The sequence below is a fragment of the Melitaea cinxia genome, chromosome 30, assembly GCF_905220565.1.
Source record: "Melitaea cinxia chromosome 30, ilMelCinx1.1, whole genome shotgun sequence".
NCBI classification, from domain to species: domain Eukaryota; kingdom Metazoa; phylum Arthropoda; class Insecta; order Lepidoptera; family Nymphalidae; genus Melitaea; species Melitaea cinxia.
Genome location: NC_059423.1, coordinates 2,003,539 through 2,064,486, shown reverse-complemented (window position 1 = coordinate 2,064,486; position 60,948 = coordinate 2,003,539). Strand labels below are relative to the sequence as shown.

General features: G+C 38.7%; 2 protein-coding genes across 2 annotated transcripts; both read left to right on the top strand.

Moving 5' to 3' along the window:
* The first annotated feature begins 8,561 nt into the window (after positions 1-8,561).
* LOC123668086 (tau-tubulin kinase homolog Asator) lies at positions 8,562-33,593 on the top strand. The gene is given in 32 exon segments (XM_045601879.1): positions 8,562-8,685; positions 9,020-9,170; positions 9,456-9,597; positions 10,114-10,186; positions 10,839-10,968; positions 11,094-11,233; positions 11,667-11,864; positions 12,013-12,114; positions 12,263-12,364; positions 12,513-12,614; positions 12,763-12,864; positions 13,013-13,114; positions 13,263-13,364; positions 13,514-13,615; positions 14,136-14,216; positions 15,598-15,732; positions 16,409-16,489; positions 18,305-18,393; positions 19,754-19,839; positions 21,250-21,318; positions 21,921-22,009; positions 23,023-23,124; positions 24,299-24,493; positions 25,325-25,475; positions 26,052-26,236; positions 26,767-26,887; positions 28,763-28,859; positions 29,265-29,345; positions 30,569-30,626; positions 31,172-31,310; positions 32,960-33,071; positions 33,312-33,593. Coding segments are annotated over 32 exon segments (3,726 nt in total). The 5' UTR covers positions 8,562-8,631; the 3' UTR covers positions 33,565-33,593.
* A 13,133-nt stretch (positions 33,594-46,726) lies between these two features.
* On the top strand, positions 46,727-48,471 carry LOC123668084. Its single transcript, XM_045601878.1, has 3 exons — positions 46,727-46,774; positions 46,881-47,836; positions 47,892-48,471. Exons 1-3 carry the CDS (start codon positions 46,727-46,729, stop codon positions 48,469-48,471), a joined length of 1,584 nt encoding a protein of 527 aa, XP_045457834.1.
* The last annotated feature ends 12,477 nt before the right edge of the window (positions 48,472-60,948 follow it).

The window sequence follows — 60,948 nt, the reverse complement described above, 5'->3', positions numbered from 1 at the left end:
TCAACCTACCATCGCCCGTTTTAACCCCAAAGAGAAATGGATTGCTAAAGATACATTATTTGGACACCTTCTCATCATCTATAGAGCTTATATTTTAAATTTCAAGTCTCTTACTTCAAAAACATAGGACTTTCATACAAACTTCCAACCCCCGTTTTACCTCCTTAGGGGTCGTTTTTCATAAAATCCGTTCTTAGCGGATGCCTACGTCTTATAAGGAGCCTACCTGCCAAATTTCAAGTTTTTAGGTGTTATAGTTTTGGAGATTTCGTGATGAGTGACCTTTCGCGTTTATATATATTATAGACTAGCTGTGCCCGCGGCTTCGCCCGCGTTGAAATTAGTGTGTCACAAAGTTTTCCCGGTTCCCGGCAAAATTTCAGTGAAACATTCATCAAAGTCGGCTTAGCCGTTCCGTAAACCTTCCTCTTGCCAATGGTGGAGCCCTCTCTCCAATGGTGAAACCGCATGAAAATCCGTTCTGTAGATTTTGAGCGAATCGATCACATACACTTTTGGGGACTTTGTTTTATAATACACTAACTGTTGCCCGCGACTTCGTCCGCGTGGTTATAAAGATATGCATTACTATTAAGATGTTTAACGCAAATTATTTTTTTATTTCAGTCACTTGAAATGCTTATCAAACTGAGTAAGTTTTTAAAAGGCACAATTTAGTATAATTCAAAATAGTTATTTTTATAAAACCTCTATACACCACATTTTTAGTTTTGTTTTCAGGCTGTATATCTTTCATACAAACTATCAACCCCAATTAAACCCCCTTAGCGGTGGAATATCGTAAAATCCGTTCTTAGCGGACGTCTGCTAACTATAATCTACCTCCCTGTCAAATTTTATCTTTGTCCAACCTGGATGGATAGACCATCCAGCGGTTTTTGAGTTCTCGTGATGGGTGAGTTATTTACCTTTCTCTTTTATATATATAGATAACGATGCATTATTTGGACACCTTCTCACCATCTAAAGAGCGTACATTTTATATGTCAAGTCTCTTACTTCAAAAACATAGGACTTTCATACAAACTTCCAACCCCGTTTTATCTCCTTAGGGGTCGAGTTTGTTTACGCCCTATAAGGAACCTACCTGCGAAATTTCAAGTTTGTAGCTGTTATAGTTTCGGAGATTTCGTAATGAGGGAGTCAACCTACCATCCCCCATTTTAACCCTAAAAGGGAGTTGATTTCTAAAGATATATTATTTGGACACCTTCTCATCATCTATAAGGCATACATTTTAAATTTCAAGTCTCTTACTTCAAAAACATGGGACTTTCTGACAAAATTCCAACCCCCGTTTTACCCCCTTAGGGGTCGAATTTCGTAAAATCCGTTCTTAGCGGATGTCTACGCCCTATAAGGAACCTTCCTGCCAAATTTCAAGTTTGTAGGTGTTATAGTTTCGGAGATTTCGTGATCAGTGAGTCAACCTACCATCCCCCGTTTTAACCCCAAAAGGGGGTTGATTTCTAAAGATACATTATTTGGACGCCTTCTCATCATCTATAGAGCATACATTTTAAATTTCAAGTCTCTTACTTCAAAAACATAGGACTTTCATACAAACTTGCAACCCCCGTTTTACCCTCTTAGGGGTCGAGTTTCGTAAAATCCGTTCTTAGCGGATGCCTACGTCTTATAAGGAGCCTACCTGCCAAATTTCAAGTTTGTAGGTGTTATAGTTTCGGAGATTTCGTGATGAGTGAGTGACCTTTCGCTTTTATATATATTATTATTATTATAGATTAAAGATAGATTATAGATTAATGTAGTAAAAAAAATATACATATTTTATTTAGGGTGTCGCAGACGTCTATAAGCTACGGTAATCGCTTGCCATCTTATTTATTTATTTATTTATTAAAGTTAACATTTCAAACAAACATAAATAACACTACAACAAATACACGGTAAACAAGTAAACACATAACCACAATACTATACACTAAACAATTAACAATTGAGCTTATAATATACACATTAACATAACAACACATTACTTAACACCATCGGGTGAGCTAACGCTAGTTTGCCGACCTAGTTGTATAAAAAAAAGTGATTTATGAGTATATTATTATTAAGTGTGACATATCCTTGTAAGTAATCGTTTCTTCATCATCATGACATGTTTATACACTTTGGTTCATTCATAGCTTAATATATATATATATATATATATATATATATATATATATATATATATATATATATATATAAAGACTAGCTTCTGCCCGCGACTTCGTCAGCGTGGAATAGGAACAGTTCTGTCATACATTATTTTTGCGAAACTTCAACTTTTTACGCAGCGGATGCTCTCAAAAGAAGAAAAATAGCCTGTAATATATAGCCTATAGCCATCCTCGATAAATAGGCTGTCTAACACTGAAAGAAATTTTCTAAGCGGACCAGTAGTTTCTGTGATTAGCGCGTTAAAGCAAACAAACAAACAAACGAAGTCTTCAGCATTATAATATTAATATAGATTAATATTAACGAGGTTTGCGCCGCCGTTATGCGGAATTAATATCATCTAGTTGAGAAAGATCATTACAGTGGCATTCTAAATGGCATTGGCAAAATCATGGAAATTACGGATGCAGTTCTGGCACTTATGCCACAAATGCCAATAAATATTGTACATTTCTACAGTAGACTATTTTTTTTATGGTTAAATTTTTATTGTTACAGGGAGCAGGAGCCTGGCTGCGGGAGGGAGCCATCGTTCAAAGGAACCGAGCAGCAACAGAATCAGTCAGGTGAATGAATTCAAGGTTTTTTTTAAAATATGTATACGCTTCAGCCTGTAATATCCCATTACTGGGCATAGGCCTCCGACTGAACTGAACGACTCCGACTGAACCGTCATAGTAATGCTTCAGCCTGTAATATCCCACTGATATGGTATACTGGGCATAGGCCTCTTTCCCCATGTAGGAGAAGGATCAGAGCTTAATCCACCACGCTGCTCCAATGCGGGTTGGCAGATATATTCCGTACTATGAGTAACGATCGCTATCAGGTGTACATGATAACAACCGGGACCGACGGCTTAACGTGCCCTTCGAGGCACGGTGGGGAGACCCAACCACTACCCAAGACCCAAGGACTGCACAAACACGCAGACATGGCAAACACCTGTATGGCCAATACAAATGTTTTCATGTGCGGGGATCGAACCCGCAACCGCCAGCACAACAGGCACAATCCATAGCTGTGACCGTTGCGCCAACGCGGCGTCTAATATCTATACTTTATTGCAAATTTTCACATTGGAATTTCAAAAGAGCTTATTCTATGTAAAATATATTTGTTGAGGTAGGGCACGTAAGTTAAGTTCTTGAGTACTTGAATATCGCGACAAGCTTTTATGCTATGAAAATTGTGTTATGACGCTATATAATGACTAGCTGGTACCCCCGACTTCGTCTGAGCAGTATTAGTAAGTACCTACTTCGAGTAGCTTATTATTTTCTCAATATCTATCTTTATACCAAAATTCATCGAAATTGGTTCTGCGACATAAAAATCAATATGTTGCTACCAATTGTGCATTACAAATATATTATCAATTTTTATTGTATTTATGGTTCACTGTTTTTACGATAATGGCTTACTCATAAAAGATAGATAAATGTTGTTTCGGACTTTTTTGTAGGACTAATTAAGATAAACATTTCTTTTATACATTATATACGTCTAAACTCCCAGCCTCGCCAGAATAGCTCGCAGATGGCAATTTTTTTTCCGACTTTGTTGACAATTATCGTTATATTTTGGACAATTCACACACTATCTTTAAAAATTATAGCCTATGTGTTCTTCTAATGTATTAGCTATATTATTGTGAACTTTCATTAAAATCCATTCGGTAGTTTTTACGTGAAAGAGGAACAAACATCCATACATCCATACATACAAACTTTCGCGTTTATCTTCTAATATATAAAATTCTCGTGTCGCGGTGTTTGTAGTTAAACTCTTCCGAAACGGCTTGGCCGATTCTCATGAAATTTTGTGTGGATATTGGGTAGGTCTGAGAATCGAACAATATCTATTATCTATTTTTCATCCCCCTAAATGTTAAGGGTAGTCCACCCCTAATTTTTTTTTAATTTTTAGATAAATTATTTATTTTTTATTTTATTATGATTTGACGTTGAAAAATACATACAACCCTAAATTCACCAATTCATTTTCACCCATCTACCACCAGCCCCTATTAAATAGCGTTTAGCGGCAAGACAACATTTGCCGAGTCAGCTAGTAATTTTATAATGACAGTAATTTAAACATTAAAAGTAAAACCTTGTTTTTTAAAACATTTTTTACTTTATTTATTTACTACATACAAAACTTAAACGAATTTGTAAATGTTATCTGGCATTACTTTGCTTAACCTTTAACGATATTAACATTTATTATGTAAATACGTTTTCTCATTTATACGTGGGAATTTTCACATAACTAATAAAAAATATTAATTTGTAACTTTCATACATATATATTGATGCTACATATTTTTTGATTTGATCTATACAAATAAATAAAATTGGAGTGGCTGTTTGTAATATTAAAATAACCGCTTTTTAGTGAATGCATATGGATGTATACACGGTACATATATGTACCAAAATAGCATTTTTTACAATTTTATGTCTGTCTGGCTGGACCGATTTGCTAATATAGTATGGAGTAACTTAGGCTACTTTTATTTTAGAAATCTATTTATTTTATAACTCTGCTGAACAGTAACTGTTTTGTTAAATTCCACGCGGACGAAGTCGCGGGCACAGCTTATAATAAAACTTTAACTGTCGTTGGTACGGTATACACGTTTGAGAGATGTCTAATGGTGCGATTTTATGCAAAAGCAAATAATAGCAATAAATAATGATCAAATTCGTGTAGGTCAGAGTAGGGAATATCTTGAGCAAGACCAAATATCAAGATCATCAAGTACCTCAATCTTCATCATCATCATCATCATCATCATCATCATCATCATCATCATTATCATCATCATCATCATTACAGCCTATACAGTCCACTGCTGGACATAGGCCTCCACAAGTTTACGTCAAAAATAACGTGAACTCATGTGTTTTGCCCATAGTCACCACGCTGGGCAGGCGACCTCAATCTTAAAGAAGGTCATTTGAGGATGATACAGGGTTGGTAGGGTTGGGTTTTATTAACATAGCCTGAGTGACCAAACTTTTTTGTGTGGTTGAACTGCTGATCACACACTTTGTTTGTCACTTTGTAAAGTAAAACTTTTTTACGCACGCGTGACTTGGGGGAGTAAGCTGGTGAATGCGTGACGAGAGCGTTACGAAATATGTGATCGGGCGAGGCGAACGGAGCAAGAGAGAGGTGTGACACATATTTTTTTTCTCTCATAGCCAGTTACGTTTCGCATATCTAAGACACAGCGCAGGCCTATTGCTAAAGAAGTCTTACTTCAGTCGTCTGGTCTAAAGCACACTCGTTTCATCATCATCACTTCAGCCTAATACAGTCCACTGCTGGACATAGACCTCCACAAGTTCGCGTCAGAAATGGCGTGAACTCATGTGTGTTGCCCACGCTGGGTAGACGATGGTGACCGTTATTTACGTCTCGTTTTTTTTTTTTTTTTTGTTTGAAACAATTTCCTGTTATTTGTTTTATAGTAAGTTAAAAATTGTATCTGTAAGCGATATATTATTATTTTTTATTTGTATGTCCCAAGTAAACTAAATTGATTTTTGAAATATAGTTCATGCGATAATCCAATTTTTAAACGTTCACCCAACTTTAATATTAAACTTAGGCTTAGCTTACGACACATCTATGATAAGCACGGATCCTGCAAAGTTATTCATTTAATATTCGCCAACCCGCAGTGAAGCATCGTGATGGATTGAACTCCGACTCTCCCACATGGAGAAAGAGGCTAATGCCCAGCAGTGGGATGTTAGACTGAATCATATTCACGTTAAAGTGATAAATTTTGTTCAACCAATCAATAGTCGAGTTTTGTGTTCATTTGGATTATAGATAGATTATACATACAAGGAAAAAAATAATGTCGCCTACTTCCAGTTTTCACATTGATTATAATATGTTACATACAATTTTCCAGAATCATCGTCGTCATCAGCGGACACAGCATCTCAGGGCTCCGGTTCCGCGCCAGCGCCCCGTTCACGGAGACATGAGCCCCAGGTAACATATATTATATATATATATATATATATATATATATATATATAATGTTAGGCCATTGACTTATAACGAAATCTCAAGAAACGTCCGCTAAGAACGAATTATTCGACAAGGCGGACTAAGGAGCGCAAAAAACTCTTGGTCTTAAAATTATACCTCTTAACTTCTATAGGGGTTGAAAGTATGTATGACAAGTCCGTCATTATTTTCAAATTCAAAGCATGAGATCTAATTTTTGGACTAGTGATTAAAAACTAAATGTAAACGCGTGTTACAGCTTTTATCGTAAATATACTTTTATAGTACGAAGCTAAGCTTAATATAAATAAATAAATATCTTATAACATACACACACGGTTGTCTGTTCCTATGATACGCAACTTAATGCTTGTGTTACAAGTAACAGCCGACTGTTATAACTTTTTTTTGTTGATAAATATACATATACATAATACATATATAAATATATAAATACAAATATTACACCCAGAGTCAGGCGGGAATCGAACCCGCAACCCGCGGAACAGAAATCAGGGCCACTACAAACTGCGCCAACGGGCTAGTCACAGTAGCTTAAATAATAAAACAAAAAATCCACATAAAATCAGTAATAAAATACATCTAACGTACACCTAAGTATAACAGTCCCATGTGATTCAATTGAATGGGAATTAAAAACACAAAAATAAATTTTTCCATGTATAAAATTCTACCCAAAATATATTAAACTTTTTAATGGCTAGAGCTGAAGCTGAGTTATTTATTACACAAAGTTTTCTCACGAAATATTAAATGTTATAGAGATCATTGAACTACATAAATAATAAATTTTGTTTCACTTCAGCCTATCGCAGTCCACTGCTGGACATAGGCCTCCCCAAGTTCGCGCCACACATCCCGGTCTTCCGCAATCCTCATCCAGCCTACACCGGCAATCTTACGTAGATCGTCGGTCCAACGGGCCGGAAGACGTCCCACACTGCGTTTGCCAAGACGCGGTCTCCACTCTAGGACCCGTCTACTCCAACGGCCATCGGTCCTGCGACACAGATGACCAGCCCACTGCCACTTCAACTTGCTAATTCTGTGGGCTATGTCGGTTACTTTCGTTCTCTCGCGGATAGTCTCATTTCTAATCCTGTCTTTGAGAGAGACCCCAAGCATAGCCCGTTCCATTGCACGTTGAGCGACTTTAAACTTGTGGACCAGTCCCTTGGTCAGTGTTCACGTCTCGGCTCCGTATGTTAACACAGGCAGGACAGCAGGCAAATTTCGTATATGTTACGTGGATAGCTATTAGAGGATAGTTCCTCAGTAGACTGACAGTTCCAACGCTTGGCCAGAAAAAGTTGGCCGTGGGTCAGAATTAGAGGATATTTTCTTAGTAGACGGACAGTTCCAACGCTTGGCCAGAAAAAGTTGGCCTTGGGTGCAAGCGTGGAACAATTTTGTTTGCTTTTGCTACTTGGTAAAGCCACTATGAGTTAAATTTCATATTTGGCAATTGCTTCTATTGATGTTGGGAGTCCGCGCTGAGAGATTTTCACCATCTATGACTTTCAGCTAGCCCTCGCGGGCTTCTTAATCTTTATCACACAGTTTAACACGAGATTCTTTTATTTTAGATATTCTTTTATTTTACAGAGAGCGGAGCGGCACGTTGAAGCCGCCAGCGTTCGGAGGGTTCAACCGAACCCTTTATTGAGGTAAACATTTAATTTATTTATTTATTTAATATAAGTTAAAGAAGAAAATACAGTTAAAATTTTTATAACCACGTTATGTCCAAAAAACCATGTCTAGTTGTTATAATTAAATGTTATAATTAAATTATTTAAGATCCTATTCTTCCTAAAATTCCACAATATTTCCCTTTGATATACCTCAACTCGGACACATACTTCTTGATTTTTTTTTCTAACACTGGACACAATATAGAAACTACTATAGTCCATTTCGTGTCCTTACTAATTGGAAAAAATCAGCTAAATCAAGATAAAACAGTACTAAAAATTAATCTTTTGTAAATTCAGGCTTGCTCGTTCAGTTCTTGTTTAAATTGGGTGCTCTCGTGGGTCGTTAATGAGGAGAGTAGTTCTTTCATTGAGGCAGGGCATAGCAGGGTATATCCTGCTCAAAAACTTGTACAGCCCGACTGGAGAAGTTCCTCAACTTACAGAAGATCACGGCTAAATAACACTCCTCTCAAGCAGTGTTGTGTTCCCGTGTGAGTGAGGTAGAGAGCTCCTTAGGAGGGTTGAGGGTAGGGTAGGTTCAAGTGTTGCAGGCTACGGTAACCTAACTAAAGCTAGTTATCGTAAACGTGTGTCCAGATCCCGTACACTCCCAAACTTTGGCAACAAGTCTCACGACGACACGTCCCGGCGCGCGCACCCCATCACCATGGCGACCGAGGACCTGCTGCAGCCGGGGCACGTGGTCAAGGAGAGGTGGAAGGTGTGTAGTCGTAATGCCAATTATATTGTAACTAACCGACCTTCAAAAGAGGAGGAGGTTCTTAATCCGACATGTATGTTTCTTCAGAACTTTTGACTGGGTGGACCGAAATCGATGATTCTTTCTTTAATCGAAAAGTAGTATTTCTATAAGATTCTGGTCAACGACATTCTGAACAATCTTATATTATGATTAAAATAAGATCTTCGATTATAATTACTAAAAGGTATTGACTATTCCCATCTTAATCAACTAAACATTTCTAAAGTATTAAACACAAAATTGCTAATTTTTTTGAACACAAGTACTTACAAATAGTCTCCTCAAAATCCAGGTGGTTAAGAAGATAGGCGGAGGTGGTTTCGGTGAAATCTACGAGGGTCTGGACCTGGTTACCCAGGAGCAGGTGGCCCTGAAGGTGGAGTCAGCTCGACAGCCCAAACAGGTGCTGAAGATGGAAGTGGCAGTCTTGAAGAAATTGCAAGGTTAGGATTTAGAGTAATAGTTATCTAACTATTGGGTGGTTTACTTTAAAAATGGTCGTATGTGGTCACTGACCATGATACATACAATATTTCACACATTCCTGGAACCCCCAGGAGTTTTCTATCTTACTCACCACAGGAACACAACACTGGTGAAGAGCAGTGTAATTTAGCTGTGATTTTCTGTAAGGTTGAGGTACCTTCCCGAATGGGCTATTCCAGATTTTGAGCAGAATATTTGCTGCTGTGGCCCTACCTTGATAAAATTTTACGATCGTTTTGTAGGTAAAGAGCACGTATGCCGGTTTATCGGCTGTGGAAGAAACGCCCGGTTCAATTACGTGGTGATGCAGCTTCAGGGTCGGAACCTTGCAGAACTGAGACGGGCCCAGCCCCGGGGAGCGTTCTCCCTCTCCACCACACTCAGGTAGACCATATTATGTTTCACTTGGAACGGCAATGGTGGTTAACAAGGGTGCAGATGTTGCACCAAAACCCTACCTACCACCGCTATCCACACAGAGCATCCTCCGGAGTTCTGGTTACTCTACTCACGTGAGGTACATAGCACTACTTAAACAAATTGTCTTCGTCCCACTTTGGTGGCAGTCGCTTGATGGTAAGAAGTTACCGTAGTGTCATTTTGAGGATGTACCTAGAGAATGACTTATATAAAAAAGGAAACTGACTTCAGTGGCGTAGCAAGCTTAACTCGCGCCCGGGGCACAATTCTTTTTAACCCCCCCTTCATTCGAAAACCATATAATATGGCCAGCATTTTTAGTTTTGCGGACCATTTGGTGCCCTTTTGTGAGTAGCGCCCGGGGTATTATGCCCCCCCCCCCCCCCTCTTGTCCCCCCCCGCTTCGCCATCGAGTGATTTTTATAAAAAAATAATGCTTATCTTATTTTATTATTAGTTTTTATTATATATCTATTCCAGGCTCGGTCTTCAGATATTAAAAGCAATCGATTCAATACACTCTGTGGGATTTCTACACAGAGATATCAAACCTGTAAGTATATAGATCAGAAATTTATTTGTAGCTCGGTCTTATATTTGGATAAGTAAAACTTTCTTTCAGAAATAGGTTATCTAAAGAAAAAACTTCACTTTTCCTAACGAATACGCTTCAGCCTGTAATATCCCACTACTGGGCATAAGCCACTTTTCCCATGTAAGAGAAGGATCAGAGCTTAATCCACCACGCTGCTCCAATGCGGTATGGCGGATATATTCCCTACTATGAGTAACGATCGCTATCAGGTGTACATGATAACAACCGGGACCGACGGCTTAACGTGCTCTCTGAGGCACGGTGGGGAGACCCACAAGGACTGCACAAACACCCAGACCACGACAAACACCTGTGTGGCCAATACGAATGTTTGTCATGTGCGGGGATCGAACCTGCAACCGCCAGCGCAACAGATACAATCCATGGCTGTAACTGTTGCGCCAACGCGGCGTCCTAACACTAACCTAACGAATACGCTGTCTAAAAAATTTTTGTATGCTTAGGTATATTGATAGTAACGCTAAATGAGTCATGTCGTGATGTATTATAGCCTAAGACATTTCTTGACGAGTCTGTCAGGCTGTTTCGTATAAATTTTTGCAACTGTTTGTGTAATTATGATGTAATTAAATATTTTTTCCATTTTCAGAGTAATTTCAGCATTGGTCGTCACCCATCTAACTGTCGCAAGGTCTACATGCTGGATTTCGGCCTGGCCAGACAGTATACGACTAGCAACGGGCAAGTTAGACCGCCTCGTGCCGCTGCTGGTTTCAGAGGTATGATGCTCCAAAAATACCAATTTTTTCATACTATTGCCGTGGTAAATATAGTAATATAGTTAGTCGGATGGTGAGGGATTATATGGGAGATAAATAAATAAATATGTATATTAATATTCTAGGCACAGTCCGTTATGCGTCTATCAACGCCCATAAAAACAAGGAGATGGGTCGCCACGATGACTTGTGGTCGCTGTTCTATATGCTCGTGGAGTTTGTCAACGGTCAGCTGCCTTGGAGGAAGATTAAGGATAAGGAACAGGTACACTGGCAACTAGTAGAGACTAGCTGATTTTTTTTTTTTTTATAACGAGGTCGGCAAACAATCGTACGGCTCACCTGATGTTAAGTGGTCACTGTAGCCTACAGACGATTGCAAATTAACCTAACTGAAGTAGGGCTTAGTAGTACATATCCTGTTTAAAATCTGGAGCAGCCTGACTGGGGTAGTACCTCGACCTTACAGAAGATTACAGTTAAATAATACTGTTTTCAAGCAGTGTTGTGTTCCCGTGGTGAGTGAGGTGACCAGAGTTCCTGGGGAGGATTGGGAATAGGGTCGGCAACGCGCTTGCGATGCTTCTGGTGTTGCAGATGTCTATCTATAGGCCACGGTAATCGCTCATCATCCGATGAGCCGCACGCTCGCCTGGCGACCTAGTGGTATAAGAGCAACAACAAACAATGGTGTGTAGGTGGGGCTGATGAAGGAGAAGTACGACCACCGGCTGCTGCTGAAGCACCTGCCGTCCGAGCTGCGGCAGTTCCTGGAGCACGTGCAGGCGCTGGAGTACGCGGACGCGCCGGACTACGGGCTGCTGGCCGCGCTGCTGGAGCGCTGCTGCAAGCGGCGCGGCGTGCGCGACCACGACCCCTACGACTGGGAGAAGGAGGTGGGCGGGGGGGCTGGGTTTAGTACGCGGACGCGCCGGACTACGGGCTGCTGGCCGCGCTGCTGGAGCGCTGCTGCAAGCGGCGCGGCGTGCGCGACCACGACCCCTACGACTGGGAGAAGGAGGTGGGCGGGGGGGCTGGGTTTAGTACGCGGACGCGCCGGACTACGGGCTGCTGGCCGCGCTGCTGGAGCGCTGCTGCAAGCGGCGCGGCGTGCGCGACCACGACCCCTACGACTGGGAGAAGGAGGTGGGCGGGGGGGCTGGGTTTAGTACGCGGACGCGCCGGACTACGGGCTGCTGGCCGCGCTGCTGGAGCGCTGCTGCAAGCGGCGCGGCGTGCGCGACCACGACCCCTACGACTGGGAGAAGGAGGTGGGCGGGGGGGCTGGGTTTAGTACGCGGACGCGCCGGACTACGGGCTGCTGGCCGCGCTGCTGGAGCGCTGCTGCAAGCGGCGCGGCGTGCGCGACCACGACCCCTACGACTGGGAGAAGGAGGTGGGCGGGGGGGCTGGGTTTAGTACGCGGACGCGCCGGACTACGGGCTGCTGGCCGCGCTGCTGGAGCGCTGCTGCAAGCGGCGCGGCGTGCGCGACCACGACCCCTACGACTGGGAGAAGGAGGTGGGCGGGGGGGCTGGGTTTAGTACGCGGACGCGCCGGACTACGGGCTGCTGGCCGCGCTGCTGGAGCGCTGCTGCAAGCGGCGCGGCGTGCGCGACCACGACCCCTACGACTGGGAGAAGGAGGTGGGCGGGGGGGCTGGGTTTAGTACGCGGACGCGCCGGACTACGGGCTGCTGGCCGCGCTGCTGGAGCGCTGCTGCAAGCGGCGCGGCGTGCGCGACCACGACCCCTACGACTGGGAGAAGGAGGTGGGCGGGGGGGCTGGGTTTAGTACGCGGACGCGCCGGACTACGGGCTGCTGGCCGCGCTGCTGGAGCGCTGCTGCAAGCGGCGCGGCGTGCGCGACCACGACCCCTACGACTGGGAGAAGGAGGTGGGCGGGGGGGCTGGGTTTAGTACGCGGACGCGCCGGACTACGGGCTGCTGGCCGCGCTGCTGGAGCGCTGCTGCAAGCGGCGCGGCGTGCGCGACCACGACCCCTACGACTGGGAGAAGGAGGTGGGCGGGGGGGCTGGGTTTAGTACGCGGACGCGCCGGACTACGGGCTGCTGGCCGCGCTGCTGGAGCGCTGCTGCAAGCGGCGCGGCGTGCGCGACCACGACCCCTACGACTGGGAGAAGGAGGTGGGCGGGGGGGCTGGGTTTAGTACGCGGACGCGCCGGACTACGGGCTGCTGGCCGCGCTGCTGGAGCGCTGCTGCAAGCGGCGCGGCGTGCGCGACCACGACCCCTACGACTGGGAGAAGGAGGTGGGCGGGGGGGCTGGGTTTAGTACGCGGACGCGCCGGACTACGGGCTGCTGGCCGCGCTGCTGGAGCGCTGCTGCAAGCGGCGCGGCGTGCGCGACCACGACCCCTACGACTGGGAGAAGGAGGTGGGCGGGGGGGCTGGGTTTAGTACGCGGACGCGCCGGACTACGGGCTGCTGGCCGCGCTGCTGGAGCGCTGCTGCAAGCGGCGCGGCGTGCGCGACCACGACCCCTACGACTGGGAGAAGGAGGTGGGCGGGGGGGGCTGGGTTTAGTACGCGGACGCGCCGGACTACGGGCTGCTGGCCGCGCTGCTGGAGCGCTGCTGCAAGCGGCGCGGCGTGCGCGACCACGACCCCTACGACTGGGAGAAGGAGGTGGGCGGGGGGGCTGGGGCGTGTTTCGTGTGGCGTGTGGGCGGCGCGGCTGGCGCTAGGGGGGGGGGGGCGCCTTGGGTCTCAGGATACGTCGACACGTGCGCCTTGACTAGCGTCAGCAGCTGGACGTAGGCTGCTCTCCTGCGGGGTGGCGGATATGGTGCCTACTACGAGTAACGATCGCTATCAAGTGTACATGATAACAACCGGGACCGACGGCTTAATGTACTGTCAGAGGTACGGGGAGGAGACCGACATAAGATAGATAGAGATAAACATCCAAACCGAAAAGAAGTATTTGTACAAATACCACCGGTGTTTGAGACGACTACTCGCAACAATACACCATGCCATACACCAGAGCGGTTACTTAACAGTTTCAATACAATGGATCTGAATTTTAATTAGAAAAATCCAACGAGAATAGAACGAACTCTTCCCTAAAAATTGAAATGGAAGAGGAAACCGAAATTATCTTAAAAGAATAGCGTGAATAACAACCTTTTTTTTTTAATTTTAGAGTGTTCCCGCAAGTCGGACACGTGCCGTGCTCGCGACGGGAACCGAACACCAACCCTCTCCCGATCACCAACCTGATAGAGTGAGTACTAAATCAACTATTAACTTTTTTGTAACTGTAACAATAGAAAACAGATATATGAATTATGGTGTGTAGTTCTATTTCAAAATCTATTTCGTATAGAATCAACATTACAAATCAGTGGATATATATGAGAGTAATATAATTTTAATTTGTACCGTGACGCCGCGTTGGCGCAACGGTCACAGCACTGGTTTGTAGCTGTTGCGCTGGCGGTTGCGGGTTCAATCCCCGCACATGACAATCATTTGTATTGACCATACAGGTGTTTGCCGTGGTCTGGGCGTTTGTGCAGTTCTTGTGGGTCTCCCCACCGTGTCTCGGAGAGCACGTTAACCCTTCGGTCCCGGTTGTTATCATGTACACCTGATAGCGATCGTTACTCATAGTAGGGAATATATCCGCCAACCCACATTGGAACAGCGTGGTGGATTAAGCTCTGATCCTTCTCCTACATGGGGAAAGAGGCCTATGCCCAGTATACCATATCAGTGGGATATTACAGGCTGAAGCGTATTCGTTAGGAAAAGTTGTACAATTCGAAAGTGAATTTTTTTCTTAAGATAACCTATTTCTGAAAGAAAGTTTTAATTTTCCAAATAAAAGACCGAGCTACAAATAAATTTCTGATCTATTGACTCTACTCTCTACTATCTCTGAGAATTACTATGACAGTTGAAAAATGTTTTTGAAACCTATTTGAATAAAATAATTATTGATTTTGTAGGAAGTTTGACCACTAAAGGGGTAATATAGGGTAATGCCTGTACCTTATGTGTAGAGTTGTATTTTTGTAAATGTTTGTCACATAATAAATCTGTACTACGTTAGCAACTACTATGGCTATGAGCCCACCGTCCGCTTCGATTCTTGCTAAGTTTGGAGCACTGGAATTGTTTTAATAGAGTTAATTTATTGAGTTAGGTCACAGCAGGAATGTTTTAATTGGAACTGCCTGACTAGGGATGTATCTGTACATTACAGAAAACTAGAGATTACAGATGTGTCAGGCACACTACTTACTTTAAGGTAATTTGCGGTCCGTACACTTAGCCGTCCCAGTAGTGTAAAACTATACATTGCATTCAGCCTGTAACATTCTACCGCTGGGCTTAGGCCTCTATCTCCATGCAGGAGCAGGATTGGAGCTTAATCCAAAACGATGATAGTAAACTAATTGTAATATCTCTTCTGCGTCTTCGGTGCGACAAAGCCAGCCCTGCGGTCACCAACCCGCCTGCCCAGCGTGGTGACTATGGGCAACACACATGAGTTCACGTTATTTTTGGCGTAAACTTGTGGAGGCCTATGTCCAGCAGTGGACTTTATAGGCTGCAATGATGATGAATGATGAATGAATTGTAATATATTTTGTCCTCAGACGCGTCGGCGGCTCGAAACCGAAGCGACCACAGCGGTGGCAACGGACACACAGACAAACTTACAGAAAGAGAAGGCGGCCGAGAAGCGCCAACCCGCCTCGCCGAGACACGGGCCCCTCCACGTCAACGGATATGTATGTGTGTCTTTGTAGTAAAAAACTAGGACATCAGTTCAGCGTACGGCTCACCTGATGGTAAGCGATTACCCTAGGTTACAGACCAGAAGCATCGTAAACGCGTTGCCGACCCTACCACCAATCCCCCCAGGAGCTCTGGCCACCTTACTTCACACGAGTTTCACGATTTCTTGACCGCTTCTCCGCACTTGGACACAGCTGGTAACAATTATAAAAACGTAAACCCCCCCTCACCCCTACGTAGTGTGACATCACATATCTTGCAATATTACACCTAGAATTCATTAAATTTAAACGTCAGTTCCGATATCATTTCAATATCAATCATTATACAATAAAATCAGAAGGTAGAACATGGTAACTTTGATGCTGTGACCGTTGCGTTCATGCATCTTCAAAATATATTATTTTATGATTTTTTTTAAGTAAAACTTTACGCAAGCTTGATTTAAAGAGTAAACTGGTGGATACGTGACGAGAGCGTTGCTAAACGTGTGATCGGGTGAGGCGAACGGAGCGATTAAAAGAGATGCGAGCACACGTTTTCTTTCTTTCTTTCTGTCATAGCCAGTTGCGTTTCGTATATCTAAGATACAGTCCAGGCCTATTGTTCAGAAGTTTTACTTTAGCGATGTGGTCACACTCGATTTTATTGTTACATCGTATACAACAGTCAAATACGGATAAACCGACGCCGGAGAAGGAGGCCGAGGTCAGGACAACGCCAGCGCCATCTCCCGACCGACACGCTAAGGTAACAAATGTACGAGCTCACTTGGCAAACGTGCCGCCTTTTTTAACCGACTTCCAAAAACGGAGGAGGTTCTCAATTCGACTGCATTTTTAACCGACTTCCAAAAAAGGAGGAGGTTCTCAATTCGACTGTATTTTTTTTTTTTTTTTTTTTTTTTTTTTTTTTATGTATGTTACATCAGAACTTTTGCCCGTGTGGACCGATTTCGACAAATTTTGTTTTAATCGAAAGGTGGTGTGTGCCAATTGGTCCCATTTAAATTTATTTGAGATCTAACAACTACTTTTCGAGTTATATCTAATAATGTGTTTTTACTTGATGCTTTTTTCGTCGACCTGCGTTGTATTATACCGCATAACTTTCTACTGGATATACCGATTTTGATAATTCTTTTTTTATTGGAAAGGGGATATTCCTAGTTTGGTACCGTGATAAGAAAACTAGGATCTGATGATGGGATCCCAGAGGAATCGAGGGAAACTCTCGAAAATCCGTAATAACTTTTTACTGGGTGTACCGATTTTGATAATTTTTAATTTAATCGAAAGCTGATGTTTATCATGTGGTCACATATAATTTTTATCGAGATCTGATAACTACTTTTTGAGTAATCTTTAATAACGCGTAGTTGCTTGACTATTTTTTCGTCGATCTACGTTGTATTACTTGTCGATTTAATTGAAGTCGGTTTTTTTTTCGTTTGCGAGCAAACACAATTATTTTATGTATGTTACTTCAGAACTTTTGACCGTGTGGACCGATTTCGACAAACATTTTTTAATCGAAAGGTGGTTTATGTCAATTGGTCCCATTTAAATTTATTTGAGATCTAACAACTACTTTTCGAGTTATATCTAATAATGCGTTTTTACTTGACGCTTTTTTCGTTGACCTACGTTGTATTATACCGCATAACTTTCTACCGGATGTACTGATTTTGATAATTCTTTTTTTGTTGGAAAGGAGATATCCCTTGTTTAGTACCATGATAAGGAAACCAGGATCTGATGATGGGATCTTAGAGAAATCAAGGGAAACTCTCGAAAATCCGCAATAACGTTTTACTGGGTGTACCGATTTTGATAATTTTTAATTAAATCGAAAGCTGGTGTTTATTATGTGGTCACATATAAATTTTATTGAGATCTGATAACTGCTTTTTGAGTAATTTTTGATAATGCGTAATTGCTTGACTATTTTTTCGTCGATCTACGCTGTATTACTCGTTGATGTAATTGAAGTCGGTTTTTTTTCGTTTGCGAGCAAACACAATTATTTCATATTGCAATAATAATATCGCGATATTATTATTACAATATGAAATAATCTCACTTTAATTGAAATAAAACATATTCTAAATTTTAAGCTGCACATAGTTACATATCTGTGCATTTGTACAAACTTTAATTAAAATCGGTCCAGTAGTTTTGGAGATTAGCCCTGACAAATATCGTGGCACGAGATTTTGTATATATATATATATATATGTAAGGCCACTATGATGACAAACAAGTATCTCCGCTTGAGGGTAAGCAGTTACCGCAACATTTAATTATTTTATAATTTTTGATCGCAAACAAAAAAAAATCTGACTTTGTCTTTACATCGACAAGTATAGCAATACATATTAGGGTATCGCACAAACTAAAATGGAACCACGTGACAAACAGCTACCAATTAAAAAGTAATAAGCAATAATTAGTTGTGAGGTAAACAATTAAAAAAATACAGTCGAATTGAGAAACCTTAGGTTTTGAACTCGGTTACAACGTGTATTTTTTTAAGTTTTTTACTGATTGATTAATTTCTTTTTAGGAAACAAGTAATTCAGCAGTGACTGGAACGCCTGCAAGCAGGCCGGAGAGGCAGAGTGTCCCTCCTTGTAAACCTCGAGCTCCTCAACCAGGTATAAGACATACAGACACACAGACATAGACACAGACAGACACACTTACACTTGTATATACAAGTCCCGTGACACTAACTTAATCTTATATAATCGTATCATATGATCGAAATACATAAAACCAGTTTTGTTATATATAAGGTGGTTTAGTGAAACTAAGATTTAAAACCAGAATTTATTGCCCTTTTTTAAAGAAAAAATGCAGAACCTAATAATACCTTCCAAATAGGTAAAAACAGTTTTCCAGAAATGAACATTACTCAAAGTAGTTTGTAGTTTGGGTTACTTTTATTGAATAAAAATTTAACAATATGCTGTATAGTTATGTATGTACTCGAATGTCGATATTTCACCTTAGACTAAATGCAGTCCACTGGTGGACGTAGGCTTCAACAGATTAGGGACAGCTCTAATATTACTCGACAGATTTCGATTTAATTCAATCGAGACTACATGACAAGCACCATCTTTCGATTAGAAAAAAAAAAAAATCGGTAAAATCGGTTCCCAGTAAAAGTTATGAGGTAACACATAAAAAAGTACAGTTATGTTGAGAACATCTTCTTTTTTTAAGTTTGTGATATTAAAATTAAAATTGTTGAACACAGACGGTATATATAAGTTTTCTATACATATGACGTAATCATTGATGCACGTATGCAGCCTGTATCATCCCACCGCTGGACATAGGCCTCTTTCTCCACGTAGGAGAAGGATCAGAGTCAAATATATAACGTTGATCCATTGTGGGTCGGTGGAAACGTTCCTCATTATAAGTAACGATACTATGAAGTGTTTATGATAATGATTGGGACCGGCGGCTTAACGTGCTTTCCGAGGCACGGTAAGGAGATCCACGAGGTCGGATATCCAAACCGGAATATTTATACAAATACTAATCGATCCCGCAAACGTTGTTTTGCCATATTTGTTAATCATCTCTTAAGGTCCCCCCCCCCATAACTTGGGGTATGTACCCACAAGGATGGACATTCAAACCTGAAAGGAATATTTACACAAATCCTAGTCGACCTCGTAAACGTTATTTTGCCATATATGTTATTACCTCTTAATGCCTCCTCTTTATAATTTTGGGGGTATGAAAAATAGATTTTGTTCGATTCTCAGACCTACCCGATATTGACATAAAATTTCATAAACAATCTGTTCAGCCGTTTCGGAGGAGTGTAACTAACACTGTGCTACGAGAATTGTATATATATAATAAGATAAATATCCATCCCGATCGCGGTTCGAACGCGCAAACCGCACAGATACAAGCCCACAGACAGACGCACTAATATATACTCTGCGTGCGCAGCGCTGGGCGCGGCGGGCGCGGCGGGGGCGGGCGCGGGGGGCGGGCCCACGCTGCTGCGCCTGCGCGTGGTCACGGCGCCGCCCACCTGCGTGCAGGAGCTGGCCACGCCCCCCACCCACACCGGTGAGCCCGCACACGTCTCGCTACTGACTATTGTCATCGTTGGAACTGCAAAATCGCATTTTTTTATTTATTTCATAAAACGTTCCCAAATAAACGAGTCTATCATCAGCTGAAGAGAATTTTTTTATTTTATGCATATATTATTTAGTTGTGGTACTTCTGACAAATCAGTACCTATTAGTTTTAACCCGTAAAAAATGTAACAAGTGACTTTTCTCATATTTACACATTAAATACCGGCTAGTAATAATATTAAACATAAATAGCCTGGACAGCATTACTTTAAAATTTCATGATCCTGCTTAAAATAAGTAAAAAGATACACGCCATTTACACTTTGAATCGCTCGCCTGTAAAGTTGCTGATTTTCACATCCGACGTTTTTAATAGTCATAGACGATCTGTTTGTTTTGTGCACACTGTGTAACAGTACATGTATCGGTTGCAACGTACGGCCTCACCGCTCGTGATCTCTTCGCAACATGAGATTAAAAGGACTTTGTATTTTTAGATTTAATATAATTTTTTTGTATTTTTTTAACTATTATTATTTCTATTTAACTGTATTTTTTTTTTTGTATAAAAACAGTTGTAATTTGTGTCACGAATAAACGTGTTTGTTTTTTTCTATTAAAAAAGGTGCAACGACTGTCTTATCACTGACCGTGATCTCTTACAGATGACCCTAATTAGAGAAATTATTTATAACATGACACAAGGAAACCGAACAGTTTGCTTTATTTTAGCGTTTTTTTATTTATTATTTTATACAAACAACTAGGTCGAAGAACAAGCGTACGGCTCACCTGATGGTAAGCGGTTACCGCATCCTATAGACGACTGCTACACCAGAAATACCACATTACCGACCCTTTCCCCTATTCCCCCCAAAAGTTCTGGTCTCCTTACTTACCAGTAAGAACACAACACTACTTAAAAACATTATTATTTAGCTGTGATCTTCTGTAAGGTCGAGGCACTACCCCAGTCTCCATATTTTGAGCAGGATATTTCATCCTGTGCCCTACCTCAGTTCTAAGAGCTATGATCAAATAGAACTTCATAGCAAAATTACGAAATAAAAAATCCATGGTATCCCCAAGCCCCACAGGAACTCTGATCACCTTACTCACACAGAGACACGACACTGCTTACAAGCAGTATTATTTAGCTGTGAACTTCTGTAATACCGAGGTACTTCCCCATTCGGGAAACATTTCGAACAAGATATTTCCTACTTAACCCTGCCTCAGTTTTTCTTAAAAGCATACTAAACAACATTCTTAACGCGAATCGACTATAGAAAACCACAATATATTACCAATCTTTACGAAAAATGGTAAGTAATAATGGTGATACAGAGCTCACCAGGTGATGACTAAAAATAATAATACTTTTATTGTTTTACAGGTGATGCGAGCAGTCCTCGTATTGGTGCCGACGTGGACAGCGTCCACTCTGACACACATTTCAAGAGAGGTGAGAATTTTGTACTGAACGGATATTAACTGCAACCACTTCTAAATATTCCACTAATGAGCTTACCTGGTCCGTTTACGTATAATGATTATCATACGCTTCAGCCTGTAATATCCCACTGATATGGTATATTGGGCATAGGCCTCTTTCCCCATGTAGGAGAAGGATCAGAGCTTAATCCACCACGCTGCTCCAATGCGGGTTGGCGGATATACTCGCTACTGCGAGTAACGATCGCTATCAGGTTTACATGATAACAACCGGGACCGACGGCTTAACGTGCTCTCCGAGGCACGGTGGGGAGACCCACAAGGACTGCACAAACACCCAGACCACGGCTAAATATCGCTCTCAACCAGTGTTGTGTTCCTGTTGGTGAGTAAGGTGGCCAGAGCTCCTGGGGAGAATATGGAATAAGGTCGGCAACGCGCTTGAGATGCTTCTAGTGTTGCAGACGTCTATACGCTACGGTAATATCTTACCATCAGGTGAGCCGTACGCTTGTTTGCCGACCTAGTTAAATATATATTACACAAAAAAAAAAAAAAATAGTTTGACCTGTAGTTTTCATGTAGTAATTATTTTTTCTTTCTACCCTACAGGAGCTCGGCGCACTGCTCGTGCTCGTGCCGATCAGAGTTACACTCAGTTTGCGGTTATGGACGATGAAAATGTATCCGCCTTACAACAGGTAGGCAGGGGGACTGTGAAAATTTTGTGTCTTTTTATTGTGTGTAGATCATAGTACGAGAGACGGTTGTATGATTTTTACGTTTTATAGTATTGTTATATTTTTAAAATTGAAATATTTGTGTATAGTTGAGATATATATAAATTGAATTTTTTATTTTTGAAACGAATTTCCTAATTGCGCGGTAGATGCACTGAGCGGGATAGGAGTGAGATCGAAAAAAGCGTAACAAGACTTTTTCTCGACACTTCTTGCTATACCATACAATAAAATTAGATCTCATATAAATGTCTTATTTTAGTTACCACTAACCCATTATAACCGTGATTGAAATTATGATTAAATATATTCTAAATTTTGTTTCTTTTTATAATAAATAATAATTAATATTTATTTCTCAAAAAATATAATTAATAAAATAAAACGTATACAGTTTATAAATTTTTATTTGTTGTTAACTTAATTATATGTCATCATTAAGTGTTTAATTTATCATCGTTTTTTCTTTCAATGTTATTATTTATTTATTTTATTTTATACTTTATTGTACACCACAATTATATTACAAACAAAGCATAAAGATAGTTACAGACTGTGAAGTACAATGGGCGGACTTATGACTAATTAGCCATTTATTTTTTTACAATTTTATTTATTTATTCCTTGTATAGCTTTGTGCTTTTTACATGTACACTACACTTTTTACAGTTAATATATTTTATTAGAAATTTTCCAATTTAACTATGTTAACTTGATATTCTTAAGTAAAAAATATTACTATACAGCAAACATCTACCAAAAAGCGAATGAAACTTTGTTCCGACTGGGGTCCATAGCCCCTTACGCCGTTGTGTTGTATGTAAGTCAAGAGGACAATTGACAAAAATACTATAATATCACATGTACATTTCCTTTCTTGTAACAATATATATTGTGCCGAAAATAACATGTCAAGGGAACAACGGTAAAAATTATGTAATATCACTAGTATATATTTTCTATCAACTTTTTAGGTGACAAAAGGCGGTGCTCTAACTTTAGTCTCGCTGTGGAAGTCACAGTTCGATGACTCTGAGGAGACGACGGACAACGAGTGGAAACAGGAGCAATTACAGGTGTGTTAATGTACTATTGCAGTATCTGACCTATGACCTATGGGTATTTATAGCTGAGGTGGGGCACCGTAGGAAATATCCAGCTTAAAGGGAAGGGAAAGGGGGGTATCTCAACCTAAAAGAAGATCGTAGTTAAATAATACTGCTTTTTTTAATACAATGATAGGCTTGCGTTTGATCACTATTTCACCTGATGATAAGTAAAAATGCTGCTTAAAGATCCGATGAAAGGTTATAGTTTTCCGGAAACACAAGCAGTGATGTGATCCTGTGGTGAGTGCGGTGATCAGAGTTCCAGGGGAGGCTCGGGGTAGGGTTGGCAACGCGCTTGCAATGCTCTGGTGTTACAGACGTCTATGAGCTACGGTAATCGCTTACCATCAAGTGAGCCGTACGCTTGTTTGCCGACTTAGTTGTATAAAAAAATATATGATTCTGATCCTACTTGAAGCTGCTGATGGTGAGGCGTTTATTTATTTTAAGAAATATTTACGCTTGATGCGGTGACCGCTACTTCATTATATTAATACCAAAGAGTATAAACGAATTTCTCAAGTTTAGTTTTAAATAGGTATTTACTATAGCATATCTTTACATAATTTGATTCAGGATACGATAGGTTGAGCCAGATATGTCAGATGCCTAAAAAAACCCTTAAAAATAGATACAACAAACAAAAATATATTCTATTCAGTTCTGTATTGGACTCAATTCCTAAGAATTTCCCTAAATCAAATCGACACCAACAATTTATACTACGCCAATTCGATTTTTCGATAAGTTTGTTTTTTAATGCGAACTTGATAAAATGTGTTTTTATATGTAATAAAAAAAATTGTGAAATTGCAATGAATAAATTGACTATTAAAGATACCAAATTTCAAATAAGTTTCTTAATTAATATAAAAGGTATCACGTTTTTCCCTTTTATAATCCTCTATTGTAAAGTTCATTTTTAAGAGTTAGCTTAGTGTAAATTGCTGGTGTCGAAATATTACATTATTATTTTTTTTATAATACAAAAAGGCTGTGTACGTTTATTACAACAAAAGAAGTATCTATATGAGCGAAGTGTTACCTACAACAGTTGCATTATAATGCCTACCTTAGAAACAGACGACCGTGTGTGTGTGTATGTTAAATATACTTATTTCTTTTAACGATCCATCCCCAGTCGCCCGAACACCGCAACGCTCGAGTGACGTCAGCGGTGTCAAGTTGCTCGAACGCGCCGCGCACACAGCTGCCTCTCACACAGACACAACACACACACACGCAACAGACACAACCAACACAACAAACACAACCGACACAAGCGCAGAATACTCAGAGTCCGAGAGTGTCGCCGTTGGTCAACGTGCCTAATGAGGTGAGTTAATGTTTTTTTTTTTATGTAGGTTGGTTTGTGTATTGATAAAATTAAATTAATAAAAAAATATATGTAAAATTGAATATAAGTTGTTTTGTGTATAATAACGTATAAGTAAATGCAATGAATAAATTAGTGCACAAAAAACTAGTTAGTTTGGCATCGATAGTTTTATAGCTATGCTTGGACTTTATTTTTATAGTTAGACTGGTTTCAATTTAAATTTTGTGTTTTCAACGTTTTGGGTTAATATAGAGAACCTGATTTACCGTTAGCTGATAAAGCTATATCTGACGCATAACTATCTTTTTAGCCGTCTTCAAAAAAAGAGGAACTTCCTGTTTTGAAGTTGGTTAAAATCAATTCGACCGTATATATATATATTTTTTTTAATGTATGTTCAGCGATAACTTCGTCGTTTATAAACCCATTTTGATAATTCTTTTTTTTTTTTTGTTGGAAAGAAGATATCCCTAGAGTGGTACCTTGATAAGGAAACCGGGATCTGATGATGGAATCCCAGAGAAATCGAGAAGCACCCTTAAAAATCATAGTGACGACTAGTGCGTTTGTTAATTTTTCTCGTCTACTTTCGTTACATTGCTTGTCGATGTAATTGAAATCGGTTTTTTTTTCGTTTGCAAACACAATTATTCGATATAAAACTAAATTTATCGATCAGATCATCAGAAATTCTTATTTGCAACCTATAAAACTTATAGAATCTATTATTAGGTTCTTCACTAGATACATTTAATCAGAAACTGATCAAGAGGCCCTTTTAAATTTTTTGAAATTACACGGATTTAAAAATTTCAACGTTCCCAATAGTCAGAAAAACCGGAGAAGAGTGAAAAACCGGAAGTAGCTGAGAAGCCACCGGCTACTAAAAGTATAAAGTGTTGTCTACATAGTGCCGGGATAGACGCTTTCCCGCGACTCCAGCCAGCTTTGCCCCGAAGTTGGACCTTGCCTGCGATAGGTAAGCATTATTATGTATCGCCTCCCGGACTATAATGAATAAGTAAATCTATACTAATACAAGCTGACCCTGCAACCGTTGTTTTGCTGTATACGTTATTAAAACCCTTAATCCCCCCCTCTCTTGCTATGCGCACAAAATTTCATAAAAATCGGTTCAGCCGTTTCGGAGGAGTACCGTAACTAACATTGTGAAACGAGAATTTTATATTACGCTTCAGCCTGTATCATCCCACTGCTGAGCATAGGCCTCTTTCTTCATCTAGGAGAATGATGAGAGCTTAAACCACCACGCTGGTCCACTGTGTGTTGTCGGATATATTCCCTACTATGAGTAACGATCGCTATCAGGTGTACATGATAACAACCGGGACCGACGGCTTAACGTGCTCTCCGAGGCAAAGTCGAGAGACCCAATAGGGCAGACAAACGAACCCGAAATAAATATTTGTACAAATACAAACAAATATTCAATCCGAGCGGTAAAACATACCCGCTGCCGCCTTCGCTGTTCACTCCACAGTGGTCGGCGTCTGTAATGTAAGCTACTATTAAATATGACAAATATTTGTTACAGGTAGTCGGGTGCGTTCGCTGAGACCTCCACTACTACAGCAGGCGTCGTTCGATGACGGAGCGGGGGGAGCGCTGCGGTACCGACTCGACGTCATGCGGGGGGTCGCGGCGAGGGACCCCCCCGAGCAGCCCGAGCCCTCTGACCCCCCTGCTCCACAGACACGGCCCCGAGCCGGGAGCTTACCTGTAAGTCCCCCCCCCCCCGCTATGTAACATAATCATCTCTATATATCAATATGTGAAGCAAAAACTTTGTACACCTTTTTACGATCGGTGTTGCAGGCATCTATGAGGTACGGTATTCATTTACCATTCGCCGGACCGTACCCTTTTTGCAACCTTACACCAACCAACAAAAAATACTGTACAATGAAAAGTTCATTTGTATAGACACTAATTATATAATTAAAATAATAATAATAAAATTAACAACTTAAAGTTTTTTTTTATATATACTATGAAGGTGGCAAACAAGCGTATGGCTCACCAGAAGCATCGCAAGATGGTTGCCAAGCCTACTCCCCCCCCCCCTGTCCAGAAAAGTCTGTCCCTGAAAGCTCTCCACCTTATTCACACAGGAACACAACACTACTTGAGGGCAGGGTTATTTAGCTGCGATTTTTTTTGTATGAGCAAGATATTTCCTACCTCAATGATATATTTTTATATTATATTTTGATATTTATCGCTTGTAACATTATTCTTCGATATTACAGAGTCTATCCCGATCGTCCAGTGTTTCCCAACCCGTGGCGAAGCCTCCCCCCGAGGCGACGGTGTCCAGTCGCCTGGAGATCCGCGTGCGACCCCCCGACAGCGCCTCGCCCATGCACTCCGGTAACACAGACTGACTGACGTACTAACATATTATATTATGTATACAAAGGGGGTATATATTGAGGGTACAAGAGTTACATATAAACCATCAGTATCTTGTATACAATCCGTATATATAATAGTAACGTAGCATATTTTGTTTATCATATTATTAAATAAAAACGCAAATGTTTTTGCTAGTTATTTTAATTTTGTTTATACAATACTAATAGTTATAATATTAATATATATACATTACGCGTCACGTTGTTTGTCCGCGATGGACTCCTAAACTACTTAACCGATTTTAATCAAATTTACACACGATGTGCAAATTGGACTAAAATCGGTTAAGTAGTTTAGGGAGTCAAATTTGCACACCGCGTACAGTTTGATCCAACTTGAAAGATAAGGCGATACGACGTTCGCCAGGTCAGCTAGTTTTTCTATAAAATTTACGGCAGGTTTCATTAACCTCTCAAATTTGTTAAGATAGACATTTCAACATAAACTTAATATAAAATGTGTCGTATAAATAGCGTTAGTAAGCAAAATCAAAGCTTATAAAAACTAAAAACTACATATTGTAGCTTTCACAATCAAATTATACCAAATATGAAAATATCTTTATATATTACAGAAAAGCTTCTTGTAATATATTCTTATGTTATTGACTTTTGATTATATAATTTTTTTGACTTTGTATTTTTGTTATATTGTATACTTTCTGTATGCTTTTGACTGTATCTACCATAGGTTCCCAAACATTCTTACCACAGCCCCATTTTAAAAGAAATGAATTTCAATAACTTGATTTTTAATTAACAACAAAATGTTAATGTAAATTCGAATTGATCCAAAACAAATATACATTTTTTTAAGTAAATTCCTACTTTACCTTAAGTTTCATATTTAACGGCATTTTCATATTAAAATTAATTGATAAATTAATCTTTTTAAAATTTATATTAACGTCAATTGACATCCTTGAGTAAGTCAATAATAAGTGTGTTCAGTGGAAGAGGTCGCTGTTTTGGGATAACATTGCCTATTTATTGTACGTGGTTCAAATATATTAAAAATGAACTAGATTAATTGAACTATGTTTCTTTTTTTGCTTACAGTAAAAAGTAAATAAATGAAAATAAAAAATGAATAAATAAAAATAAGACATTAAATTTGGTCACACATTAATATGAATGACATTAATTGCATAATTATCTAATGAAGCTGCTTTAAATATATTTTTATTTGATAAATAACTAAAATATCACTTATTTTGAAAAATATTATATTATTATGAAATATTTACTTAATGATTGCAAATTGACGTTTCTTCTTAATTTCTATGAGAAAAAAAAATTGGAGACTGACTTGGGTATTTTATATATTCTTTGGGAACCTCTGGCTAACCCTTGCTTCTATATCTTATCTTCTCTTTTATTTAATCTGTTGTACATATTGTTGATCTATATAATTGTATACTTTTATGTACAATAAAGAATATAAATAAATTTATAGTATTTATTTATTTCTTTTATTATTTTTTATTTGATTAAAAAGTAAAGTTTCCCAGAAATATATCTTTATTTTACATGTTATGTTATTAATACTTTTTTATATTTATTTTGGTTTTTACTTACTTTATTATTGAAAATTTATAATTTAATAAAGTCTCTTTAATTCACTATAAATTTATTAATATACACGTTGACTATAATATTCGAAATTCCGTTCAAAAATTCATAATCACAAAAATTTTACTAAATCCAAAGCATCATCATCATCATCAAACGATGAAAGATTCCTAAAAATTTGCAATAACATTCTAAAAAATTCTCCGTAAGTAGCATACATATGTATAATAGATATAACATATGAATATTTTGTTTATAGTTAAGATTCATTCCGTGGTCAGCGGTGGTGAGGTGAGGTTGAACCATGAAGAAGCGTCCGTGTACTACGATGCCACTGAACACCAGAGAGACAAACGGTATGTATCTTGCCGGGGACAGCCGGCCGGCACAGCAGGATACATCCTGCTCAAAATCTAATACAGCCCGACTGGGGTAGTACCTCGACCTTACAGAAGATCAGAGCTAAATGATACTGCTCTCAAGCAGTGTTGTGTTCCTGTGTGAGTAAGGTGACCAGAGCTCCTGGAAGGAATTGAGGGTAGGGCCAGCAACGCACTTGCGATGCCTCTGGTGTTGCGGACGTCTATAAGCTACGGTAATCACTTAATGGGTGGATTGTACGTTTGTTTACCACTTTTGTAACATGTAATAAGAAAAATCATAGGCTATGTCTGACAATAATAAAATAGTAGGCCTAATTAAAAACGCAGTCGAAACCGCAGTAGTGCTATAAAATTCTTAAAATTAATTCTCCTTAGCAGGTCTTCTACTAGAAGCGGGGAGAAGAGTCAGAGTCCGGCTGTGGAAAGAACGCGGTTAGACGCCATACCTGATAGGTAATTGTTTTGCTTTTCTAATCTTTAGTGGTACGTATTATAGCCTATCCAAAAGTAGGCCATATATCATCATAAAAGTTTATATTCTGGAAGCGTGGGTCCTAAACTTTTTTTAGGTAGATAGTCTGTCAAGTTTGGTATGCGATAGGCTGTTTAACATCACGTTGTAACTATAGGAGTAAAACTGTATATACCAATAGTACGTAATCGTTTGAAAAAATATTTCACTGGTAAATATTTAACTAATTTTGTAGGCTATACATGATCGCGTTATGACTTTTTTTACATCCGGAAGTACCAGTCTAAATTCAATATTCTAGGAAACGTATTCTGTTTAGTAGGTTACTTTATGTTATAAAGATAATCCTCTATAAGATCATACTATATTATGAGAATATGTCTCTTTTTTTAAGATCCGAGGCGAGAATTTATTAACCTCCCCCCCCCCCCCCAATAACTGAGGGGTATGAAAAATAGATGTTGTTCGATTCTCAGACCTACCCGATATACACACAAAATTTCATAAGAATCGGTCAAGTCGTTTCGGAGGAGTTTACAAACACCGCGACACGAGAATTTTATATATTAGATATACACTAATGAATGGTGAGCCGGTTTATTGTTCGATTATACTGCGATAACTACTGAACCGTCGTGGTTGCGCTGACGAGGTACATGGTTTGGTGTTTGGTGGGTCGATAACATTTCCGAGGGTAGCGTTGCGAGTACACTGGACTATGGTGAACTCAGTAGCCCGGATAATACTTATACCATAAGGTGCAGCGTGTTTCGGAGAGGGTTTCAGTATATGATATGTTAAGTGATTACAAATATGGACGGACAGAGGTCGCTAGTGTTACATAAAACTGAGGTAGGGCACAGCAGGAATTTCCTGCTCAAAATTTGGAGCAGCCCGACTGGGGTAGTACCTCGACCTTACAGAAGACCACAGCTAAGTAATACTGTTTTCAAGCAGTATTGTGTTCCTGTTGGTGAGTAAGGTGACCAGAGCTCCTGGGGGGATTGGGTATAGGGTCGGCAACGCGCTTGCGATGCTTCCGGTGTTGCAGGCGTCTATAAGCTACGGTAATCTCTTACCATCAGGTGAGCCGTAAGCTTGTTTGCCGAACTAGTGACATAAAAAAAAAAAAGTGAAAGCTATTTTTGTATACATTATTTATTTGGTAACTGTATTTTTTTACATTAGAATATTTGTAAATTGACAGGAGTACATCCGTCATCAGGCGGGAGAATCCAGGCGGAGACGGGTCACAGAGCTTAAGAGATGTAAGTCGGCTTTATGAAGTAGAACATCTTAACGCACGCTTCGCTTGGGGAGTAAGCTGGTGAATGCGTGACGAGAGCGTTACGAAAAGTGTGATCGGGCGAGGCGAACGGAAGTTGAGAGGGAGATATAAGTTAGTGAAGATAGAAAGAGAAAGAGTTGCGTTTCGTAAGTTTTACTTCAGTCGTGTGGTCTAAAGCACACTGGTTTTTTCACAGATTTAATTTCCTTGGAAAAATCATATTTTTTTTTTGTTTACTTAAAATTCATTTTGTAAAATGAGCCGAGTTTAACAAGAATATGTTTTGTCATAAAAGATCTCTGTTTGATTCTATATGCTTTTATTTATATTTTATTTTAAATTTATAAAAAATCTCAAACAAAACCTAACCTCATGTCACCAAGGGGGGTTAAAAAATGGCTAAAAACACGACATGATTAATCAATGACCAATGGATGCAGTCCGCGAATTTTACTAAGCTTAAAACGCTGAACTGTCAGTGTTACTAAACAACTTTGTATTGATAACTATTGAAATTGATTTCAGCGGTCTTCCGGCAGCGGGTCTCGCATCCCGGTCGCGAGTGCGACACGAAGCGAGCTGAGTGCTGGTGACCACCGCCTGGCCAAGTGTGCCTCCTGGAGCGGAGATGCGCCCGACCCCCCCCACGCGGACCTCACTCCCGGTCAGTCACCGCGACCCTCGCACTAACTACACCCACACCGTCCCCTGGAGCGGAGACGCGCCCGACCCCCCCCACGCGGACCTCACTCCCGGTCAGTCACCGCGACCCTCGCACTAACTACACCCACACCGTCCCCTGGAGCGGAGACGCGCCCGACCCCCCCCACGCGGACCTCACTCCCGGTCAGTCACCGCGACCCTCGCACTAACTACACCCACACCGTCCCCTGGAGCGGAGACGCGCCCGACCCCCCCCACGCGGACCTCACTCCCGGTCAGTCACCGCGACCCTCGCACTAACTACACCCACACCGTCCCCTGGAGCGGAGACGCGCCCGACCCCCCCCACGCGGACCTCACTCCCGGTCAGTCACCGCGACCCTCGCACTAACTACACCCACACCGTCCCCTGGAGCGGAGACGCGCCCGACCCCCCCCACGCGGACCTCACTCCCGGTCAGTCACCGCGACCCTCGCACTAACTACACCCACACCGTCCCCTGGAGCGGAGACGCGCCCGACCCCCCCCACGCGGACCTCACTCCCGGTCAGTCACCGCGACCCTCGCACTAACTACACCCACACCGTCCCCTGGAGCGGAGACGCGCCCGACCCCCCCCACGCGGACCTCACTCCCGGTCAGTCACCGCGACCCTCGCACTAACTACACCCACACCGTCCCCTGGAGCGGAGACGCGCCCGACCCCCCCCACGCGGACCTCACTCCCGGTCAGTCACCGCGACCCTCGCACTAACTACACCCACACCGTCCCCTGGAGCGGAGACGCGCCCGACCCCCCCCACGCGGACCTCACTCCCGGTCAGTCACCGCGACCCTCGCACTAACTACACCCACACCGTCCCCTGGAGCGGAGACGCGCCCGACCCCCCCCACGCGGACCTCACTCCCGGTCAGTCACCGCGACCCTCGCACTAACTACACCCACACCGTCCCCTGGAGCGGAGACGCGCCCGACCCCCCCCACGCGGACCTCACTCCCGGTCAGTCACCGCGACCCTCGCACTAACTTCACCCACACCGTCCCCTGGAGCGGAGACGCGCCCGACCCCCCCCACGCGGACCTCACTCCCGGTCAGTCACCGCGACCCTCGCACTAACTACACCCACACCGTCCCCTGGAGCGGAGACGCGCCCGCCCCCCCCCACGCGGACCTCACTCCCGGTCAGTCACCGCGACCCTCGCACTAACTACACCCACACCGTCCCCTGGAGCGGAGACGCGCCCGACCCCCCCCCACGCGGACCTCACTCCCGGTCAGTCACCGCGACCCTCGCACTAACTACACCCACACCGTCCCCTGGAGCGGAGACGCGCCCGGAAACCCCCCGATCGATCTCACTCAACCCTGATTCTGACTAAGCCGACACACTCACACAACAAACTCCCTCGTACACAAGTTTTTTCTTGGAAGGCGCTCAACTCATTCACCCATTAGATATGTATAAAAATCAGTAGAATAGAAGCACTAACTTAGGCTTAATACAGATTATTTATCGGGACATTTTCAACTTTAATATTTTACAAGTCGAACCAATAATATCAATTTTACCTTATGATCAAACTGCCTCGCTAACTCATTCCCGCTCATCCCCAATACCACTTTCTAATTATATTGTATTTATTACAGCGTTGAGAAGACGGAGACAAAATGCAAACGACAAGTACGCATTGGACCCCGCGCGGGAACTGAATCTACGATTCGCAAGGCCACGGCACCGACAGCAGCCACCACACAATAGGTGAGCTTAGATTCGATTTAATATTAAAATTTTTGATTAGAAAGATATAAGTTTCTGGTTTCGCTGACGTTGTGGTAACCGCTTACCATCAGACGGACGTACACTTGCTTACCACTTCTTCAGTCTTAATATATAAAAAAAATATTAAGTAAAAAAAGTAACCAACTATCCCGATGATAATTCAAATTCAGTTAAAAGCTCAACAAACTTACTCATAACAATACCCTTTTCTCCCCTCAGCGCTACAACCCGTTGCCGCAGCGCCGCCCCGGTAACATCGGGGGCGTCATCGTCGTCGTCGGGATCGCCGCCCCCCGCCCCGCCCAGCGCTCCGCCCTCGGCCCCGCCCACCGCGCCGCCCCCCGCCCACAACGCGGCCCGGGCCCGTCGCTTCAGGCCCGCAGCGAGAGATGACGATGTGCCCCCTCCGGTGTATGGGGCTGTTGGTGAGATACTTTTTAATAATTTAAACTCGGTTAGAAAAAATTCTTAAATATAGTTATTTCATATGTTACGTCAGAATAAAAAAAAATCGTCCCTTTACAACATTATTCATTAATACTTTGATTCTGTTTGCTATATATAGCGTGATTTTATATAGCCTATAGTCTTCCTCGATAAAAAGGCTATAACTAAAGTATTTTTAATACGAAACTAATTCCTGGGATTACAATATGCGATTAACAAAACAAACTAAGCTTTAGCGTAAATTATTACACTTAAACATGTGAAAATTTTCAGGGTCCAGCAATAGACTGTGACGAAACGATGAAGATTAAGTGACAAACATACAAACGTAACCTTCATAGACAGAGTGGAATTACGCATAAAGAGACGAGCGACGCCAGGACACGGGCTAGTCATAATACCACTGATTAACCTAACGTTAACCGATTAATTCATTGTTGATGCATTAATGGGTCAACCCCATTAATCGCTTAAATAAGCTTCACGCTACATTTCACATCTAGCGAACATTATAATAATAATAAACATATATACACATATATATCTAAAAAGTACAAAAATCACTTAGAATTTATTCGTTGTTAAAAAAAATAATTGAAATTAATTGGTTTCAATTAACGCATTAACTTATTAAATCCTGGAGTTCATCGAGTTAGGTTAATAAGTGAATAATTAAAATAATCGGTATGACTAAAAATATTTTGAAATCTCAATGTTGTTATTTCACTACATGAAATATCGTGTTCGTGATAATATGTAAGTAATTACAACAATAGAAATAATTCATTTGATTCTGCGTGTTACATCGAAACTATAAACACATATACAAACCATGTGTTCCCGCTACATTTGTAGGCTACAAATGTATAGTCAGAATTAAAGATTATTGAAATAGGCTTCAAAAGCACAAAATGTAGATTCTGTAGAGAATCGTAAAGAAATTTCGCAGCATGGTTTGTGTATGGTATTTTATGAATAATATATAAATAAAGAACCTTCTGTCTGTCAGCGTTCGTTAAATTTGACATAATAAATATTTATTTTTATATACAATGTTGTATAAAATATTTTTCTTCGTATTCGCTTGGCACTTCTTGTAGTTTCTGGGCGTAGGCTATATTATAGCTTATAGAGTTTAGAAGAATACTGGATGTGTTATACGCTTTTTCATTAAAAAAAAAAAAAACAAAAAAGTTAAATGTGTGTATTTTTTTTAATTATCAGGAATTTGTATTAAGTAACGAAAAATTAATAAAATAATGAATTTTATTAATCTGCGGTTACCCTATAATAAACGTTATAAAAACACAATATATCGCTTTAAATACCATTTAAATAAAGAACATCAATGTAAAAAACAAATTGAAAAAAATCGTTAAATGTTCGTTAATCGTTCGTGCTTTCATAAAAGTAAAAAATAAAAATAAAAAATGTTTACACTACCAGTATTTTTCTAAATTTGTTATTTAATTCTTAAATAAGATTAAGGAGAAAAAATGATATAAAAAAAGTTTAGATCTCGTAGATAGGACGCCTAAAGTTATGTTAGATGCTGGGTGGGTTAATATAAACTTATTATAAAAAATATCAAAAAAAAATTTCTTTGTACTACCCCTAACGTTAGTGCAAAAGTGGCATAATAATGTACGACCTTATATTATAATAGTTGAAAAAAAACTAATTTATAAAAAAAATTACGTCAAATGTCACTCTCCAATATGGCGGATAGGATCGCTGAAGTAAAAAAAAATATGTCAAATATCATTGTTGTATGTAAATATGGCGGAAAGACTTCGAAATCGAGACATTAAAAAAATAGTGTATCATTGTCCAATATAGCGGATAGAAATCCTAAAATGTTTATTTTGGGTTAAGGTTTAACTATAAAGTACTTTCTATTTCTTGGGTCTTAAAAATTCTTGATTAAGCCTGTGATGCCACTGCTAGGCATAGGCCTTTTTCTCCATGTACGCTAGCTTATTTTATACAAATTTTGTAATATATAAGCTACTTTTGCACTAAAGATAATAAAAAGTTTTAAATGTGGAGTTTTTTCTCAATTCCTACCAGTAGTTCAATCTCCCTGTAACCTTTACTTGTTAAAATTTTCAATCTTTAAAAAAAAAATAATTTTCTCATCCACTCAAGTTCGACTAATAGTCGAACTATAGTGGATACCACTTCATGCTGATACAATTTTTCATATTTTCAATTTATATGGGAGATATTGAATTAAGTAGGATTTTTTTTTCGGAGTTTACTCCTTTAGAATCGAATTTCAAATATGGCCCCCGGTATGAAAATAATATGAGGAGTATAATTACTGAACGAATGACTTCGCTACGTTTTTATTAACGTTATGGCGTTATTCGATTCGTTTATTTAACATTTGATATGTATTAATCTTTTTCTTGGACTAGTAAGCCTTTTTTGTGCCTATTTAGACAGTCGATCTGACGGAGTAAACTCCAGTCGTGCGTCGGAGCTGACACACGTTTTTTTATTACATTGTATAATATACAGGGACATACGAATATGACAAGCTTTTATTATTTTAAAGACTTATTCGCTCACTATACTATTACAGTTATTAATGTGAGGTAATTTTCAAAAGTAATTATATCCAAATTTAAGAACAAAATTTTCCAGACTTTTCTACACAATATTGTAACTGATGTAATTGTTTCTAAACTAAATCTAATCTTTCTTGTTTGGGCAGTTTGCAGTGACCCCTCGACCTTCCTTTCTGCTCCAGTCCGAGTGTGTTATATGTATTTATTTATTACAAAAATTAATTATGTATGCTGTCAACTGTTACCTATGCAGACACATAGTTGCGTATTTTACGAACAGATGACCTTGTGTGTATGTTGTAAATATCCATATAATTTTATTTATTTTAAAGACAGCCTTAAAAAATACATATACATAAATAAGCTCATTTTTAAATTTTTTCATTATGTGAAATTTTAAAAAGTGGATTTGAGTAGTTTTGAAAATTATCTGAAAAAAATTTATATCAGTGATTCAAATCTTGTAAATGCTTCTTGTAAATTTAAACACAGCGTGTATACGGTGATGGGCTTGATAGTCTACGTTGTGACGTAATACAGCCTAGATAGTTTTAAAAGATGCGTTTGCATTTGTAAGATTTGATGTCATTAATTTAAGAAATTAATTTAATGAATAATATAATTGTTTGTTTGTTTGTTTTTTTTTTTAATTATTTTGTAATATATAGTCTATATTTTTTTTTTGGTGCGCGACTTTATTTTAATTGTGGTGCCTTTGTCTTCTAATATTATTGGTACATATGTAATCTGTAAATACACTATGTATATTATCAAAAAAGAAAATGATCTTTTGTTATGTAACTGCACGAAAATATTTATAACTTTTTTTGTGGATATTTTTTTTTTGGAGTTGGATTCTTAAATTGTATAAAGGAGTTTGTATATGTTTTGAAACTATTTCGAATATGTATGTTACGGAGTATATGAAATTAATACCGGATTATCACTGAAAAAAAATCGCTTTTTAACTTCAACATATCAAATTAAAGGGAAGAAATGTAAAAGTTATTGATTCACTGTCTGTGAAAAATAAAAAACACAGTCCTAGAAAATTGTAATTTTTTTTGACTAGATAAAGAATTTGACCAATGTAAAAAACTTTTCATTAGATTAATTCGGTGTTTTTGATTAATTTTTTCTTCTAATTAATTCGAAATAAAAGAAAATGGCGGATCAAGTGTGATTTAAGAGCTGATGATTGGAATTGTACAATTTAATGCTTAAGTATAGAAAAAGGATATATATAGTCATTAGTATTGCACGGCTCCCGACTTTACCCGCGTCTTATATGTATTCTGACGAATGTTTTATTCTGTTTTAAAAACAAAACAGAATCTATACTATATGGCACTACGTCTAAACATGGCGTACTAATGCATTTATATATATTTTCTGTTCTTATTGACAATTCTATGAAAATGTATAAATTCAAAACTATTATATATATATAATGTTATTTAGTCGCCATTAAACTCTAGTCTCCGCTGCTTAGTATATAGAAATAATAAAAAAAATGTATGTAATTAATGAATAATTTAATATCTAATTAACATATTTAGGATCTAAGAGTTATAATGATAACGAGAGCGTTTGAGCGGTTTCTGCATTGTCCGCCATTTGCAATTTTCGCAACTGTCATAGTGACATAATTATGTGTACGCGACAGCTGTTAAAGTGACAGCCTTAAAAGTTGCAAAAAGCGGGAAAATGTCAAGCTGAATTTTAATTGCTTCTTGAATCTTCGTGTTCAGTCGGCTTAGTGACAAATTTTTTTTTTATTGTTTAACTCTACACCGACTGGTCACAGAGTATCAAAACACATTCTAGTCTATGAACAGCTTCCGTCTGTTAGATGTATCGACGACAAAGTGAAAAAAAAAATGGTTGAGACAGTTATTTTTGTCAGAAAATAAAATTAAAAATATAATATTATGTATAAAGTTGTTGTTATATTGTAGGTCCTTTTTTAATGTATTTTTCTGTATGTTGCGGCGATGCGCTGTTTTTTTTTTAATTTTTTCAACGTATGCACGCTCGTTCAAGGTTTATTTTGCCATATTTTTTTATATTTACCGAAATATGCACAATGAAATTAAAATAAAAGGTATTTGCCCTTATATTGTAGTTTTATTTAATTTCTAATACTTTGTTAACCTTTTGACCGCCGTAGTCACCTATACTTGACAAGGGCTCGCGAGTCCTGTGCGCCAGCGACGTCTATAGGTGACAAAAAACCCGGACCACAAAAATATTAAATAAAATTATTAAAAAAATGTTTCTAGTATTTTAATTCAACATTTATGAAAATAGAATATCCCCGCAACATTTGAGTATAAAAAACAAGTCTTTTAGAGCTACACGTACTGAGAAACATTGAAATAAAAACATGCATTCTTATTCCACGTAAATGATATGTCCAGCACGCCGAAGTCGTCTATAGTTGACTGCTAGGGATGTGACGCAAGAGGTATAAATAAATAATAAATAAATATTTACAACATACACACACGGTCATCTGTTCCTAAAGTAAGCAACATATGGGGCCTACTCAAAGCACTGCCTGCAGGGCCCTGCTTGCAGTGCCACTGCCGATCGTATTGTATGTATGCATGCAGGGCCGATATTTTAATTGTTCACCCTGTCGCAGGGCCGCAGTGTCGTTCTGCCAGCCCGACACACGATCTCCCCACTCCGTAAACTGCAATCAGGGACATGTGTAGCTCGGTCGGGCCGATTTAGACCACCATTTTGTTTACGTCGGTACATTGCGACGTTTGTCTACTCTATTTGACCTGGGGTTTGTCTTGTCAGTGGTTGTCATTTAGCAATTAATCAGTTAGTTGGTGGTTAGTTGGTTTGGTTTTATTATATTATTTGTTTGGCTCTGTTTTCTTCAAGAAAAATGAGCCAGCGAGAAAAAGACGTGTGGAGGGACGTAATCTAATTGTATAGGGATTTGCCATGTCTTTGGAAAACTAACCACGATCATTATCATAACAAAGATATGCGGTCGCAGGCTATGTCGCTTTTACATGAAAAATATAAAACTTTTTTACACCAGTGCTTCCTTTTTTTCCTTCGAACGCTACAAGTACTCAATACATTCAAACCCAATGCTATTTTTGGTGTTTGAATAATGTAGGAGCCATTTATAAAAACTGACGAATTTAGGCAAGGACAAAAAGAACACAAGTGAACACGACAACGTATGCCGCGTAAATGATTTGCAGTGCTTTGTGGAGCAACATCCTCTGCGGCAGTAACTGCAAGCAGGCCCTGCAGGCAGTGCTTTGAGTAGGCCCCTTTAATGCTTGTGTTATAGGTAACAGCTGACTGGTATAGCTATTTTTTTTTTTTTTGATAAGCATACATATAAATAATACACATATAAATAAATATATATTATACCCAGACTCGGGGTGGGAATCAAACCCATAACCTCCGGAGCAGAAAGCACCTGCTGACCTGTAGTCACTACAAACTGCGCCAACGGGCTAGTCAAAATGGTATAGATGATTTATATATTCTTTATTGCATTTTAAAAAAATCATAATTACAAGTCATTTTTGCAATTAGCTATTCAAAATTCAACTCAAACGTGTTATATTTTCTATAAATAATTTGATATTTAAATAAAACAAAAGGTAAAAAACATAAAACTATCATCAGCTAACACATAAATAGCAAATGAATAAAAAATCAAATCAACTAAAATCAATTAAATCGCCATAATAAATCTGATATCTCAAATCTGGCGCATCTCTAGCGCGTAGTCATAAATCCGTTCTCTACACGCCGTTGTCAAGTATAGACGACACGCTGATGACGTCATAAGCGAATAGCGAGAAAACTAGTGAAGTGCAAGACGAGCCTTAGAACATCGTCGCATTTTGGAAGGCGTCGATGATTTTAATAATATACAATTACAAATAAAAAAAAAAAACATTTTTTTAATCTAAGGTTAAGAGCGAAATTACGATTTTCTTTCTCATTCTCAAAATCATCTGGCAGCATCAATATCATCTCTAACCCCCACTCTCATAAAAGCTTTTTTTCTGAGACCCATGTCGTGTCGTGTGTCGTGAAATATTTGATTTGAAATATTGCTACTTACTCAGTACTGTTTTAGTACTATTTGCTACCTAAGCAAAAAATATTTAACGCATGTAAATATTTCTTTTAAAGTAAGGCTGGCATCGACCGCACCGATTATATTAATTTGCTTCATCGGATCAACTACTGAGTTGGGGAACAATGGAACACGGGGCACTGTGGAACAGTGTCGATAAAAATTTGAATTCTAAACTAATTCGTGTGGTAACGCTTCGACCAATTACAACGCGACCTGCGTCAAACGAGGACGTAGTGAAATATGGCAGCGTGACAACGATGGAACTGTGAATAGAAAAATATTCCATTTTTAACCGACTTCCAAAAAAGGAGGAGGTTCTCAATTCGACTGTATTTTTTTATGTGTGTTACTTCAGAACTTTTGATTGGGTGGATCGATTTCGACAATTTTTTTTTTAATTGAAAGGTGGTGTGTGTCATTTGGTCCCGGTTAAATTTATTTGAGATCTAAAAACTACTTTTCGAGCTATATCTAATAATGCGTTTTTACTTGACGCTTTTTTCGTCGACCTGCGTTGTATTATACCGCATAACTTTCTACCGGATGTACCGATTTTGATAATTCTTTTTTTTGTTGGAAAGGGGATATCCCTAGTTTGGTACCATGATAAGGAAACCAGGATCTGATGATGGGATCCCAAAGAAATCGAGGGACTCTTGAAAATCCGTAATAACTTTTTACTGGGTGTACCGATTTTGATAATTTTTAATTTTATCGAAAGCTGATGTCATGTGGTCACATATAAATTTCATTGAGATCTGATATGAACTTTTTGAGTAATCTTTGATAACGCGTAGTTACTTGACTATTTTTTCGTCGATCTACGTTGTATTACTAGTCGATGTAATCGAAGTCGATTTTTTTTCGTTTGCGAGCAAACACAATTATTCTTGTTCAAAAGTTGAGATTTCTTTTCAAAGTACTTTCTTTTTAGTAAAAAAGTTTAATGAATAGGTAATTGATATATATATTTTTTATTAATTTTAATCATTTTGTCTATTTGAGACAATTGTGTGGAAAGTTCAAAAAATAACCTAACTTTTTATAAAATTCGTTTAAAACGTTGGCTTTATGGGGCACTATGGAACGGGGCACAGTGGAATACTGTTCTAATGAACCTTAGATAATAAACTATTATATAATAAGATAATAATTGTGTTTGCAGGCAAACGAAAAAAACTAACTTCAATTATATCGACAAGTAATACACGTAGGTAGACGAATAAATAGTCAAGTAAATACGCATTATCAAAAATCAATCAAAAAGTTGTAATCCGGTTTGGATGAAATTTAAATGTGACTACATGATAAACATCGGCTTTCGATTAAATTAAAAATCATCAAAATCGATGCACCCAGTAAAAGTTATGCAGATTTTCGAGATCTCATTATAAAATCTTGGTTTCCTTAGCATGGTACTACGCCGGGGTTATCTCCTTTTCAACAAAAAAAGAATTATCAAAATCGTTTCATAAACGACAAAGTTATACCCGAATATAAATAAAAAAATATAAAATATATATCGAATCGGTCGAATTGAGTAACCTCCTCCTTTTTTGAAGTCAGTTAAAAAATTACAAATTTAAATTCGGTTAATTTTTTTCTAAATTACTTTTAATGTATATATCGATTCGATTCGAAATCGATATATAGCCTGCGACTTCCTTGCGTGCGACACAGCACGTCTCTAAAGAGAGTTTTATAACCGTAGGTCAGCTGCGCCGTAGTCGTCCAGTCGTGACAATGACGTCATGGCGATAGAAAATAGTGTTGTGCTTTACTACGATTATTTTTGTAATATTTGTTTTTTATTTATGTTGTTGTAAGTATATATAACGAGTGCAAGATAACACAAGAAAAATATTAAAAAATAAACCTTCCTAGATTATATAAGTAGTCATTTATTGCATAAAAACCAGCAAAAACAAGTCACTGTGTGGTACTCGATAACGACTCTTGGCAGCACTATTTTTTTCGTAGGTATTTTTGTTTATTTTATGCCTTGGCGTACAGGGCACGGGAATGATTTTGAGGCGTGGCGGTCAAAAGGTTAATACTTTGTTGTTTTGTTATCATCTACTAACGCTATTTTTTAATTAGTGCTTAAAATAAGAAGCCTTACGAAAAAATCAACACGTGAATCATTTATTTACTTAATTATCAAATAGGAATACCCTGCTGACAGAAATAAAACAGGATATACCGGAAATATACAATTATCTTCTTCTCAGTTACGCTGACCCAACAAAATTATTAATATTTATTTTATTTATTTATTTTATTTATTTATTTATTAATCAGTACGGATTTACCACTTACACTAATTAACATTTCAAATAAGTCACATTAATTAACATTCCAAAAAAAAAAAATTAATGTACAATAACAAGTTAGATTAATAAATTGATCATAATAATAAGCATAAAAACAAACCAAAGAAAAAACAGAAAAAATAAAATGAAATAATAATAGTAGAATTTAGATTCAGTCGAAATTAAACAAATAATAAAAAGCAATAAAAATATAAATTCCATGTCAGTTTATATAGATGTAATAAGAAAAAAAAAGTAAAATAATAATTCAAATACAATCTCATTCACTTATATTTTAAGACACACACAAATCACGCATTCACTTCACAGTACCTCAGGCACTCCGACAAAATCATCTTATTAGGCCAGCTACTGGCTTCACGCGTACCCTTCGTCAAATACAGGAACATTTCTTGAGCCTGACACGCTCCGAATCGCAACCTGTCTACGGCTTGGGGTTCCGGTCTGCGCTCCTCATAAATGTCCCTGTGGACATCACAGTCTGTCATGCAAAAAAAGTGCAGGCCGCTTCTCGAGACATGCCGCACTTAACGATATCATACGCCAGTCCCTTGCCACCGTCAACGTGCCCAGTCTACTTGAGCCGACTGGTATTGCAAGAGACGATGGCAAGAGACCGGACGGTATGAGTTTGATTCCATGGAAGATGGGCCGGGTGCTGGTATGGGATGCAACCTGTTCAGACACGCTGGCTACTTCCCATCTACATGGAACCAACAACAGAGCTGGTGCGGCTTGTGAAGCGGCTGAAAAAACTAAGGCATACAAATACAGGGGACTAGGTTCCGAATATGAGTTTGTCCCATTCGGTGTCGAGACCCTTGGTTCGTGGGGTCCTAGCGCTATAAGACTTTTTAAGGAAATCGCAAAAAGGTTATTGACGTCACAGGAGACCGAAGAGCTGGCAGCAACTTCGGATAAAGAATTAGTCTAGCTATTCAAAGGGGGAACGCCGCCAGTATCTTCGGAACCTTTCCTAAAGGAAATCCTTTTAATAATGTTTTTTAGTTAGTTATTATATTATGTATATATATATAGGGGAGCGGGGGGCACGTTGTTACAATTTTAAGATAATTGTTAATACGGCAAAAGCTATCAAATAATTTATACATTTGATTGCTTTTATCGTTAGTATGTCTATTCAGCTATTAAAATATAATTGAAAAGTTATTTAAATTTATGTTATTATTTCACAATCAACAATTTAACCAAAAAAGTCGATTGTAACAACTTACCCCCGACTTGGGGCTAGTTGTTACATCTTCGGGGCACGATGTTACAGTAGATAAATAAATAAAATCATCAATGATAAATCATTTTTTATTATTATTTCAAAACATTATAAACAAAAGAGATCACTTTAAACAGTCTTCTAACATTTATGAGTAATTATAATATCTATATCGTAATTTTTAAAGATTTTTTTGTAGAAAAGTAACATAACTTTGGCAGGAACTTTTTTAAATCTTATATAAAAACACAGAAACTTCGTCTGCAAATAACAACTTGTAGTAAATTATTATTATTATCTATTAAATTATTTATTTATACTTATTAGTTTTTTTTATAAACTTTTAGCAAACTAAAATACTTTGGATTCTGATATTTTTTAAGGCTCTTATATTATAGAAAAATATATAATTATTTATATAGAGTGTAACGTTATACGTACATTATTTGTGCTGCTAAATTAAAATATGCTTAAATCTAATATTTTAAATTCGTGAAATGATTTTTCTTTAAAAAAAAAACATTAGTTTATTATAATTAAATGAAATGAAAATCTACAGTAATTTATGATACACTATTTTATCATAAATTATTTTTTTTTCTACAAAAAAAAATAATAAATTCATCAACCGGCATTTATATATTCGCGCGGGCAACATTTTATCTTTTTCAAAAATTCAAATGAATCTTTTGTCTCGGCTTATAAAAACGGCAGTACTGGTCGCCGCCACGTCATTCATTTTTGGAATTTTGTCTCAAGAAATAGTTAACGCACATCACACCTTTTATTACGGTCTCTATACGGTGGCTAATATATATTTAAGCATCGTAACCGTACTTTATAAAATTGTGTGATCCTTGCTTAGCGTTGTCTCGATTTAACAAATATTATAGTGTCAGTGTTTATCGCCCCCAAACTGGGTAAGTGGTATATTTATATGGCAGGCAATTTATGTAGTTGATGCAAGTAATCATGCCTATTGTAAAATGTAATATTAGTATTCAGTAGCATAAATCTCATTTGAATTATTTTCTTACATTTCATCATCTTTCAAGTCTACCCTCATTTTTAATATTTTTTATTATAATTGTATATTGAAATATAAGTCAACCTACTTTTAAAAAATAATTATCTCCGCTTCTGGCTTTATGATTCCACGGCACTACTGCTACAATTTAGGTGCTTTCTTTTGTAACGCAGTGCCGTGGATGTTTGCAAATTGTGCTGGAACGCTTATTTTTATATTTTGATGGCGCGTTCCAGGGTTCGACGATTGGGCCACCGATTTCGACGTTTGGCTCACCAATTACGACTTTCAAACTAATTTCTACGTTTCCACCTAACCCCGACGACGAGAGTGCACTCCGCCGGGTCTTGAACTACCCGTTCCTGCCGCCCCCGGTCGAAAGCGGAATCCTGCCACGCGACTCCCGGGAATATCACCTGCACGGCGAACCAGGAGAGTACCTGAGCCGAACTGCATTTGGAGCTTGTGTGAATTGGGTGCTCGACCCCGCCCATATACGTACAATTTTTTATTTTCTACCTCACCGGGTTAATTAATCTAATAAATTTTTTTTGTTCATGGTACCCTGGTTTTATTTACTTCCTTAATAGACCAGGGGAACCGTGACAAGAGGTAGGTAATAATATCACATACTAATATTAAATTAGTCTTCATCAGAATTGCAATTAATGCAAATGAAGGAGCGAACGTTTCCTGTTACACATTTGACATGTGCCCACATTTTGCATCCTAAACATTCTACCCAATTTTCTTTTTTAGAGGTGCTGTAACTTTCACTACACACCAAACAAAACCATTCATCAGTCTCAGAATCTGAATCGGAAACCAAAATTTTTTTCTTCACTTTCTCTTTTTCTTCTTTGCTCATTTTCGAGGACTTTCCCTTACCTTTTCCTTTGCCTTTTCCTTTAATTTTGTCACACGTTTTTTTGGTCTTGGCCAGTTTTTCTTCATACTCTTTTTTTAATGAGTCATTTTCAGGTGTGTCGGTTAACACAGCGGATTTGCGTTTACGACGACTATGGATGGATTGTTTTCAAGCTTCTGCCTTGGGAAAGGGTCTTATTTTTGAAGGTGAAAAAGTTTCAAACTTACTTTGTATACCAGATGGGCCTGGTATCGATAATTCTATTTCATTTTCTTTTTGAAAACTTGGCGAACCTGGAGTCGGAAATGTAGTTAAAACAAACGGGAACGAACAAACGGGATTTGGAGAAGATGAAACAGTAATATTTTTGATAGTATCAGGTGTTGGATTTGTTGCTGTTTCGATAGCCTCTATGATTTCAGTGGTGCTTATGTTCAGTTGAGGTGCAGAATTTAACAAGTCTGGATTTTCCAGGTCCAGTGTCAAATTGGAGATATTCTGCGAGGACGTGGGACAATCTGTTTCTGGATTGGGGCGATCAGTGACATAAGAAGGTGCATAGTCACTGTCTTGAAAAATATCAGGATTGAAGGGCCATATCCCTGTTGATCTAAATCCACTCATAATATTAGCAGGATTTAGGGTGAAAGGTAGTGAATCTTTCACCATGGCAGGGAGATCATGGATCGTCATTGCTTTTCCTGGATGATTATACATCCAGGCATTCTGCGCTCGGTTAAGGTGGTTTTTAAAAGGACCATAAACTCCTACATCTAATGGTTGTAAATTGTGAGAGCAGTGCGGTGGAAATGACAGCATGATTATGTTGTTTACTTTGGTTTTCTCAACGACGTGAAAATTTACATGTGAGCTGTGGTTATCCAGCAGGAGAAGAACAGGCTGTTCAGTGGAAGGCTTGACGTGTTGAATGAAATGATCCATAACTCTAACAACAACCAGTTCTACAGTGGAGCTATTTCTGCTGCCTCTCCTTTGAGCCTTAGGAGTGCGACAATTCCAATCATGGTCAACGAATACAAGGCTGATGCACTCGTCGATACAGGAAGTTCAGTCAGCTTTATTAATGCTAGTGTTGCTCGCATAATGAAACTACGCAAAAAACCCTGCAAGCAGACAGTCAATCTCGCTTCTCTCAATCAAGTTTCCTTTGTCGAAGGCGTCTGCTTTGCTACCATTACAAAAAATAAAACCACTTACATGCGTGACAACTTTCCCGTTGACACCTGAAGCGCTCAAGTGTTTTGAAGAACTCAAGCAAGATATCAAGGCAGCCGCTCTAGTAGTCATTAATGATGATGAAATGTTTACAGTCGAAACAGACGCTTCGGAATTCGCTTTAGGGGCTACTCTGACTCAACATGGAAGACCAGTTGCCTTTTTCTCTCGGACATTGAATAACTCGGAATGCAAACAATCCTCAATCGAAAAAGAGGCTTGTGCGATAGTAGAGAGCCTAAAGAAATGGAGACACTACCTGATCGGCAGACATTTTCTTCTTATAACTGACCAACAATCGGTGGCCTTCATGTTCAATCAAGATCATAACAGTAAAATAAAAAATGAGAAGATCCAACGTTGGCGATTAGAACTGTCTTGCTTCAAATACGATATAGTTTATAGACCAGGCACTGAAAACGCTGCTGCGGACGCTCTATCTCGCGTATGCGCTTACATGAATATAAACAAGTTGAAAGAACTACATAACGCACTCTGCCACCCGGGAGTAACTAGAATGTATCACTGGGTAAGATCTAAAAACTTGCCTTACTCGGCTAATGATGTGAAGGAGATGACCGCCTCGTGCCCTACCTGCGCCGAAATAAAACCGAGGTTTCTAAAGGTCAAGGGTAAATTGATAAAAGCTACGTCGCCGTTTGAACGGATCAACATAGATTTTAAAGGACCACTACCATCTAAAACAGCCAACAAGTATATAATTACAATTATTGATGAGTACAGTCGATTTCCTTTTGCTTACCCATGCAAGGATATGACCTCAGCCACCGTCATTACTTGCCTGAAAGATCTTTTTCTAACATTTGGCCAACCTCTCTACATTCATAGTGATAGAGGGTCGTCATTCATCTCCGAAGAGTTCAAATCATTTCTAAGGTAATGGCCAAGTGGAGCGACTAAACGGAACGCTCTGGCGAACTATTCAACTCAGCCTTCGGTCAAAGGGATTATCGGTGGAAAATTGGGAAGTAGTTCTGAAGGACGCATTGCATTGTGTCCGCTCCCTCCTGTGTACGGCAACAAACGCTACCCCGCACGAAAAACTTTTCACATACCCGAGAAGATCCCCGAACGGAGATTCACTGCCATCTTGGCTCACGCCGGGACCGATCTTACTTAAAAAGAACGTCCGTTCTTCAAAAACGGACCCTCTTGTCGAGGAAGCCGAGCTCTTAGAGACCAATCCCTACTACTCTCTCATAAGACGGGATAAAGGCGAAACCTCAACGGTATCAAACCGTCAATTGGCTCCTTTCCCCAGTATCACTGATAATAGCAGCGACGATAACTTTGAAATTGCCTCCGAAGATGATAATCTCAGGTTTCCATCTGAAAATAACTCCACACCTCCACCTGAAAATATCGCTCCTTCGTCACTGCCTCGTGTAGGAGAGCCGTCGACGTCTTCGCCAGTTCTTCGGACTGGACTCCCCAGGAGATCTAATAGGACGCGAAAATTACCCTCCTACCTAGCGGACTTTGTGGTTGATGGGAGTGAGAGTGAAAACTGAACCGGGGGAGAATGAGGTGATATGCGACCTCCGCGCCATGTATACGATCTCCGTAGTATTGTTAAAACCAAACGTATCAACTGACATACTTTGTTATTTATTATTATTAATTTAAGTCATTATATTTGTCTAGTAGAATTCTTTCAGTTAAATAAAACCAATATTCCTCTTGGTTTCTCGTTTATTATGCCACAATGGGTATATGATAACAACCGGTATTGACATCTTACGTGCTCTCCAGGCCACTATAAGGAGGCTCACAAGAGTCACAAGATATCAAGACTGGAAATAAATATTTGTACGAATGCAAAAATAATTTGAGTATCTCCTCCTTTTTTTAAGTCGGTTAAAAATGAATCCCTATTTCCCTTTTTTACGCCATAACTTGGAAACGACTTAAATGGTTTGACCTACATATCTTCTTGTACACTATCATCACAGCCTATACAGTCCACTGCTGGACATAGGCCTCCACAAGTTTACGCCAAAAATAACGTGAACTCATGTGTTTTGCCCATAGTCACCACGCTGGGCAGGCGGGTTGGTGACCGCAGTACTGGCTTTGTCGCACCGAAGAAGCTGCTGCCCGTCTTCGGCCTGTGTATTTAAAAGCCGGTATTTGGATGGTTATCCCGCCATCGGTCGGCTTCTTAAGTTCCAACACGGCTCTCCTACACTATATCGGCTGTCGGCTTCTTATACACTATAGAAAGTTTTTATGGAATAATAAGTAAAACGAGTGTGCTTTAGATCACACGACTGAAGTAAAACTTCTGCACAATAGGCCTGCACTGCGTCTTAGATATACGAAACGTAACTGGCTATGAGAGAAAGCGAGAAAGAAAATGTGTGCTCGCACCTCTCTCTTTTGCTCCGTTCGCCTCACCCAATCACACTTTTCGAACCGCTCTCGTCACGCATTCACCAGCTTATTCCCCAAGTCAAGCGTGCTTATGGAAGTTTTACTTTATTTATTTATTTACAGACACACCAACAGCATTACAAACATTACATTACAATAAGCTATACTTTACAATATTAAGATGCATGCCAGTTACATGTATCTACATCACTCTTAATTAATTAAATTTGATCTTTACACAATCAAAAATGGAAAAAAAAATACAAATAATTGTGTTTGCTCGCAAACGAAAAAAAAACCGACTTCAATTACATCGACGAGTAATACAACGTAGATCAAGAATACAACGTTATCAAAGATTACTCAAAAAGTAGCCCATCATCAGATCCTGGTTTAATTACCATGGTACTAAACTAGGGATATCTTCTTTCCAACGAAAAAAAGAATTATCAAAATCGGTACACCCAGTAAAAAGTTATTGCGGATTTTCAAGAGTTTCCCTCGATTTCTCTGAGATCCCATCATCAGATCCTGGTTTCCTTATCATGGTACTAAACTAGGGATATCTCCTTTCTAACAAAAAAAGAATTTTTAAAATCGGTACATCCAGTAGAAAGTTATGCGGTATAATACAACGTAGGTCGACGAAAAAAGTAAAAACGCATTATTAGATATAGCTCGAAAAGTAGTTGTTCGATCTCAAATAAATTTAAATGGGAACAATTGACACACACCACCTTTCGATTAAAAAAAATTGTCGAAATCGGTCCACGCGGTCAAAAGATCTGATGTAACATACATTAAAAAAAATACAGTCGAATTGAGAACCTCCTCCTTTTTTGGAAGTCGGTTAAAAAATTAATGTGAGTTCACGTTACAGTAGGCAATATAGGGAAAATTTAGGAAATATAATCGAAAAGAAAAACTATAACAATAAACTTAACAAGTTTGCAGGTTATGCAGAGGGTAATGAACAGAAATGTGCAGTAAGTTTTTTTTCTAATGCTAGAGACTGAATCATTAAAAATATCTATGTCTGATATTGACGCGGTGAGTCGGTTGTACTCAGAGCATATTCCCGGTATTGGAGTACCCTTGAGAATGTGAGTCCTACATGCAGGAATGTATAGCAGCCTAGTGATGCGATGTCGTGGGTATTTTTTGGGAAGATTAGCTTTATGTGATTAAGTAACTCCGCCCAATCGATATAATCTGACAAGATCTTTTTAAGGAAGACAATGCGAAAAATTACTTCAAAAATTTAGAAAATTGCATACCTAGACAATTTTAAAATTTCAAAAAAAGTAACGCTTATTTCAACTTGACGCTTAACAGTTCGAAGTATAGGACAACATTGCGCGAATCAGTTGATAAATAATGGATAGTAGATCCAGGCCAGGTATTTTCAAGTCAACCATTTTTTTTAAACAGTAAATTGGATATAAAATAATTTTCATTCATTAAACAGATGGGTGAAGGTTGTTTATAGATCTTGAGGGTTAGTAAATAATAAACAGACAACACAAATTGATTGCCAACATGGTCAACTACCTACTTATATCATTATTTCGTCGCACAACTGCTGGCCAAGTCCTTTGCATCCGTATCAAAATTATAAGTAATTAAAGCAAAATCGGTAATTGTTTTATACAGCTGTGTAACTGTAAATTAATAAACGATAAGTGTTTGAAAGTGTTTGTAAGAAGTAATTTTTTTGCTTGTCGAAGAAAACAAATTTATGTAGGTATAAGTTCTGTTACTATATTTTTTATCAAAGTTATTTAACTATCTTGGAAGTTTCTCGTATGCTTATAGGAAAGTGCCGTAATTATGACTAAAAATATTAACGCTTCAGCCTGTAATATCCCACGACTGGGCATAGGCCTCTTTCTCCATATTGGAGAGGGATCAGAGCTTAATCCACCACGCTGCTCCAATGCGGGTTAGCGGATATATTCACTACTATGAGTAACGATCGCTATCAGGTGTACATGATAAAAACCGTGACCGACGGCTTAACGTGCTCTCCGAGGCACGGTTGGGAGACCCACAAGGACTGGACGAACACCCAGAACACGGCAAATACCTGTATGGCCAATACAAATGATTGTCATGTGCGGGGGTCGAACCCGCAACTGCCAGCGCAACAGATACAATCCATGGCTGTATCTAACCATTGCGCCAAAGCGGCGACTAAAAATATTCTAAAAAATAATATTTTGAATACGACCCGTAAAATTAACAAACACTGAAAGAATAATATTTGAAGGTAGAATGATAATTACTAGACAAAAGGCAGTTTAATTTTATTATCAATTTGTACTGTATGTTGTTGTTTTATTTGACAGTAATATTTTAATCAAATCACAATATAAAATTTATCAAATTAAAAGAATTTTTATCACAGCTATGAAATAGTATTTTCTATTCAAAGTTTTTTAAAGTTATTTTTACACGTCTTTTTTTTTTAATTTAAGGATTGCTTACGTCTAATTTCTTAATTAAATGTTTTTATTTTATTAGTTTAAAAATTGTATCAATTTGTAATGTATATATGTTATTTTTTAATTGACTGTAATATTTTAATCAAATCACAATATAATTAACTAATTAGTAGAATTCTTATATATAAAATAGTATTTTTTTAAAGTTATTTTTACACAGCGGTTTTTTATTTATTCATGCACTACTAATTTATTAATTGAATGTTTATATCTAACAGATTAACCAAAAATGTATACAAGACCTGAACATATTCCAGTTGGTATCGTGTGGAGCAGGTTCCGGGGAAAAGATAAGGGAGGAGTTCCTGGATTAAGGTGAGTGTAGATTCAGATGGAAATTTAATATGGGGTCACATTTCATTTATAATAATAATAATAATAAATACTCTTTATTGTACACCACAAAGAAACATTACAACAAAAGTGATACATGAAAAGAAAGATGTACAAAGGCGGTGAAGAATATGAACTTTTTAACACCATCTTATGAAGCTTTAAATGTACTTATTCATAGTGTATGTACTTATATATAAACGAAACAGTATGACATATAAGGATCAAATCGGTGTGTGGTTACGGCAGTAAAGAATATAGCCACCCTCTCTCTTCCCGTGGGTATCGTAAGAGGCGACTAAGGGATAGCACAATTCCACTACCACCTTGGAACTTAAAAAGCCGACCGATGGTGGGATAACCATCCACTTGCTGGCTTTAAAATACACAAGCCGAAGACGGGTAGTAGCGTCTTTGGTGCAACAAAGCCAGCCCTGCGGTCACCAACCCGCCTGCCCAGTGTGGTGACTATGGGCAACACACATGAGTTTGCGCCATTTTTGGTGCGAACTTGTGGAGGCCTATGTCCAGCAGTGGACTGCTATAGGCTGAAGTGAGTAGAGTGAGCGATGTTTCATGATTACAGGTGGCCAATTTTCTTAGCATTGATGTTTAAAGATCCGTAAATAACAAGCCCGGAAAATATGGAGCAGCCCGACTGGGGTACCTTGACCTTACAGAATATCACAGCAAAATAATACTGTTTTCAAGCAGTATTGTGTTCCTGTTGGTGAGTAAGGTGACCAGAGCTCCTGGGGGGATTGGGGATTGGGTCGGCAACACGCTTGCGATGCTTTGTGGTGTTGCAGGTGTCTGTAAGCTACGGTAATCGCTTACCATCAGGTGAGCCGTACGCTTGTTTGCCGACCTAGTGACATAAAAAAAAGCCTTCGGAGACTAGATCAAATTTGTGGACATGCATGTTGGATACTGGCCAAATTGTCTCTTCTAAGCATTGCTCGTTAGTTACAGGGAATTCTTTGCACACTCTAAGTGGCATACCATCTAGAGTTAATTTCTAAATCTACTTTTAAATATTTCTTATTCCATATAACTTCATTTCAGGTACCAAATTCGTGATATGGATGAGGCTCACAAAGAAGCCTGCCTCGACATGCTGTGCGAATTGTTCATGAGGGACGAGCCCTTATTTAAAATTTTAGGTATTTGAGTCTTAACTGGAATTACATTAATGTTCTGTTCTGATTCCAAAAACCTTTAAACTGAGATAGGGCACAGCAGAAATTTCCTGCTCAAAATATGGAGTAGCCCGACTGGGGTAGTACCTCGACCTTACAGAAGATCACAGCTAAATAATACTGTTATTAAGCAGTATTGTGTTCCTGTTGGTGAGTAAGGTGACCAGAGCTCCTGGGGGGGGGATTGGGGATTGGGTCGACAACGCGCTTGCGATGTAGGCGTCTATAAGCTATGGTAATCGCTTACCATCAGGTGAGCCGTACGCTTAATTATCGACCTAGTGGTATAAAAAAAAAAACATCCGTTTTGCTCACGATTCGTCAAAGTTGGTAATGTCATGTTCAAAACCGCGACAATCAAAAAAAATAAAAAATAATAATTGGACAAGAATTGAGTTTTTAAAATTAAAATTTAGAAGACTTAATTGTAATTTATCCAGAGGTACTTTCCGTAATGTGCATGCAATATGTATGTACACCCAGACTTGACCGAGGATCTAATGCTCAAATCTAGCAGGAAAGTAACTGATATCAATCGATCGATTTAGTCTGCAACATCCCACTGCTGGCCATAGGCCTCTTTCTCCATGTAAGAGTTCCTACTCTGAGGGTTCCTGCTCTGAGCTTAATCCACCACGCTGCTTCACTGCAGGTTGGCGGATAACGAGTAACGAAACGAGAACTATCCGGAGTATTTATAAACCCAGTGAAAAGTTACGCGGTTTACTATAATTTAGGTCGACGAAAAAATAGTCAAGTAAATACGCATTATCACTACATACTACATACATCCCTACATACATCTCTGTCCCTATTTATGCTTAAATCTTTAAAACTACGCAACGGATTTTGATGCGGTTTTTTTAATAGATAGAGTGATTGAGAAAAGAAGGTTTATATGTATAATACATGCATAATATAATAGAGGGACACTGATCGTTTTTGCAACCGTGCGAAGCCGGGGCGGGTCGCTAGTTAGATATAAATCTAAAAGTAATGGTAAAATCTAAATTATATTTAATGAGACTATTTAGTCACGCAACATCTTTCAATTGAAAGAAAATTCATCAAAATCGGTCGATCCAGTCAAAAGTTCTGATATAACATACATAAAAAAATACAATCGAATTGAGAACCTCCCTATTTTTGGAAGTCGGTTAAAAAGGCCTAGACCATGATCAATTTTTTTTGAATTCGATTGACTCATGTAATATTCCTGGGCTAATGCTAAGAGGCTAATCTCGTTTTCTATGTATAGAAACGCTTAGCGATACATTTAGATATTCATTTTTATTTATGCAGATTGAAAAGAACCCTTTGTTACAGGCGCAATCAACGATCAGGAATCAGTAAACAACACCAGAGCGTACTGGTCGAAGTACATCGATCAGAAGATGTCTATAGCTTGTTATACTGAAGTCGATGGAAAACCAAAGGACTTGGTTGGCTGTAATCTTCTCCTGGTTTTGAATAAAGACGACGACGACTTAGTGCCACTGGTGCTGAAAGTTTTTGACAGTATTTTATTTTTTTTATTTACTATCTGATCCAACAGCCGCTGTCCCATCTCAACTGTGAAACGCAAGAGCTGTCATTTAAGTCAAGTTTAAAAAACAGTCGTTAACTTTTCTTGTTATTTTACCATTTTATGCGCAATTTTCTTAAATATTAATTTCATAAGAACCTTCTACAAAGTGTTAGAAACTTTGAAGTAAAATTGAATGTCAGCGCTCAATAACTGCGGCTATAACAACATCTGCGTGATGGACTCAAACAAGCTCCTTAAATGTCCAATGTTAAATAAACATCTTATTTATCAGTTCAGCCTATCGCAGTCCACTACTGGACATAAGCCTCCACAAGTTCACGCCATTTTTGGCGTGTGTTTTGCCCATAGTCACCACGCTGAGCAGGCGGGTTGGTGACCGCAGGGCTGGCTGCGAGAACGCACCGAAGACGCTGCTGCCCGTCTTTGGCCTCTGTATTTCAAAACCAGCATTTAGATGGTTATCCCGCCATCAGTCGGCTTTTTAAGTTCCAAGGTGGTATTAAAACTGTGTTATCCCTTAGTCGCCTCTTACGACACCCACGGGAAGAGAGAAACGGATGGTTTTTGGAATCAGAACAGAACATTAATGTAATTCTAGTTAAGACTTAAATACCTAAAAGTTGACATAACGCTAGTGACTATTAACATCGTCGGAACTGCAAAATTGCATTTTTTTTTGTTTAATTCATAAAACGTTCCCAAATAACCAAGTCTATCATCAGCTGAAGAGAAATTTTTTTATTTTATGCATATTTTATTTAGTTGTGGTACTTCTGACAAATCAGTACCTATTAGTTTTAGTCTGTTAAAAATGTAACAAGTGATTTTTCTCATATTTACACATTAAATACCGACTAGTAATAATATTAAACATAAATAGCCTGTACAGCATTACTTTAAAATTTCATCATCCTGCTTAAAATAAGTAAAAAGATACACGCCATTTACACTTTGAATCGCTCTCCTGTAACGTTGCTGTTTTTCACATCCGACGTTTTTAATAGTCATAGGCGATAAGGGCTCGTCCCTCATGAACGATTAGCACGGCATGTCGAGGCAGGCTTCTTTGTGAGCCTCATCCATATCACGAGTTTGATACCTGAAATGAAGTTATATGGAATAAGAAATATTTAAAAGTAGATTTAGAAATTAACTCTAGATGGTATGCCACTTAGAGTGTGCAAAGAATTCCCTGTAACTAACGAGCAATGCTTAGAAGAGACAATTTGGCCAGTATCCAACATGCATGTCCACAAAGTTGATCTAGTCTCCAAAAGCTTGTTATTTACGGATCTTTAAACATCAATGCTAAGAAAATTGGCCATCTGTAATCATGAAGCACCGCTCACTCTCACTCACTTCAGTCCATAGTAGTCCACTGCTGCACATAGGCCTCAACAAGTTCACACCAAAATAGGCGCGAACACGTGTGTTTTGCCCATAGTCACCACGGTGGGCATGCGGGTTGGTGACTGCAGGGCTGGCTTTTTCGCACCGAAGACGCTGCTGCCCGTCTTTGGTCTCTGTATTTCAAAGCCAAGAGTTGGATGGTTATCCCGCCATCAGTCGGCTTTTTAAGTTTCAAGGTGGTAGTGGAACTGTGTTATCCCTTAGTCGACTCTTACGACACACACATATCTTATTATTTCAGCCAAAAGGAACAGTGGTGGAGAAGATGTTAAAAACGTCGGACGAAATCGAGAGATTAGTGGACGTTTACGAATATTTCGACACAGATACTTACCTGGGTTCCTGTGGTATGATCGTTCTTCCGGAGCACAGGGGGAACAACATTGGTGCGAAACTTTTAGAAGCTCGGTGAGTTCAAAAAAACTACAAGTGATCATTTTTTTAAAGAAATTATAAACGCCTAACGCTCAACAGCCTCCGCTAGGATTAAATCCTGTGTTGGGGTCCGGAAACACTCAATACACAAGCACAAACACCAGACCACAACAAACATCTGTATGGACAATACAAATGTATGCCGTGTGCCGGGGATCGACCCAACAGCCATATCGGGGGCAACAGCAATAATTCAGTGATATAATAATAATAATAATAATAATAAGCGTTTATTTCAGACGTGTACATCCATATTGTATTAGTGTGTTAGTAACAATATTTACTTATAATCTATGTTAGTTATTGTTAGTAAGATGATAGTAAAATAAAATAAAATAATCATTTTAGTTGGCCCGTCATTGTTTCTATCCAGTATTTTTGAATAGAACAATCAGGGCGAGCCGTGATTGTCCTCAGGATGCTGTTGTTGCTGGCCCTCATGCGCCGCAGCAGAGACGATGCTTTTTTACGCATAATCGCGTGAAATCTATCGACCCGTGCATCCGCGAACATTCCTGAGGCGCTGCAAAACCGCGGTAGCCGCAACAGCACTCTGAAGGCATTATTATACTGAACACGTAGTGCGCTGTAGGCTCGACGCGTGTAGCTCACCCACAGACCACCCGAGTAAAAGGACTGACAAAAAGCCCGGAATAGGGTAATCTTGATTATATGGCCTTAATATTTAAATTTGCTGACTCTGCTTAATGCTGCCCCGTTTAAGGTAATTGTCGGTACATGACCTGGAAACCGCTTACCAGCCTTAAACACGAGGATCTTACTTTTCTTAGCATTGTACACTAAGCCGTGAGCCCTCGCATACGACTCGCAAATCTCTAATAATTTTCTTAACCCTCCGATTGATTGACTCAGCAGCACCATGTCGTCAGCGTAGCTTAAATTATTGAATATAGCCGTTGCGATAATGCGTCGTTAAAACATTTTTAGTAAATATATCTATTTTATATTTATTTATTTATTTATTTATTTGTTGCATCAACAAGAAATACACTAATACAATGTTAAGAGGCAAGCTCAGTTATTAGGCCAAGTGTATCCTCAATTACAGGCGCAAACCGCATGCACTTGAGCGAACAATTCATTATTATACTAAGTAGTAACAAATTAACAAAACAAAAATTTCACAAGAGATAATTACCAAACGAGACACAATTTTTTTAAAAAAACAATTACTAACAAAAGTTATAATAATGCATCATCTGGTCTGAAGTTAATAATCTATAATATAAAAATGAGTCGCTGAATGTGTTGCTAAGCGCAAAACTCGAGAACGGTTGGACCGATTTCGCTAATTCTTTTTTTTAAATATTCCTTGAAGTACGAGGATGGTTCTTACGGAGAGAAAAAGTCAAAGAAAAATAAATTTTAAATTTCCTGAAAAAGTCTAAAAACAACACTTTTCTATACTCCCATACAAAAGATTTGTGATAATACTTAAAAGTCAATTTGAACTTTAATACCATACGATAAAGTTTGTGTTACTCGATACGAAGTCGCCGTCAGCTAGTAAATAATAATAATAGCAAATTTCCGATTAATATAAAAGTAATCAATCACTATCAAATGGAATGTTAAATTCACTTCAATAACACTTGGATTATCAAAAATTATTAAAAAAGTTAAACGATAACAAACCATTAAAATTATCAAAAAATATCAAAAAATTTAACAAAGGACAAAAAAAAAAACATTGAAATTTCATATATATAAAACAGAGAAAAATTACAATTACATGATCCAAATATAATAACAATAATTAAAAAGAACAATATGTAACCCATTAATAATAAAAATAATAATAATAATGCACCGCTTGAAAGCACTCTCATTTTAATGTGAGGGATAGCAATTCTTTGAATTGAGTTAATGTGTTGGAGAAAATGTCTAGTGTGGTTGATTTACAAAGTTTGGCCAATGAGCTAGAATCACCATCATGCTCCTCGCTCCTTGTATGTGAGTTATGGACACTATTGTAGGTACTCAACATTCTGTTGAGAGGAACATAATATCTTCGTAGATTTGATTGTGAGAAACTTTCGGCGAACGGTGTGTACTTCTTGTGTCTAGGCAATCTGCTGGGAATGGATATATCTAGATGAGAAAGGAGAACGGGAGCATCAATTTGATCATTAATCAGTTTATTTTATATTGTTATACTAGCTGACCTGGCAAACTTCGTATCGCCTTATTTTTTTTCTTAAATATAATAATTACATATATCAAAACAAAATATACCCTATTTTTCAAGTTGGATCAAACTGCACACGGTGTGCAAATTTGATTAAAATCGGTTAAGTAGTTTAAAAGTTCATCGCGGACAAACATTGTGACACGAGATTTATATATATTAAGATTGTTGTTTTATATTGTTTATTCATTTTTGTTTTATATAAATCTTTTCCTGGCATAGTGAACAGAGAAAAAAGGATAATCCAATTCAGTACACTGGTTCCGAAGTTAGGCGGCGTACATACATTTCAGCGTTTCAATTTCATATATTTAAATGTGTGTGTTGTCAAATATTACGATTGCACTGAAGTTCTTTCCAAAGTCTGACCACAACTGCCTTTTTTGTATATAAAATAATGATAAATCTTGGTTGGTTTACCTGGTGTCCTGGTCCGTAAGCTACGGAAGCCTGCAACACCAAGAGCATTGCAAGCTTTTTTCCGACCCTAACCCTAAGGACACAGTACTACTTAAAATCTGTATTATTTGGCTGTGATTTTCTGTAAGGTTGAGGTACTGTCCCAGTCGAGCAGCTCCATATTTTTAATAAGATATTCCCTATCTCAATGAGCACATTTAAACATATGTTTTATTTTCCAGAGAGCAGATTTGCAAAACTTTCGAGATCAAAGCTACAAGCTCAACGTTCACAGCGATGTCCTCACAAATTTCAGCCACCCGAGCTGGCTTCGAAGTGTTAGCCACATTTGAGCTCTCCAAAATGCTGGAATATGGCATCGACTTACGAGACTGTGAGAGTCCTGTCGTCAAAATGATGGGACGAAGATATTAATAATCTTTAAAGATTAAGTTTAACTTCAAAGTATAAGTACCAGAAAAAAAAAATGAAAATGGTTGACATTAAAAGGAGAGAGATAGAAGACAGAATTGATAAGCTTTTAATACGTAGACATTATCTATGTAACAGAAAAAATATTTTTTAATAATTTTATAATTAATTGAATGAATTTATACATGTGTATTTAGTTGTTGTATGTTTAGCTATAATAGATAGCAATTTTTTTAAATACAATTCAATTTCACAGTTTGACGCATTTTTATATATACAATTTAATTTGTTTGACTGTGACATAATCATAATTACTGCATTAATGTTATAGACAAATAGCTCGTTTCTGTATTAATAAAAATTCATTCATTTTATTAACGAAGCGTTTAGTTTTAAAAGATAACGAACCGCTTTTTGAATATAGAAATCAGATTTATAATTTAACATTTAAGGGCAGGTTACTCGTACGCATTTAAGAAAATTTCAACCGACGTCAAATTTAACCTCACTGTAAGTCACTGTGATTAATATTTAAATGGCTTTATTGTATTCTGGTATAAACATCAAGTCATCGACGTATCTAGGATTATTTTTAGGGGAGCGATGGTCTGGGCCAGTTACAGACTTCTTAGGCATCAGTCTGAAATTTTAAAACGGTAGCCCCATATCCTGGGGTGGGGAAAAGACCATACCGGGGTGGGCACGGACCATCCAGCTCCCTTTCTATATACGTTACGCGCAAATTCATTATTATAAAGAAAAACAATTCGGCCTCAGATCTCTCGGCTAACCATATACGAGTAATCGCTAATATTTATATTAATGATTATATGGTTATTTCATCCCATCCATCCCCCCCTATTCCGTCCCCCTATAGTCAGTTATTGACTATCAAATTTGACGAAACCGTGTTTTGCGCATAATCCCCTGTCGAGCAATCCACCTCGAACGTTTTTAGAACTGTAGCTATATGACGTCACCGCAAATTTAAAATGGCCTATAAGTATACGACTATTTTGTAGAATTTGAATGTATGAAATTAATAATATCGATTTTTTTTTAATATTATTGTTTTATATATCGAAAATTGTGATAAGTAATAATTAATTAATAATGATTTTATATTAAATGTCATGACCGTTTAC

Coding starts and splice junctions, on each gene's coding strand:
- LOC123668084 (XM_045601878.1), top strand. CDS start 46,727: ATGGTCAACGAATACAAGGCTGATGCACTCGTCGATACAGGAAGTTCA. Junction 46,775..46,880: donor TCGTCGATACAGGAAGTTCA/GTCAGCTTTATT, acceptor CCTTTGTCGAAG/GCGTCTGCTTTGCTACCATT. Junction 47,837..47,891: donor GAGTTCAAATCATTTCTAAG/GTAATGGCCAAG, acceptor TATTCAACTCAG/CCTTCGGTCAAAGGGATTAT.